Source organism: Chlamydotis macqueenii, chromosome 2 (genome assembly GCF_036417535.1).
Source record: "Chlamydotis macqueenii isolate bChlMac1 chromosome 2, bChlMac1.mat, whole genome shotgun sequence".
Classification (NCBI taxonomy): Eukaryota; Metazoa; Chordata; class Aves; order Otidiformes; family Otididae; genus Chlamydotis; species Chlamydotis macqueenii.
This window is the reverse complement of record NC_141557.1, coordinates 130,115,998-130,173,859: the sequence shown is the minus strand read 5'-3', so window position 1 is coordinate 130,173,859 and position 57,862 is coordinate 130,115,998. Positions and strand designations below refer to the sequence as shown.

The window sequence follows — 57,862 nt, the reverse complement described above, 5'->3', positions numbered from 1 at the left end:
GGAGGAGTTGGTTAAAATTGGTAACTCTGGGTTAATTAAACCATTGCGTTCTGTACTTCTGGAACAGTGTCATTAACTGTATTTAACATTGCAATTTTACTGTATTCAGTACATGTTCCTCAGAATACCTCTGAAAGTATCATGATTTAAGATAATGGTGCTTAATTACTTACCCATCTTTAGCTGCAAAGTACTTTTATCTTGTATTACCACCCCGCCTTCAAAAAAATTGTAAAATGCCTTCCATTTTAATTATGACAGTTCTAGATTTTGTTTAGGCCACTGATGAGAAAGCCATGGAAGGATGGGATCGGCTACCATGGAAACAGTGAAGGCAGAAGAGCACCAGCAGCATTTCACAGGGACTAGGACTAAAAAGGACATTCTGCAAAGAGAAGGTAATTGAAAGGCATTTACATCACAGCCGATGGCTTCCATGCATTCCTGCCATACCAAGGCAACACATTCCTGGCATAGATTGCTACAAGCCTCCACATGCGCCCATGATACACAGCAGAACAGGCATTGTCAGAAGGATTGAGAACAAATATTTAGGAACAAGGAGATGCAGACATGTTGAAATCAGAAACGAGAGTAGAAAGTATGGGGAAAGGGAAGAAAGTGAGGAGAAAGGAGAAGCCATGAGGGAACTAAATATGTTAAAGAGAGGGAAAATAACTGTTTACAGAGAGAAGAGAATATGAAGAAAATTGGACAATAGCGGACACAGAAGAAACTGAACTTTGTTGGATAGGGATATGAAGAAGGTAGAAGCCTGAGAAGTAACCATCCTCAGTAGACAAACAGCTGCTCTAGAAAGCTGCTTTCTGTGCCCACAGGGATTAAGACAAAACCGGATGGACTTAAATTGCATGAAAATTGAGATTCAAGTTAGGCATAAAGAAAAATTCTCTGATTGTAAGAATGTCTTTGAATTAGATTACTATGGAAACAGTAGGATTTCGTATTTTTACCCTGGACAACATTACAGGTTTAAAGATTGTGGAGTGCCCCTTACGGCCTGTTTTCTGTGATTCTGTGCTAATTATGGATCCTGGGCATTAGGCAGAGGTGTGAGGGGAAGGAGCTGGGGGCCTGGGCAATGAGCCCCTCTTTACAGGAACACATAAATTACACAGAGGGGAAAGAAACATAAAGGAGGGTGTACTGCAAAAAATCAGGTAGGAGGATGTTAGGACAAGGCAGATGGTAGGATGAAGAAAACGTGAACAGCAGAGAGTCAAGAATGTGAGGGTTTTAACTGAAGGAACACATGAGCGGAGGGGATAATTGGCCAAAACCCACAAATTAGTGCTAAACTGAAGAGGGTGTTCAGTGCAGGAAGGAGTGTGTACAAGCAGGAGGGGGGCTGGGAAGCTTCAGGCAGTCCTGCAAGAACACCACACTGAAGCATAGCAAAGATGGCTTGGGAGCCCAAAGAAGACCCAAGAAGCAACACCAAGGAAGCATCAGGTCTTCAGCGACAGCAGGGGTGTCCATCTTGTCATTTTCTCAGCTGAAGATACTCTGTTGACATTGTGGGAATAGTTGAAGTTATCAGGAGGCCTCCTTTTATTAAGTGTTCAGGAAAACACATGTCCAAAACCTTCAGAAAACAACAGCTTGCTGTTACAGCAGGCTGGCTTGAGTTCCACTGAAAGAAGTCAATAACGCAAACGTGGTAGCAGTACATTTTATTGACTCTTTGTGTAAAACTACTCTAAGAAAAATACTTTATACAATGGGATTTTCCTGCTATTAATAAAGATGTGATAAAGCAAGAAAAAAAAACCAAAACCACCATATAACCATAAAAGCTCCCATTTGAAAGCCTGTTAGTATAAATTTGCAGGTTTGCTTCTCTGTGAGCATCTCCTAAGACTACAGAAATGTTGTTGGTGTTTACACTGATTCGCTGCTCTACCAAATGTTGCCTATGCTCTATAGACTGTGGTGGTGTGAGTCACGCAAAAAATTATGTAACGTTTGGAGACACGTTCAGTCATCTGCTTGGAACAGAAATATTGCTAACAGATTCTTCACTCTCTTTTATCTCTACAGTCGTTATCGCCCTTGTTAAGTGTTATTTTCATGCAACTTCCTCAGAGGGACATAACTCAGCCAGAGAGTCTATAGCACTCCATTGGCACCAACGGCCATACGTGTCGGTAATCGGGTGCTGCTGTCCCCTCATCCTTGACAAATCTATCTATTGCACGGGGGTTTAACTGCATCCAGAGTACTACTTCACACTACATACTAGTGCGAATGTTAACATGAACAGAGTAAACGACTCCAAAACATGACCAGTAAAAGGCATGATCATCAATACAGCCCTCCTTCCAAACAAAAGTCAGTTCTCCAGAGCATCAGCATTCCTTCTCTGACTATGCACCTTTCAGCCTGTCTCCTGCCTGACCGTGCTGAGAGGAGAAATGAGCTTTTCCCTACAGGAAATGCAGGATCAAGGACTCCCTCCAGTAAACCAGACTTTGCTCCACCTCCTCTGATTTACCTGAGTGTTAATCAGTTTATGCCAGGTCCCCAAAAGGCTGTGTGGACACCTGCGCACCTTTGAGGATTTAGGGCTTCATCCAAGACCCACTTCTTCATGGAAGCGTGTCAGAGTAGGAGGGTTACACACACACGCACACACACACATACACTGTGTCCAGTGTCCTTTCTTCTCAGACAGAGAGTAACAGCAGTTTTACTATTTCCTGCCAGGAACTGTGGCCGTTTCTCTCAGTCGAGCAGCCTGAAGGCAGCAAAGACGTTTCAGATCCTCAGCATTGACGTGCTTCATCCTTTACCCAGGAGACTGAGAAGTTCTGTAGTCTGTTGCTGCCAGATGGGTAAAAACACTGGATGGATACAGCATATAGCCAGCTCTAAAGTTTGTCATTAATTCTTCTGGCCACTTTTACAAGCATTATTTTTTATTTTAAGCATCAGAGTGTTTTTAATAGTTTAAATCTCAAGCCTGTAGTGATTGACACAAAAAATAAAGGATGGCTTCAGCTGCCAGAGATATGGACTGCTAAGTGTTCAGATGTGTGAGGTGCCAACTTATGAAGAAAAACAATGAAGGAAAAACATTTTCAGTTCACCTTATGACTGCTAGTTAATTGTCTGACATTTCAAAACCCTGTGTTCACCCATCTCACATTCTCACACTCTAAATGAGAGACGTTGAAAACACTGAAGAAAATTATTTGAATTTTTTTTTAATGGAAATGACAAGAGCTTTTAGGTTACATTTATGAGTCAGAGAACCTCAAAGATCATTTGTACACAGTCGTATTGCGTCCACTGAAGCCAAGCCTGCATCTCAAAGGCTGGCTAGACAGGCTGTACACAAATACTGTCCTGAGGACCCCCTCTGTGTGGCGACAAGGCTTCCTTCAGTTCATTATTGGGCCAACATCGCAGCTGCCAGCCTGCTGTAGGTACAAGCTTTAGGGTAGAGGACTTGTGATGCAACCTACAGCTGGAAAGCAGGAGGTGGTGGAGCAGCAGCCCGGGCTCAGCCGCTGGTGGGCAGAGACCTCCCGACACCTACGCTCGCCACACCGACGCTGGGTCTGGAGTGCTGCATCCTGGAGAGGGCAGTGATGAATAATGGCACATAAAGCAGATCCGCGCTCGTGCCCAGCTCTCGCAGCTGCGCCAGCCCCCCGAAAGCTAGGTGCTTACAGCATGCCATGAATATTTTGCATATTACAGCAGAAACCAGCTGTTGCGTCTAGGCACCTATGGAGCATTTTCAGTATTCCAAATATGCATCTGTCAAAGCCCTGTTGAAATACTGTGAAATACTGATGGTGGAGTAAAGTAAACAGGAAGGATAATAGAAAAATTTGCCTCTCGCAAGACAAAAACAGAAACAAGAGGCGCTTCCGTCCTTACAGTTTGTGCACGTGGCTTGGGAACAAGGCTGGCGGCCAAAAGCTGCCCAATTTCGCCTATCGAGTGTCCCTGTGTTGGGAGGGAATGTCCTGAGGAGCTGGCTGGCCACTGACATTTGGAAAATGAATGAATTGTGCTTGCCAGGTGCTTGAGAACAACATTTGGCACAAAATAGCTGGCATGACACGAGCTTGCGGGCTGTATTATTATTTCCTGTTCTTCTAGACCTTCTCATTGTGTCAGGGGACTAAACACAAGCCTGTTTCAGAGCACATCAAATATTCCAAGGGGGATAGTTACAGATGTATTTACAGTATATTAATTCTATTAACGTATCTAACTAGAGTAGAATTACTTATGAAGTATTATCCCAAATTATAACAGCAGTGGAGACCTGAAATGCATCTGGAGTACGCGATGTGGAGACGCTGGGAAAAGCTCAGGTAAGAAAACGTGAGAAGTGGCGTTCTGTTGTCCGTAGTGGGATTGCATCCTCCCCCATTTCTCTTGCTGCCCACAGCCTAAAAAAATAAAATGCATTAGTCACTTCTGATAACAGGAATCGTTGAACCTGTTTGAGTTAACTCTGTTATTTCCAGAATTTATGAAACAGATGAATGAGTTTTGCAGACCTGGACTGCCATTGCTGTTGAGAGACCTCCTTTAACTAGGAATGGGATAAATCCCTCTCTCCTTCCCCACCTTTAACAGTTCCCTCTTGTTTTTTAAACACCACTCCAATATTTCTAACCTTAATATTCACCACGGCAGAGGTCAGTGAAATCAAGCATAAGACCTGATCTAATACAGCAGTCTGGCGTGCATTGCTCCAGAATGACCTTTAAATCCTTAGCAATCCCCGTCTTTTATAAAGAAGACACTGGATCTTTCCTGAAGAAGAGGCTTTGTTCCTGGAAGCTGCAAGTGCTGCTCACGGCACACCGGCATCAGAGAGCCTGTTCTTACCTACTTCTGTTGCATGACTCAAGTCACATACGGTAGAAAGTTAATTTTGTAATTCAGTGGCAATTATGATTTACCAATACTTTTTATAAACTGTAGAAAATGCAGTTGCAGTCAAACAGAATTACTCTACAGCTGGATAGGAGCTCTTGCAAGCTAATTTGCTTTCTACAAGGAAAAATTACTTGATTTTGAAGAGTGTTGACTAGTGACTGGATGAACGGCACAAGTAGAAAAGCCACACCGGAAACAAGAGCTACCTATTTCCTCCTGACATGTTAAGGTCTGCCTGTCTCACCTGAGTTTCCTGAATTTTTCCATATTCTTCAGAGATTCACACAATTTGGCCTTTTGATCTTTAAAATAAAGGTGAATCAGTAATGCAAAATGTAACATTTTATTAATGAATATGCAGGAGGTTCCACTCTTCACTGGTTTTCCTTGTAACTGCTGAGGGACAAACTTCACTTGTGACATGGGTGTAAAATGTGCTGCACTGGCAAAGCTCCAAAGAGAAGCAACTGAAGGGGTCGGTAGTAAACATTCACATCATTCAGCCTGGGAGACTTCAAAGGGCTAAATTTTCATCCTGCTCATAACAGATTTGAAAGTTACAAATGGTAGTCTTAACCTTAGCCTTTCCTTCATCTCCCTCCGGCTCACCAATAAATCTCTGGTATTTACTGAAATGTACAGCTTGTTTAAGGACACCGAGATGCTAGACGTTGTTTCTCCTTGACTTCACAGAGACTATTCTTGTCAGGATCATATGACTTCAAAATGAATACCCATCCACTCAAAAAGTTCACCTAGGCCAAAACATTAGGGGACTTACCTTCTCCCACAGACAAATTCACAGGTTTCACCGGAAGGAGTAGGAAATTTAAGCTTTTATACAAGGTAAACAAAATCAGAGTATGATGGGGGGGTAAATAATTACTTGGAATCTAATAAAAACATAGATGATCATTTATTGCATTAATTCACTTGCATTAATGATGTAATTAACATCTGCTTAATCATAGTGTTACCGCAACGAATGAACAAAAAAAAACATTCATCCAAGTGCAGGAACATTCTCTTTTGGGGAGAAAGGGACATAGGCAGGACATTTTCAGCTTGTTTGCTGATTAGATCTCAGTCAAGATTACACAATGAAATTAAATGAAAATGCTCAAATTTTGATATTTCACTACCTTTGGAAAATAAATCCTTAATAAATCTGCTCCATTCTGCAGAATTCAAGTAGGGCTTTGCAGAATCCATGACTCTGGGTAGACACTATGGTAAACATTGGGATGCTCATCCTTGAGGTAGAAGCTCTTAGCCTTTCAGCTAACAAATTTGGGATAGAATTTACAAAGGAACCTATGTTTCATTGAAAGGAGAGGGATGTGAGCTTTTATGTGTTTGTGTAGTTTAAGAATATGTGATATTAATGAGATTTCAATTCCTGAGTATGCACTTTTGCAGATTTTACACCTTTTCAGGATCTGTGCCAATGTCAGTGTAGTCAAACATGAAACTTCAAAGCAGTATCCTGATTTTCTAACACTATGCCGGCTGCTGCTTCTGCCTGGGGTCCTTCATCATTCTGCATTTTAACAAAGTACCTATGGAAACGGTTCTACCCAGCGAGTCTCGTACCACTTCCATTCAAAGCTCAGCCCCTTGCAACACACTATTTAAAGAAAGAGTAACACAACAGAATGGGCATATTCACAGTTTAAATCTTAAATGAAATAGCTACAAAGGCAAGCAGGAAATGTTATGGTGGGGACCTGTACCAGAGATACCAAACAAAACCCTGAAGCAAGAAAATAAAAATTTCTTCCAAATTCTTGTAATCGATTATGTATGTTCAATGGCAGGAGAGTGCTCATCTTTCTTTTCTGCTGAGTAACCCTCTGAATATTCTTTTAATCAGAGTCTTGCTGTAGTAGGAGTTTGGGTGACCCCAAGTCCCATATGCCTCCCACCCACCTTTCCTACAGGCTAATGCTGTCAGCGAGAGCCAGTCCTCTTTCCCCGCAGTCCGTGATGTGGTGAGCACTCCAGGCCGTCCAGACCTAACCACTGGCCTCTCACACCTACCCAAAGGAGTGGAGCTGCCTAACATCTCAGATAATTTATTTTTTGTGGCAGAGATTTCCCTGATTCGTGAGCAGAACATAAAGTCGATAGATCTCAGTCCTCAAATCACTGTCTTGCAACGGGCGCATCCCCTTCACCTGCACAACCACTACCAGCGGGCAAAAATGCTCAAGAGTAGCGACTAATCAAATAGACTATGATAACAAACCCACGTCTCAAAGCAGAATATACCTGCAGGTATGTGTATCAGGCTTAAATTCATTAGAGGATCTGGGTCTAATTTATAAGCTATTGTAGAAATTCAGATGCTCTCTAACTGCTTGTTTTGTTCAAAACTGTCAGTATCTTGGACATGGGAAGTGCCTACTTCCTCTTGTATTAAGTGAAAGGGTGAATTAGTGGAATAAATCACTCTCTTTAGTCTTTTGAATAGCTGTGCTACGTTTCTGTCTTACCCTTTAGCCTGTTATGCCGAATTGCCCTATTTCTTACAGTTTGATATTCATATGGTCTTCCACGCTTCCAAGCCTTTTCACCCATCTTCAGCTCTCTTGCTCCTACATTGTCCTTTTTTACTCAGTACTATCGCTGCTGACCAGGTTGCATTAAACACCAGTTCGTTCAAGACCATTCTCTATCCCTTTCCTGTTGTGATACAGCATTGTGCTTTGCGACCTGCGTTACACCTCCCAGGGATCTGACTTTTTCTAATGTTACCCTCCACGCTAGCTTTCATTTCTCAGCAGAAACATGCATGCTGCTCACTACACAGCCTGCTCAGCTCCCTGTGCCCCTGAAGCCTCCTCTGGTTGCATCAGGCTGAGTAAACTGCATCCTCTGACTCCTGACTTTCCCCGTTTTAGCTGTGAATTGGCAGCATTCTGGGTCAATTAAACCATTCTGGGTCAATTAAACCATTCTGAACCGCAGGGTTCCACCTTCAAACCTTTGTGGGACCAGAATCCAGCTACATGTCCTGGTGTTGGTCTTTGGCTCGTCTTGTAAGAATAGGAATCACAGGGAATGTTCATCAAAAGTCTGTGGAAAAAAAAAAAAAAAAAAACAAGTAAAATAATGCTCTATCTCACTTATCTTTAAATCTATATATATGCAGCACTAATATATATGAATAATTACCAGCCATAAGAAAATAACATGTAATGTAGCTTACAAATTGCCTGGGTTTTTTTGTGAGGGAAAGGATGACATTGAGACCTAGCCAGGGTGGATCTCCTATTGCAAACCTTTGACCAGGTCCATGTGCTGCTCAGGAACTGATTTATTCAAGTCAAGCCTTGGGTATGCCTGGTCCCCATCTTCTGTCAGAAACAAAAATAGGTTTATGGTGGCAGCTGGAGAGCGAGGCAGCACGTAGTGTCACTACGCATTAGGATGAGGTGAAAGAGCAACCAGGGGGGTTTCTTGTGAGACGCAGGAAAGGCTGCTCGTCCTCAGGGCTCCAGAAAGCTGGGGCTGGCATGCCTGTGTTTTGGAAGCGTGAGCCGCACGAGTCAGGAGGCACATGGGTCATGCCTATGCGGGGCCTGCAGTAATTCACGGCAGAGGCACAGTACTGCTACAACACCCTAAAGCACTGAAGTGTGCATCCTCCCACAGTCAGGAGCCCTCTCTGCTTGCAGCTTTGATACTTTCCACTTAAAAATCACTTTGTGAGTCCTGCTGCCTCCCCTGCAGCTGAGCCAAGAGGCTGCTGCTTCCAGCAGCTCATGGGCTGCCTTTCCTGCCCTGGGACCATGCTCTTTCCTGGCTGCCCAGAAAGCTGCAGGGAGTATCGCCCTCACCCACCGCTGCTGAAATGATCTCTGCTAACTTATGCCAGAGGCCTAGTAATATATGCGCATATATATATATATAATGTATGGATTGTGCATATGTGTATATATATTGCATCTACAAAGATGTGTTAACGTGGACATGTTAAAGGATGGAGTTGGCAGCCAGAGCACACTAACAGACCAAGCCCATCTCTGCAGTGAAACCAGTCAAAGGGGTTCATAACCTCTGCTGGGGAAAGGGAGGCATGGTGGGCAGCTTTGGCTGGTAAGCTCAGAGGTCAGTGAAGATCAGCAGGTGTGAGAGCAACCAAAATTGTACTACACTCCTGCCTAGAAGGTCCCACACTACCCCACCTACTCATCTCTGTCTCCATCCTACAGGTCATCCATACCATCCATGGCAGTGCAGGGAAGACTCCATCCCACACACCGTGCTTCAGCCTTTAAATGCTGAAAATCCCTCCAGCTGAGACAAGCTAAAGCTGTTAAAGACAAACTTCAGACACCTCACTTTAGTCAGACATAGGATATACTGACCAATGCCACCCACCAGCGTGGCAGGAGGGTGCTGGGCAGGTGGTTACTTTCAGAGATAGCCGCGGTCTTCGCATGCTCATGTTTCTGAGACCTGCAAATTTATTTAACGTAGCCAGCACTCATCTATTTTCCATAGTATTTTGAAAGTGCCTGGCATCAAAATTCTTACTATTTATAGTTCTACATGCAACTTAATATTTATTTCAACCACCAATAGGGATGCTTATTGTAAATGTCAGTGGATTATTTACTATGGCAAATTAATTAGTTACGTAATGATTCTCTTTTTAGGGAGGAGAGACTGTTAATACCTGTTGGATTACTTGAGCATTATGATGCTTTGAAGTTCTTCAACATTTTTGGATATTTAGTTCAGGACCATGCAACTTTAAAGCAACTGGTGCAAATAATATCCCAGCGCTCAGGCGTAAAGAGAATTATTTTGTTTAACTAAGGTATTAACAGTACTTTGGCTCAAATGAACATGTCAGTTGTCCTAAATTACAATGAAATTCCAGTTAAAGCATATAGGATGGGAACACTTCATGAATTTATTTTGATGAATGTTATTATGGTGATTATCTGCTGTATTAATAATGATAGGACAACTAAAATAAAGTATCACCAGCTGTGACTAACCAGCTAAATAACAGTAAATTTTTCCCCTTGTGCCCTAAAATAAATTTTAAAAAGAAAAAGATGAATACTGAAAGACAGAAATTCACATTGTTGTGTACTTTAACTCCCTTTGATGTTTTTGGAGTGTTGTCACTTACATTTTATTTGCACAAGATGAATGCATACGCAAACAAATGCTTGCATAGGAAATGCGTAACTTGATATAAAAGGGTGCAGTTCCCCATAAAATATGACAAGCTACATGCTCACAGCTAGCACCACAATTTAAAAAAAAAAATTAAAACCAGAAACAACACCCAGCTACTTACTAGGCTGGCAAAGTGCACACACACAAGCTGGGTTTTTCAGCTGCAGAGTGCTAGAGGTTTTGTATATGACACTAGGGAGACCATGCTGACAAATTTATTATTACTGGAGGCCCTGCGAAGCAGCCAGAGACACAGAGCAGTAGCAGATGCAAGTTCTCCAGCACGGGACTGGATGGGACTGAGTTAACACTTTTATTTTGTACAGCTTATACTTAACTTGTAGAGCTTAGTAGGTAGACTTAGAGCTCAAGTAGGTAACATTCACTTCTTTGTTACCATCATTTAGACTCTATTTGAAGATGCAACTTTTTTTTTTCCGATGTAATTTTATTTTATTCCTTTCCAATTGAGAAATAAAGGATTCATTATTTTGTTAGCAAACACCATCAGTCCACCCTACTTTTAGAAACTCCTCAAGGTCAAGAAGGATGGGAAGCTGTCAGGAAACGGCTCCAAAACCTGCACTACTGCAAAGCAGAGAGAAAACACATCTGAAGGAGCTCTCATGGTGGTGGTGGTTGGGGCAGGTCTAATGATCGGCCCAGAAGAGCACACAAGCAGGAAATTGGGGAAACAGATGGAGCTGTGAGACAGGGAGAGGGGAGGGTGTAAAGCTGGTGAGCTAAGCAAATGGGCACCATTGTTACCAAACCCAAGAAGCTCTTCTACCGGAAAGATTACAGATTGCAATTAGCATCTGAGCTCTTTGGTGTCCTGAAATCTCTGCACCCAGGGGTCCCACTGAGCGATCTGCAAGCACAGCTTCCCACCTTAGAAATAATGGACTTGGTCAGAGATTTTTGCCATAAGATTTATCTGTCTGAAAAAAATGTACTTAGCATAACCAAAACACCCTGTAGGAGCTCCCACCTGGGAGCAGACACGTTCCCTTGGCAGCTCCCCTGTCCACAGCTTCCTTGCCGCCTCCATGAGGACTCTGGTCCCATTTGAGGAACTGTTTGAATTGAACTCAGTTCTTGAGCAAGTGTGGTGGGAATATGAAAAGTATCTTCCACCAAGGCCCTATGGCATGACAGGGTTATCCATACTGAAGCTGTATGTTCTGAGTGTTGTTTCTCCTTGTTCGGAGTCATCATTGCTTGGAGTCACATTAGCATTCACACAGCTTTAGTAGGAAGGAAAAAAAAAATTGGTGCTGTTAGATTACATTCTGGTTCACATACATTCAGCAAAATAGCTATCTAGTCCTGGGAATAATTAGTGAATTTAAAATGCTATTACAATTATCATTATTTATTTATACAGGCTGTTAACTTCTAGCCATCCTGAGGGTCTAGGCTGGCGTAGCATAATTCAGGAAAACAAACCAACCACGGGCAGCTTTGTTAAGCCCATTTTTCATCTCAAGGCTACTAGGAACTTCAGAGAATTAGCATCCCCATTACTGAAATGAGAAATTGGATCGCCAGTTGATCTGGTTGATGTAACTGGACATGGTCTCTTCTATTCACAGCAAGTCTTTATCTAGCTGTGAAAAGAGAATCCTAAGAGGTCTGAAAAGGCCTACTTGCAAATTAATAATAAAAGCTTTAGAGCCCATAAAGACACTGTAAGTACTTGAACTAAGTTTATCACACAAAAAAGGGCCAAGGTTATCATTCATAGACCAAATTATATATATTCTACATTCTGGATTTTTAAATATACCTGAACAGGTTTGAGAAGTCCTGCCAATGACTACAGAAGTGTTTAAGGTACAGGCTATTTTCTGGTATCTCTGTGTCATATGTTTCCAACATATTAGCATAATTTAAAACGAGATATGTGTAAACCATGTCACATATGTATTCAGCAGGAAAGAAGCACGTAACTCAGCTCACACTCCTAGCAGACAAAAGAGTGGAGATCAACCCGTTTTAAAAACAGTATTGAGCAAGTTAGTCCATGAAAGTAAAAACTGCAAAGAAATATCAAATCTTTCCTTATGATTGACTGTATTGACAGTAATCTGCATCCTAAGACTGGAGGAATGTAAAAAACATAATTTTGACAGTGACCATTTCATTAAACATATATTCACATTTCAGTTAATATCCATTTGATCTCCTCCTAAATGAGAGTCAGCTAATCAATCTGAACATAATTTAGAAGGTTCTTGGGTGTCAGCTCAAAAAATGCAATCTCTCTATAAATTAATTATTTAAGAAGTTGTATGCATGGGCCTGCAGTAAGTAAAAGTAGTGCTATATGACTAAAATAGCAAATTTCACATCTAGCTACAGAAATGACTGGACCCTAGGTAAACTCTTCCTGAAGATATCATTCATCCATGGCAGATGATATGGTCACAAAGGATTATGAGTTTTGTAGTTTGAACTCTCTTGCAAATCAGTTTGGGATGGAACATAATTGGACTTCCAGCCAGCACAGGTGCCTTTACCCTCCGTTCCCACTTACAAACATGGAGATTTCTGCCAGAAACCCAGGACAGGTTCAGCTGAAAGCTACTGTCTCTCAGCTCATCAAAGTGATGCCATCAGGATGCCTCACAGAAAATCAGTTTGTGAAGAATCTCAAGGGGAAGCTCAGGAGGTTCATGTCCCCTTCTCACAGCTACAGCTACATGGCACCAGCAGCGCCCATGCTGCTTCCAGGGCATCTGCTCGGCCTGGTCCCAAACCTCTCCAGGGATGTAAATTCCTCTGCCTCATTAGACAGCCTTCTCAGAAAGTCCTATGCAGAAAACCAGAATGTTTGTAATGTCTAAATGCATGACTGTTCACACATTTAAGATGAGATTACTTTAAATTTACTGGAACGAGCACTCAAGCAGAGAAAGTTTCAGAAAATCCATGAGTACTCCAAGATGATCTGGGGAGGTCCCGGAGGACTGGAGGCTTGCCGATGTGACTCCCATCTACAAGAAGGGCCGTAAGGAGGATCCGGGGAACTACAGGCCTGTCAGCCTGACCTCAGTACCTGGGAAAGTTATGGAGCAAATCATCTTGGGTGAGATCACTCGGCATATGAGTGGCATCCAGGGGATCAGGCCCAGCCAGCACGGGTTCACGAAAGGCAGGTCGTGCTTGACCAACCTCATTTCCTTTTACGACTGGGTGACCAGACTGGTGGATGAAGGAAAGGCTGTTGATGTGGTCTACCTGGACTTCAGCAAGGCCTTTGACACGGTCTCTCACAGTATTCTCCTAGGGAAACTGGCTGCCTGTGGACTGGGTAGGTATACCCTTCTTTGGATAAAGAATTGGCTAGGGGGCCGTGCCCAGCAGCTGGTGGTTAATGGAGTCAAGTCCAGCTGGCAGCCTGTTACAAGTGGTGTCCCCCAGGGGTCGGTACTTGGGCCCATCTTGTTCAATATCTTTATTGATGACCTAGACGAGGGGATTGAGTGTACCCTCAGTAAGTTTGCAGATGACACCAAGTTGGGTGGCAGTGTTGATCTGCCTGAGGGTAGGGAGGCCCTTCAGAGGGATCTGGATAGGCTGGATCGCTGGGCTGAGCTGAATGGCATGAGGTTCAACAAGGCCAAGTGTCGGGTCCTGCACTTTGGCCACAATAACCCCATGCAGCGCTATAGGCTCGGAGCTGAGTGGCTGGAGGACTGTGAAGAGGAAAGGGACCTGGGGGTGTTGGTTGATGCTCAGCTGAACATGAGCCGACAGTGTGCCCAGGTGGCCAAGAGGGCCAACGGCATCCTGGCCTGCATTAGAAATAGTGTGGCCAGCAGGAGCAGGGAGGTAATCATCCCCCTGTAGTCGGCACTGGTGAGGCCGCACCTTGAGTATTGTGTTCAGTTTTGGGCCCCTCACTACAAGAAAGACATTGAAGCCCTGGAACGTGTCCAGAGAAGGGCAACAAAGCTGGTGAGGGGTCTGGAGCACAAGTCTTATGAGGAGCGGCTGAGAGAGTTGGGATTGTTTAGTCTGAAGAAGAGGAGGCTCAGGGGAGACCTCATTGCACTCTATAGCTTCCTGAAGGCAGGTTGTGATGAACAGGGGTTTGGCCTCTTCTTCCAGGCAACAAGCAGGACCCGAGGAAATGGCCACAAGTTGTACCAGAGGAGGTTTAGATTGGACTTGAGGAAAAACTTTTTCTCTCAAAGAGTGGTAAGGCACTGGAACGGCCTGCCCAGGGAGGTGGTGGAGTCTCCGTCCCTGGCAGTGTTCAAGAGGCGGCTTGATGAGAAGCTACAGGATATGGTTTAGTAGCTGTGGCAGCAATGGTAGTGGGAAGACGGTTGGACTAGATGATCTTATAGGTCCCATCCAACCATGTGATTCTATGATTTTATGATTCTATGATTCTATGAAAGATGGTTGAGGTGCATTCTCATAAGCAGGCCTGTGCTAAAGACAGGTAAAAAAAAGACCTGTCTTAGGATGACGCTTTTCCAGCATGTTGCATGGTACAGTGAAAAGGAGGTTCTCATTGAAAGGTCAAATGTAGTGTCTTTTCTTGGCAACATGTTGATCCAGATTTATTGCAGACTTGTGCTTTGAGAAATTTACTTTCCCCTGAGGAGTTCAACTTAACATTTTCTTTCTATATTGCTCGAGTTATTCTAGATAATGCAAAAAGCACGCTACTTAATAAAATATTTCAGGTCTTCATGCCTTATTTTAAATGAAAATACTGAGTAGGAAGAAAGGGGAACAGAGGCCGAAGATACCAAGTCTCAGTCACTCCTAACTGAAGTCTGACTGTTGTCATCAATATAGATCTCATCACGCTGCTCCCAAAATGGAAGGTAAACACGGTAGCCGAAATTTTTCTGTACGTAACATTAGTGATGTTCTTGCAGTGCTTTCGACTTAATATGATATTCATTACTTTCTGACAGAGACTGTTACGTAGGATGCTGCGAGCTTTCAATTTGTCGATGCGTTTCTTTCTAAAAGTAGGTGTATTTAAGTGATAGGTGTAAGGGAGAGACAAATCAAGGCAGAAATCGGAATAAATCCATCTCGTAACTAGGCAGTGCCACATGCCTAGTGTGAAGTCTTTTTGTATGCGAGATCACAGAGACACTTTTCCCATGAAGTGTGGCACGTTGTTACTCACTTTACAACTGACCTCGATGAAAACATGTAGCCCTCATTCGGCAGCGCACCTTAGGGCACGAGCAGTTGATTGCTGAACCAAGAGGAATCAAAATCTCGGTATTGCCAGGCTGTTGCTTTCATGCTTAAAACAGCACCAGAGAAATTAATTCAATGCCAGCGTTGCTAACTGGCATCTGCAAACTAGCCTCTTTGGCAGGCTTGTGTTGAGGATTTATACCAAACCTTTTCTAGGCCTGTCTTTGGTAGTACGATTTTTTTTAGTAAGAGACAGTGCATCCTCAAAATAAAGCAGTTCCTTAAAGCTGTATATTTTTAGTCTCCTTCACAAATGCTATGTTTTAAAATAGAAAATTACGCCTACATCTAGAATAGAAACCTCTATGAAAATCGCATCTACTAGGCAGACATCCTAGAGAAAACGCAGATGCACCCTGGGTGCTTGAGGGCACACACAACCATTAAACAACCCATTTTACCACTGCCCTTTCCGTGGCCACTTTGAAAACTGTGTTGCTGAACCAAGTTAACAATCTGAGAGGGACAGTGTATAAGCACAGTCCCGCTTTATAGCGCTGTGGTCAGACCTACAGGCCGCTTCAATGCTCTGGGTGCGGTCATTCACTCCTATGTGGGGTCTGGCAGCATCATGTAATGGGATTTTTGTAACTGTCTTGAAATAGCCCAAAAATAACACCCATCAAGCAAAAAATAATAGGAAGTGAATATTTTTTGGCAACATAAATCAATGTCAGATTGATTTCTAGGTGCACACTGCCAGTTTTCTACTAAAGTCTTTAGTACTGGCTTTCTGGATACTAATAGGAACAATTCAATAGAAATGGGAGCTTTTTCTCAAGCTAATTCCAAGAGGCAGAATCTCCCGGTGATGGCAGAATGTGTTCATCTTTGAATCCCAAAAGCTAGAGAAGAGCAGGATCAGCTTTAGTTTTGACTCAGGGAAAAGTAGGAGAATTTATGGGGGAAAGCAGTTCCTCCCCTCTCTAGGCGTGGTCAGCTGTCCACGGCACCATAGCCTAAGCAATTGTGGCCATTGAGGTGTCAGTGGTCCTTCCATAGACATGAAGGAGAAGAGAGAGGACTCTCCATCAGTCAAATCATTCTAAGAATTCAAAGCATCTTTCTTAAGATGGGGTGAACCACTCCCTGGATGCGTCTCTCCCATAAGTTTGTTCTTAAATGCTATTAATCTCTCTGGAAGTGTCCATCCACACTGAAATGTAAAGAATACGTTTCTCCTGACCACATAAGTTGAAAAAATAAAAAACATTTAGGATAAAAATCCTCATCCTTGATTACTATTGTAGGTACGGTGTTCTGGAGTTTAGTATGAACCTTTAGGAGAAGCTTATAGGAGAATGGCTGGACTGTGTTTTTGGGAGCTTGGTACCCTGTGTCTTGTCTGGAGATGGCTGGGGAAGTCCAGTCATCAAATCCCACATCAATCTGACAGGCACAGCCTTGAGAGTAAGGCTTTGGACTCCAGTCTTCTTTTTACACTACCTGTATATCAATCATCCAGCTGTCAGCTCTCATGTTCCTATTACAAACCTATATAGGGATAGTTCATATTCACAGCTATTTCATTTGTATCTGCTGGGATTAGACACCAGACAGTGAGACTTCTCCTGAAGCTGCTCAATTGCATTAAAGAAAGGAAAAAGTTTCTTGTCTCTTGTGGTTGCAAAGACAGAAAACATGGCATTTTCAAGCTCAAGAAAATCTAGGAAGCAAAAAAAAACCCCAAGATTTTAGTATATTGTGAAATGTCATGATTTTAATGTTCTGATTCATGCATTTTGAATGTCTAGGGATGGCAATTTTATAATGTAAATACAGACTCTTAGCTGGCAGGCTGCACATCTAAAAGGAAATAAATTTAATCAGCTAAAAAGAACACTTAATATGTTTCTTAAAAAAAAACGTGGAAACAGTGTCTCAGTTCCTATTTTGCTGTCAGACCAGTGCAACTCTGACATAAACAATGAGGATTACATCCTGAACTCAGTTTTCACTTCTTAATGCATTATATTAAAGTCTCATGACTTCCTACCAATAATTAAAATGCCAAATACTGTATTCATTTCTTAATCCCGCTGACTTATTGTTTTCAAGGCTGAAGTAGAACTCCCACAGATGTCCGTAAGACCAGCAAAACACAAAGTGGTTTCACAACTAGGCTCAAGTGTTTAAAAAAACCCTTTTGTTTTCCTTTTTTTATATTTTTTTTTAAAAGAGAACTGCAATCTTTCTTGAGAAAGATTATGATTCATTTCAAATACCAAAAGCCCCTACTTCTTTATTCCAAAAAGGGTTTTTTTTCCTCATATTCCAATTTCCCAATGCATTGAAATAAATTTGTGTTTGATCTGGAGATTTCAGAGTCAATACATTAACAAAATCAGATTTCTAACAACATTTCAAAGGACAGAGACAATAATGCTTTCCTTTGGTCTTCTCACTTCAGAGCTCCTAAACTTCAGAGTACACAAATGTCTTACACTTTATTTGCATCCTCAATGTTACAAAACAGAGTTCTGCAATAAAGAAAATGAGCCTGTCTCTCAATAGTGTTTCCAAGATTCCTGACAATTGGTGCATCCTTTGCATCACCACTGAGTCCTGAGCTGACACTTTGCAAGATCACAACAGCTCCCCAGACATCTCTGTTTCTAGCAGGTTATACAAGTTATCCCATTTCATTTATTTATTTATTTATTTATTTAACCAAATTGGAGATCAGAAATTACTTGCTAGTAAACTGATAAAGATGTGGTGCCATCTTTGGTCTGTCTGTCTATTCCCCAAATCCGTGACAAGCGGTGAGGTTTTGAAACTGAGACGAATGTAAGACCAGGAATCAGATGGGGAGGTTACTGTGATTTTCAAGACTTTTCCTGTTCACAAAAAAAAAAAAAAAAGCTTTTCTGCCCCGTCTCATTTGTGTTCACAAACTTGCAAATGCTCCTGTTTAGATATTATCACCAGAATACAGAGTACACGGAGAGACAAGAGACAGCTTTCCTTGTATTTATGGCAAGATTTAAAGAGAAAAACATTGGAATTTCCTTTACCATGGGGCTCACAGGATTAACAACCCCGAGAGCTCACTGAACACTGCTGTTTTTTTAACTTGTGGTCCACCAACACCTATGAGTTCAAAGGCTGCTTCCAAGGGGTCTGCAAGGTTTATTCTCAGTAGACTGCACTCTATGGAGTCTGACATAACACTGGAAAATTTGAAGGGGATCTAAAAATAAAAAAAATAGATAATAAACGTGCTTGGGAGCCCTCATACAGCATAAATCAGGCGACAAGCAAAATAAAGGAGTAAGATTTCTACTCACCCTTAGAAACAGGTAGTGGCAGGACCCAGTAGATAGAGACTAGACAAGTGCGAGCAGATAAGGAGAAACCTGTGGGTTGGAAGAAAAGTTCTCATTTTGCTTGACTCAACTCTCTTGTGATGCTGCTTGAACTGTCAGAAGAAGCACTAGTGACAAGTAAACAGCCAGAAGGAAGAGCTTTGCAGTGACTTGCAGAAGCTCAGAGGGTCGGTGGCAGAGCTGAGAGCAGAAGTCACACTTCCAGTCTCCCCCTTGGTACCTTCCCAGTCCTTCATTTCCTGGGTTCTTCTGTGAAGTCTGGGAGTCTTGTTTTTCAAGGCAGCACACAGGAGCCCAGGATGCATCACTCATAACACCACCCATCGCTAGGCTTCAGCTGCTGCCTGCCAGCTCTGCTGGGTACTTACCTGTCCTGTTCACCAACAACCTGCCTACCAGCCAGTGAAAAAAAAAAAAAAACAAAAAAAGAAGAAAAATAACTATAAAGAGGAAAGAAGGAATGGAGGAGAGGACAAAGAACACTGGTGAAACACTGGAACGGGTTGCCCAGAGAGGTGGTATATGCCCCATCCCTGGAAACATTCAAGGCCAGGTTGGACGGGGCTCTGAGCAACCTGATCTGGTTGAAGGTGTTCCTGCTCCTTGCAGGGGGGTTGGACTAGATGACCTTTAATGGTCCCTTTCAAATTAAACCATTCTATGATTCTAAGATGTATTTTCTGTCTGATATAAGACAGCTATTATTTTGAAACTGTTCTTTATAACCTACTAAAAGTATAAAGTGACATGTAAGATGCAAATGATTTCTAAAGCTATACTATGAGAAAGTACAATTAATTCATGCTGTGTCAATTGGAATTGGAGTCTAGTCCCTCTCTCAAACTGTGAAAGAAGAAAACCCAACCCGTAATTACTACATTCTGTTTCTACTGCAAGAAATAGCATGTATTTTTTTTAAAATAATTGATAGCTTTGTCATTCATGTAACTTAAGACTTCATCCAGTCGAAGAACCAATTGTTCAATTAAGTTGTCTCTTGACTTCCCAAGCTTGTCAGTTGAGCAAAAGCATGCTTGGCTTCCTCCCCATTCACAATGGGGGCTTACACTTATTTTTGTTTCAGTATTAGTACATTTCCAGTGCCTGGAGATACATGTTGTAGGAAGAAGGCTACGCTTTGCAGTTCACTTACTCCAGTGGAATTTGATTCCATTACATGAATCAGAGACCTGGAAATCATTGATGAACTGAGTGTATTAAATTAGCATTCTAACAATCACATTTCTCTGTGAAAAAATAAGCCAGTGCTCTCTAGTTAGGCTTAAAATATAAGAGAAAATGTCTTCCTAAGAATGTAAGGCTATAAATTCAGGTGAAACAAGCTAGATTTAAGCAAAGAGTTGTTCTGACTGTTTAGAAGAACAGATGAAATGGCCTTTCAGTCATTCCTGAACATTACACTATTTTACAAAATAAACACTGTAATTTGTCTTTTATTAGACAATGTAGCTCATACACCACGGGTCATCACAGTCAAGCCGTAAGCCTGACCCGTGCAAAACACATGACAGTGCACAGTGGGGGAGAAAAGCTGAGATCTGGGAGTGAGGGATCTGATTTTGGACACCGCTAAGTGCATGAGTCCTACCCTGCCCTCTGACCCTGACGGGACAAATGCCCAGCATGTGTCCACCAGGCCGTTGCTTTGATCTCCTTGCAAGATCCAAGCCACCAGTGGGGATCCCCATGACACCAGTCCCCAAAGTTTGATGCCCCTTGTTCACATGGGCTGACACCAGGATGAGTGGGTGCACAGGGAATATCTCGGAGGCCAGGAGCCCTCTCTCCTTCACCTCACACACAACCTCTGCCAATCGTCTCAGAGCAGAGGTGAGAATGAAGTAAGCTTTTATATTTATGGATGGTAGGATATTTCCAGAAGAAGAGCTAACTGCTGAGGACAAGAAGTAAGAGCTCAGCTGATGCATATGTGCTGACTAATACCAGCACAGGATCTGTCTCGAAGCATCTTGTCTAACATTTTCAATCAGTCAGGAAAGAAGGAGCTTTTTGTACCTATCACTTCACAGTACCAGGAGAAGTGACATTATTTAAACCAGTGCTGGTGTTCTGCTAGGCACTGTAGATGCCAATAAGAGGAGGTGAAGAGCACTCCTCAAAGGGTACAGCTCAGAGAAAGTCATGCTCAGGCTACTGCAAGGGTGACAAGAGATTCTTGATCATTTTGTGGAATTTCTTTTCTCTCCTGTGTTGAAGGAGCAGTAGGCAATCCGCAGGAGGAACCATGACCTGGCGCTAAAATAAAATATATCACATCTGAAGGCAACAGTATTAACATTTTGCAAAAAAAAAAAGTGAAATTTGGAGGGAGGAATTAAACAATTTCACAAGGGTGCAAGAGAAGTCAGGGCCTTATGTAGCACAAGCAAAGGCACTGCTCAATTTCTGTCCTCCTTCCCTCCATGTGTGGACCGTGCTCCATGTAAAACAGAAATAAAGGGAGAACAAAGGACTCATTCAAATTCAGGATTTATACATCAAAGTGACTCTATTCTAAGTTTTTCCCAAATATCAAAAGATGCCCATATGGCACAGAAGCAACCTAAAGATGGTACAGAAAAATTAGAATGATATTCACTGCAGTAAAATATTGGTAACTGTTCAGAAACTAACAGATGTCCATGGCTCAGCATTTTAAAATCTGCTATTCTGTCACAGTGACATTTACAGTATGGTAATAATAATTTTATAATTTTATCAGCTCAAATTACTTTAATTTTTAGCATTTGTAACATATAAAATCTTACCAAAACACATTTGATAAATAACTGGTAAGTACTTCTTTACCAAAATATTAAATTATATCTATATTTAAAAAAACAGTATATATGATTCAAAAATAAGTGGCAAAACTTTTTTGAAAGAAAATATAGGAAACCAATGATTCATCACAGAGATGATGAGTCTGCTATGATAGTAGTATCATGGCAGCATTGTCAGATCTTCTTTTTATCTGAAACTCTAAATTTTAGGTTCTCTGTCTTTTTTTTTTTTTTTTGGTGGTTTGGGGTTTTTATTTCTGCCAGAGTCTAACTTTTCCACTGACAATTTCAGATATGTTTCTGAAAAGCACTACTTCTCTCTGCAGTCATTTACCAAAGACAGATTTTAAAGAGATTTACATAAAGTAGCTGTTGCTATTCCTGTGTGTTAAACATTGAATTAACCAGTTACACACCTTTCTCTACTGCAAATCTTTTAAATTGCAATGCTTTTTCCAGCCAATTATAAAGTCCTGTTTTCAAGCAATGTGATTTCTAATTTAATAAATTAATTTAAAACGAAGCCAAAGATTAGCTAACGCTGCCCAGTAATTGTAACTGATGAATTCTTTTTCTAAGATCTCTAAATAAGTCCATTTTTACATACACAAATCATTCTAACTTAGATTGTTCTATCTATACATTTATCTTCTAGATTATTTAGTTAACATCTAACTGCATATTATAATTCAATTTTTATATGATTTCAGGCTTTCCAAACCATTGACTCAAGTTCTCTTGCAGAGATGAAGGCCCATGGGACTTAGGGTTGCTCTCTTTAAGAGAAACAATGAATACTTCTGAGCAGCAAAAGTAGTCAGGAAGACAATAAAGGACGTAAACAGTCAATAGTCACACAACTTATTTTGTCTTATATCTGTACAGATCTGTTTCCAAAAGCACTGCGTACCTCTCTCTTCCACTGATTTTACCTCATGAGAAGTCTTTGTGGAAAACTAGACTATATTTTGAAGGAATTGAGGATATGAATGAATGCTTGTTTGATTTATTAGAGAGTTAGTTAATTTATTGGTTTTACATTGCATTTTCCAAACATACACTGTTTTTTTTTTCCTGCAGATTTAAGTTGTATTTTCTTCTTATTTACAATTAAATAAAAGCATTTGGACAACTGATTTCCAAAGCCTCCATTTAAGAGCCCTTTCACCCATTTCATCACGGCCTGAACCCCCAGACCACTTTGTTCACAGGTGCTTGCAGAACGGTGGTGGGAGGACATAGGGTCCCATCTCTCCAGCTTCTCCGATGCCCGTTTTCATAGGCTGCTCCCAATTGTCATCGAACCATGGGCAGTGCCAGCTACCTCAAGACACCGCATAGTCCGTTGAGCCACAGGGTCTAACCTGGCAATATCCTGACAGACCCACTTACATTTCCTTGTCCAGCTGCTTTGCTGCACAATAGGAAAAGCATTTCAACTACTTGAATCCCCTTTTTGCACAAGGACTAGCTGTCCATCACGCTGAGGTTTTAATTGGAGGTGGGTTTCCTATTATGGCTCCATAAAGGTTTTCTCTCAGTAACTGCATGTTTATCTATAGAAACACAACAGAAATATTCCAGTACCCTATAGTATCCCCACTCTGCTGAAAACCCATGCTGTGTACCATGTTTTTATTAATCAACCATTCTTATTAATAATTATTCCTGCAAAGCCTCATGAAAAGAAGCCTATAATGTTCTCAGTAGCTTCCTCCCTTCCCTCCTGAAACTCACACATCCGCCTTTTTTCTAAATTGTGCTAGCTGGCTAGTGAAGAGTCAGCTTTGCGTTGCCATCAAAGCATCTAGCTGCAGAAGGGCACCTGAGGTCACCCCGGCCAGTCCTCAAGGAGTGCTGCCGACTTCCTGGCTGCCCGCAACAGGAACGGCATCACCCACAGTGACATCTTATTATTATCATCTTCCTCTTATCATCATCACTGTGAGCCTGGCCAGGGCTCTGGGCGTGTAAAACCAGGCTAGATTATCACTCGTGCCCAAGCCCAGACGATCCCACTTCCCACCACCCCCACATAACTGCCAATTACACGGTTTCTCACAGTGCCAGAGCAAGGAGCTCTCTCCTTAGGACAGCGTAATCACATCTGACATTTGACAACTGGAGAAGGAGGAGTGGGCTGGGGAGAAAGCAAAGGAAAAGCTCCATCTCCTCTTCTCAGCTGGGAATCTCAGGACTGCATTCAAAGCAAAGCAGGACGAAGGGCCTGAAAACTGTGGGCAGCATCCGATGAAGAGGCTGTTAATTCAGAAGAAGGTAATACATTTGACAGTGGTTTATTTGTTGCATTGTAAGTTCTTTTTGAGAAACAATATGAAGAGAGAAAAAAATACATTAGAAGGGATGTGAAGGGCCAGTCACAGGAAAAGCTGGGGAAATGAGGGAGGTACTGATAAATAAATAGCTGTTCTTAAAAATATGACACACGCACCAAAAGGGACATTTCCCTTATTTTAGGCCCTCCTAGCAAGCAGTGTCATCAAAAGCCCCCTGTCCATCCCAATACAGCTCTTAGGTCTGTGTTTTTGTTTATTATGTAGTGGCCTTAAATTCAAAAACAAAAGAGAGAAAAAACAAAGATTACTTTCAGCCCTGATCTACACCTTTGAAACACACAGGGATGCTATCACAGCATTCTCATTTCTCCACGCTCATTAGCGCCAGTGCACATTTGCTCTTCCAGAGAGGGAATAGGAACGGCTCCTCCTGACCCAGGCTGCTTTCCACAGGCTCCCTCCAAACAAGAGGAGGCAAACGGTCCCCCAGGCCCTGCCATCCCCTTGCAAGGACTATCAGTTCACATTAGTCACAACAAACCTCCTCCCATCACGCCGCTTCTGCAGGCTCCTTTGCTTGGGAACAGTTGCTGGGCTGAGGCTGCTCAGCTCTTATCTCCTTGGGTTGCCAACAAAAGAAATTTGAGGTGACTGACAGGCAGGGCCACACTCGATAGGTTTGGGTTGTTTTTCTTTTTGTAAAAGAGATTTTGTTTGTCCTCTGGAACTGCAGCCATCAAGCTTTAGACTGCAAATCCCAGACACATGGAAGGCCAGTTTCTAAATCTGAGAGGCAGGCATAAAAGCTTGATTATGAGAAGTGGAGGGTTTTTTTATTCATTTCATTATTTTCAAAGCTATTTCTCAGGAGACTATAGGCAGTGCACCTTAAAACTTTGTCCCTGATACTTTAAAATTTACTTTTAAAAAAAAAAAAAAGTGTTTTTCTTCCTTTTATTGGCTAAAAAGAGAAAGGGAGAGAGCAGTAAGGACAAGATCCATGCATATTTTCTAAGAAGTGCCTTCTCCAAAAGTAAATATTGCAGCTTTTATCTTTAAAAGTGTGCAGCTGGACCATTTTGAGAGCTTCCCAGAGCACGGAACTTCTGAAGGCAGTTCCCGAGGTCGTTGCTTTTCCCCACCTTGCTCAGGCCCATGCTTCTTATTTAGTTTTCATTTCAAAGCCTGCTATTTCCAAGAGCACAGCCTTTTCAGCAGGGCGGATGTGGCCACACTGAGAAGGCTGGTCATGCTTTAGCAGATGTTATTTAACATCTGTTACTGTGACCTCTAACTTAGACAAAGCACTAACATTTGTTCTTAATAGTAGTTAAAGTTAGGATAAGGAAAATTTTGCTATATTATAAATCAGGATTTGTTATAGCACTAACCCTAAACACTAAAATTAAAACCTATTACTAACAGTGGTTTCAGAATAAGTACAGTGATAACAAAGACAAAACGTAAAGTTTGTTTCTGGTGGGAGTTTTTTGGGTTTCAGGCAACTAACAAGATTGAGGAAGATGATGTCTCCTCTTCCTATCCAGCACTGTTATAGTCTATTCTGTGAGAGGATCAGCTTATCAAAACCAAAGTGTGTGTATTTGGGTATAGGTGTCAAAGTAAATAATTTAAAATCTGTATATAGAGTATTCTGAGATTAATTCGATGCACTTAAGTTTTGACAGGTTTACAACCTACCATGGATTTGGAGGAAGCGTGCGGAAGTAAGTTAACGACAGCCAGAAAAAAAACACAGGCAACAGCAGCAGAGCCCACAAAGAGCACTGGGCAGGAAGAAGGGGAAAAGAAGGGCCAAAACTCCAGAATTTTATAGTAACTTCTGTTGTATAGAATCATAGAACCACAGACTGGTTTGGGTTGGAAAGGACTTCAAAGATCATCCTGTTCCAACCCCCCTGCCATGGGCAGGGACACCTTCCACTAGATCAGGTTGCTCAAAGCCCCATCCAGCTTAGCCTTGAACACTTCCAGGGATGGGGCATCCACAACTTCTCTGGGCAACCTGTTCCAGTGCCTCACCACCCTCACAGTAAAGAATTTCTTCTTTATGTCTAATCTAATCTACTCTCTTTCAGTTTAAAACCATTAGCCCTCGTCCTATCACTGTACTCCCTAATAAAGAGTCACTTCCCATCTTTCCTGTAGACTCCTTTTAGGTACTGGAAGGCTGCTATAAGGTGTCTCCGGAATATATATTTACAAAGTATATATTCTTATATATACATATATATATAAAAGTATATGGTTTTACATATGTATACTTTATAGAGCATTTATTTAAAAAGTAATTACCTTCTCATAGCTAGTCAAGTCAGGAAAAGGCGCTGAGCAAATCGCAGAGAAAAGGGAGGAGGAAGCACATTAAAATGTCTGCAGGTATAGGCTCCACTTGAAGACATTTGCAGCTTCAAGCAAGTGAGGCCAATGTACAGATAGTGCAGGAGGGCAACATCTGAGAAGCAGACCCTTGGCTGCATCAAACCACAGCTGGCATCTGTGCTCAAGGCTTGTTCTTGTACCTACCTGAGTGGTGGTTATTCAGACTCGCAGCAGCAATGCTCAAGCTGCTTTGATTTGTGAGATGCTAATACGTGGTTTGGTTATGGTTTCCAGTCTCACAAATTTAAACCTACCCACAATAGCCTCGCTTCTGACAATTGCCTTTGGCTGACCTCTTGGAGGAAGACCAGCCACAGACCACAGGCTAAGGCTGCCTGACGTAGAGTAGGTTTCCAGACACAGAGAAGAGTAGGACGGGCAGCTGAGACATCCATTAAGTAGTAGCAAACCCACATTAATTCACACAGAATAATACTAAATCACTCATCACTACCTTGCAAATTCTGAGGCATATCTCCTGCATTGATTTTAGTGGGAGAAGGTAGCAATTCCTATAGCACGAACATTTCTAGAAAACTGTGATTTTACTCAGTAATCATACATATTCCCAAAATGCCTTGTCCAAACAGAGGGACTGATAGGACAAGAACGTGCCTGTTGGTCATCTCTCTCTGGGCCACAGCCCCTCGCACAATGAATGAACCATTACTGGCCATCTGATGCATGGCACAGAAGGATCACATGGGCTGAGATTAATGTGATCTATATTGCCCTATTTCCTGCTTCTGTCATTTTACATTATGCTTGCTGTACTATCTTTATTTACACTTTAATGTTAATAAATTAAATTTATCAGGGCTACCACACTGACACCTCCCATGGAAATACAGGATGTTTTTATTCAAGTGGATGGTTAAGCTGCTGCCTTAAATGTCATCCAAACCCTCCATTGTTCATTCAGTGGATATGGCGAGTAAGAACACAAAGCAGGGAAAATCACCAATGCACTCAGAGCATGGCGTGTGAAGCTGTCCACCACTGACTCCAAGCTTCCTCATCCTCCTCCACCTGGCTGAAGCTGCTCTCCCATCAGTGTACAGCTCCTACCTAGCACAGCCCAGTTCTGCTCTGGAGCTACAGCTCCTGGTTGACAACATAAACAATACAATTGCCCTCAGCAAGTCAAGAAATATGGTCTTACTTTGTATAAAAATTATTTATTTTCAATATCTTTAAGCAAATAAAGCAAATTACAGCAGCGAGAGAGCCAGAAAGCCATGACACACTCATCCAGCACCCCTCTGTTGTGCGCAGGAGCCCTGGCACTCTCAGGACACTCAGCGACACCCAGCCTAGCTTTTGAAACTCCTCACCCAAACATCCACATGCTTTGGGGAGTTGGAGTATCATAGCGCTGACAGGGTGAAAAACTGTGAGCTTGCAATTTGAAAGCTCATCTTACCGATACTTTATCTCCTCTGTAAAGCTAAGCGGAGTGAATTTGCAGCACTCCTCAAGAATGCTGTCTTCCACCATCTCCTTCAGCTGCAGAGTCATGACCATCAGCTCTGTTCTAAAAAAGCTGTACAAATAATCAAAAGTGCGCTTTCTTTCCATGACTGGCTCAAGTCTTTGAGTGTGGAAGTTTAAGACCTCACTAAATGAAGACAGGCTGAGAGAGTTGGGGCTGTTCAGCCTGGATAAGAGAAGGCTCCAGAGAGAATTTATAGCAGCCTTCCAGTACCTAAAGGGGGCTTATAGGAAAGACAGGGAGAAACTCTTTAGCAGGGCCCGTTGTGATAGGACAAGGGGTAATGGTTTTAAAATAGAGGGATGTAGACTCAGAGTTGATATAAGGAAAAGATTTTTTACAATCAGGGTCGTGAAACACTAGAACAGGTTTCCCAGAGAGGTGGTTGATGCTCCATCCCTGGAAACATTCAAGGCCAGGTTGGATGGGGCTCTGAGCAACCTGATCTTGTTGGAAATGTCCCTGCTTCTTGCAGGAAGGTTGGACTAGATGACCTTTAAAGGTCCCTTCCAACCTTAACTATTCTATTATTCTAAATCACACTGCTCAGATTTTCTGCACGAAACTTTCTCTACCTGTAGCTCAGTAGCAATCCTGCAAGTGATCTGCTGCTGGTCTTACAAGCATAAAAAAAAATCACCTGCCTTCCCTTGTGAAGCCGTGTCTTTAAGGTCCGGGTCTTTCAGGTGGTTACCATTAACTCCCAAAAAAGGACACATTAAGATGACACATACCTAAACAACTTCTTTGCCAAGAGTGGCAAATTTTCACTCAGCTGAGAGGAACGAAATGGCAGGACCAACTGCAACAAAGAGGAACTTTGAGGAGAGTCTGCTAAGCACTTTTATCCACATTCCCTTCAGTGGGGGTGCCTGATTCCAAGACCCCCCTGCAACACGGCCCGCGCACCAGGCACTCGCCTCCCCACAGTGAAGCCAGCATGCAGGTCACCACGGAGCCCAGGGAGCTGCCGGAGTATAGGGGATCCTTTATTTTGACTCCTCTGCATATCCTCAGAAAGGGGCTCTGGCAATTGCTAGCAACCACTCCTGCACTGGGCTTGTGTTTCATTCAGAAAGCACCCTGCATTAGAGTTTGGCTTGTCCTAGCTGGGTGGGCATAGTCATGATAACAACTGAATTTCAAAAAAATGTGCATGCAAAATAATGAAAGATCGTGAAGGCTATTTTCCACTGATTCTGCCTTCAACTGGCCAAATTAGATTTACCTTAAGGAGAAGGAGACCCAAGTAATCCAGGTCTCCTATGCAAGGACCACTTCTGTGTTGCTTCTCACATAAATCTTGTGTGACTTCCTGAAAGCCAAGTGAGTCTGTGGATGGACGTGTTCACGTAGAAGGTGTGCACAGGTAGAGGGGTCAGTGCTGGGGTAACAGATGGCATACTCAGCTGGAGAGGGCATCTCAGCAAGACTATCGTTTATTTTAGAAAGGAAAATGCGCATTACACATAGTTGAAGGGCTACAGGGGATAGCACCACAAAGAGTAATATTAAGGAGTAAAAAACCTGTTTAAGCATGCTGGCCTCTCTAGCTAAGTCCATTATTTCAGGGCAGGACAGTGCATTTTGCTATCCCATTGCCTTTCACACACGACAAGCCCTGTCCTTGAGATATCCTATCCCTGAATCAATAACCACTGGCACTGGCTCGCTCTGGCTTCTTCAAAGCTGCTTTGCAGGAATCCATGCCTGATGCAGTAGCACATATTGCTGCCTTCATTACTTTCTCCCCCCACATAAATCTGTATTGCTTTAATTACCTTAATTTGTGACCTGACATTGAGGGATGGACAGGAGGCCACCAAATTCCCTGAGTTCAGCAGCACCAGAGGGAGCGGGACTTTCAGCCTCTCAAGGTACCAAGCCTTCCGCATGTCTGACAAAGTTACACAGAAAATGAAAGAGTGCGTTTGCTTTCCAGGTAGGCTTTTAAAAGCTCTCCTTTCTCTGTTATGTGTCAAAATCTCTTTTTTCTTTTTCTTCTCCCATTAAAGACAAACATCTCATCTCCCTTGAGTCACTTTTTGTTATTGCACTGTTTGCCCACTTCTAGCTTACACTATCGATATTCCTCAAACAAACAGCGTGCCAAGGCTTTCCTAATTCACTTGTCACTGAATTTAAGCCTTTGCTCTTCTATACACTTTGGATATGTTTTTCAAGCAGAAAGCTAGCAGTAAGTACTTTAATTCTATGGTGCAACAGTTCAATAAATACAATTTAAAAACATATTTATTTTTCCACAGGATCATAACAATAATTTATAAGGTTATTTTTAGCCTTTGTTAAGCTAAATCTTTATTTCTTTGGATGTTTCCCTGCATGTTCAGGTTCCTATAGCTTTTATCTTTATGGAAATAACTTTTTCATTTTCAGATGTTTTCCAGTGCATGAGGTCTATATTCGTATATTTACAATTTTGTATTTATACAAATATATTTCTGTTCATATTAATGTGTTCATCTTATACTTGTTTTTCCTTTTTCTGTTCACTAAGACTAGAAGGGATGTCTTCAGTCCCAGGATATCACAAGAAGCTACATCACATAATGCCTTTCATCAGCTGAGGAAACTCCATGCTAAGGTATTTCTGTCCCCAAATTCTGATTGGAAAACTGTTCCAGAACCCCACTTCTCCTACATATAAGAGTCGTCTAGTTTCAAGCCTGCAGTTTTGGGCACTGATTTTTTTTTTTTGTTATTATTTAGAAAAAATTAAGGAAGCTCTCTTTAAATATTTGAGTAATTCTGAAACAGCCAAAGACAGAATAAGAGCATAACCTTATACCAGTAGCTGATGTGAAGGCATCTGCTAGATCCAGGCCTTGAATTAATAAACAGGCCTGAATATTTAAGTCTGGTATTATGGGAACTGTTTTTAGGTAGGAAGACAGACCTGTCATTAAGGAACTTTACTGAACTGTGTCACTTTGTAACTAAGATGTTTGTCATTGTCATTCATGAGTTAAGGATGACAAAAGAATGCTGAAAAATTTGGCTCTATATAAAGCTGTATTATTGGCAGGTAGGGAAGTTCAGTCACTTACATGACAAATTTTCATGGCTGTGAAATTTACCAGTTAGTTACTTTATAACAACAAATGTGGAGATACCAAAGGACTGAAAAAGTCCTATAAACATCAAATGTTTCATACATGAGTTACTGGAAGTTCATAATGCTTCAGTACTAAGCACTGTTTGCTGTGGAGGGCAATGACACAGAGAAACATCGGTCAGGCTGATGCCAATGCAAAGTTTTTCCTTCGGTACTCAGCGTAAGTGAGGTGAATGTCATTGCCTCCTGTGTACCAGAGGAGAAGAAAATCCGGGTAACCTGGGAACTGAGGAAGTCCTGATGTTCCTGCTCCCTCAGATGCCTTGGAGGCATGGGGCAAGACAGCATCTGGTCTGGGTGCCTGGGAGAGGCTGACTCAAAGTATGTGTCTGACTGCCCAACCGCCTGAATATGAGAGACATGGAGATACTGAAAGCATACACATAAATATCTGCATTTTGTTTTGACACCAAGCTTGAACAACGCAAAATCAACAGTCTGAGAAAGAGAGAGCAAGGGGATAGGAAAAGATAAAATACACTCCCTACCTCATAAGCATTACTGTATTTCATGAATTACTGCAAAAGTTTTGAAAAAGCATGCGAGTGACCAAGGTAGGTGAAATGTGGCCAGGCTGGGAGTAAATACAGCAGCAATCAGTGGTCCCTCAGGAGGAGAAATGGGAAGAAAGGGACGCGGCAGAGCAAAGTGCTGCTCCTGGCTCAGAGGAGAAGTAATGGGGCTGGCTTTCAGAATAAAGACTGTATGGAAAGATGTAGGTTTAAATGAGAGGAAATGTAATTATCAGCTTCCTCTTGACTGTGATTCAGGGGGATTTGAGCCACTCCCAGCATCTTCAAAAATACCCAGGGAAAGAAGATTTTCAGGTGCAAAGCTGCCCTGTGCCTGGTATGATACCATGGATAAAAAATCATGATGAGGCAATCAATGAGTTGTTCTTACTGGAGGGATGATGAATTTCCACCAGAGACGTGGAACCAGGGAGCGGAGATGTCACCTGAGAGATGCACTCAGAGACAACCAAAAGATTTATCAAATGTCGTTCTCCCTGCAACAGTAAGAGTCTCTCTTACTGCCAATGACGTCAATCAGTGTGTGTAGTCCAGATGGTGCAATGTGGAGAGCTGCAGTGCCTGAGAACAAACGGGAACGGGAAAGAGATATTTATCAGAAAGGAGGAAACCGCAGCCTAGCAGATCAGAGGCTTGTTCTCAGTAAAAGAGCCATCCAACGCAGTGGCTAATGAGAACAGTGTTCCCCACATCCTGCGAAGGTGCCATTATTTTTGATTCTTGACAGAACAAAATAAAACCACCCAGCCACAAAATATTGCGAACAAAAATGTCTTTTCTGCATCAGGGCTTATTGGTTTTTTTATATTCTTATTAGCTTAATAATTTATCAGCCCAAAAAAAACAGACGGAGTCAAAGAAAGGAAAACGCTTCCTTCCTTCCCCAATATAGGATTATTGGCTGGTGATGTAATAGCTCATCTGCATGTGTTATTACTGCTAACAGCTAAATAGGTGAGCAGATATGATGTACAAGAGACAAGCTGCAACAATAGGATTCTTACAAGGAGCAAGAATGTTCATTCTTCTTTACTCTGGTACTGAGAAACACAGATGATCTCTGTCAGAAAAAAAAAATTAAATGTCAGAAAAAGAATGGGGAAAAAAAGTGTTATTAAAGACTTTTTTCAGTCCTGCCCATTTTTTCAAGCTTGCCTGCAGTGAAACACATTTTTCTCAAAGCTTCATGATGCAAAATACTGTGCCTGCTTTGCACTCTGTCTGCATGGCACCATCCTGGCCTCTAACAGACATACTCTCACACCATGCTATGGTGAACTAGAGCCTCAGCCGCTCACTATTTAATGAATCGGCGTTTGAAAGGCACATTATACTCAGGTTATCACAGAGCACAATTTACTGCATAGCTTTACAATCAGCTGAAGGTCTTAGAAAACAGTAAAATAATAACATAAACCAGCTGGCCTATTTCCAGGTCAGCACATTCCTTGCTCCACCTTTCACCTGAACATCCTGTGCCCCATGCTAGAAGTTCCTTAATTAACCCTTACTTTATCTTACAACTATCAAATGTAAATTAATAGTCATGTAGGGTCATCTTTCCAAGGTTATGCTGCATGGCATCCACCTGCTCCTGCCTGTCAGAATTAAATCTGGAGAGTGCTGAGTTGCTCCATAATCTACGTCATTTCAAGATACAGCTTTTCACCTATATAGCAAAGTGCAAGGTGGAAAAAAGCAATGGATATCCATTTTAAGATGTCATAGCCTTACTTAACTCTCTCTCTTTTTTTTTTTTATTTACACACAGTGGATTTATTTTAAAACAGCTTTCATTAATAAGGAACAGAATTCCCTTAACTGACCTTAGGCATATGCAGCCTCCCAGATGGGAAGGAAGGGTTCTTCAGGCTAAACGAGTGAGTGATGTATAGTGTATGAAACGAGGAGAATTCTCCTGTTCTCAGACAGCACAACTGTGAGTGGTTGCATACAGCGAGTGACCAGCACGCAGCATCGCAGCCCTGTGAAATAAGTTTTATCCCCCCTGAGTCACAGCAAAAGCCAAGCACAGCTGCATTTTCAAATACGTTAGTATTGGGCTGTTGATTCCCTGAGAATAGATACGCCTTCTGTTTGCTTGGAAAAACTCTGAGGGCTAAATTTGCTATTAGAAAGTAGTAACATTTGAGGCAGCTGCATATTTTTATTAGTGACTTCTTAGCTAGGAACTGTGAAACAGATTGAATGCTATGACACGGTGGTAGCTGGGAGTAACCTGTATTTGCACAGTCACCCCTTCCAGTAATCATGAATTAACAACTGAGGCAAATAAGTACTTTAGATATAATAATTTTAGTAAGTATGACATTTCCCAGTACAAATTTTTTTACCCTTTGGTCCTGGAAAAAAAAGTGTAATATTTGAAATGAAATTGCTATGTATCTCCTCTTTCACTCTGTTCAAGTTTTTAAACTTTTTTTTTTTTACTATAAAATATAAAAGAAGAGACAAGGAAAAGAAAAGAAAACAAAAAGCAGTGAACAAGCCTTAAAAGAAATTCTATAATTTTAAAGATCTTATGATTTGATGTATTATCTTGCTTTTTACTTCCAGATCAACTTCTCTGTAAAAAAAAACAAAACCCACACAATACCCTGTAAACACTGACTTGTATTATTTCCATAAGATAAGATCTGTAAATATAACAGCTTTATAAGTTGAAACACTAACACAGAGTGCTTAAAAGACTTCAAAAGTCATCCAGTAAATCTGTGCCAATGGACTATAAATTAATTTCCTCAAAGCCTTTGATCTAGTAATTAATAATACCATCTATCTTTTACAAGTTCATTTTGATATCTAAATTAATGAGAATAATTATTCATCCTAAGTTATTAAGTTATCTATGTATCTTTAAGTTCGTGTAAGTTCATAATAATATCCAAAACTAAAAGTATTTCGATTACTTCTCCCAGGTGACATTCTTCATGAAGATAAAGTTGCTTAAACTTTTTCTATGAAAATAAAAATGAAAGAAAAATACATTGAGGACACTACTTGTAACAAGTACCTCAATTCATAACTCATGCCAACCAAACCTCAAAATGCTCCAAAACAGAGTCATTTGTGCACCACAGTAATTTCCTTTTTCCTTCCAACATGCAACCACATAGCGCGCATGTACTCCTTCAGAGCCACGAAGATAACCCTACGTCTGACCCCAGGAAAACTGATTGATATTGAAATAGGCATTTGTTTCTGCTATTCCCTAATAGCTCCTGGTTGGAAGCGAAGGCTATATCCATCAGTAGTAGCTAGACTGTTGGTCAAAAATGGGGAATTAAGCAAACCCATTGAGCCAAAAGGTATCTGAGTGTATGGCCTTTCTACCTTTCCATTGTTTTCTCAAACCTGTTTATTTGGCTGATTTCAGCTACTGTTATATCATTTGTATAATTAATTACTAGTAAATACTTCATAAATTAAACAAAATTATTTAAAAGGCTAGTATGCATGCAGATGCACACACACTCCCACTCAGGTACACGCACAAAAATAAAGGATAATACATGTTTGTGCTTTGGGTTACAACAGCACCATGTGTAACAGGATCTGGAGAAGATAAACTTCCTTAATCAGGGTATAACAAGAGTTATTTTAGAAAGGCAGGATGTCTGGAGGAGTCTGGCCTTGGACACGATGAAGAGATCTTTTCTGATTTTCTTAGTGAAAAGGAGACAAATTGGCTAGATCAAAAAACTGTATCCTGTTGAAACCTTGAAGGTTGTTAATAATTCATGCCTCAGTTCCAATGAGATGCTACTGATAACACTTCCGTGAGGTCAGGTATGCTGTGTATCTCATCTGCACCATTGCCTTTTACTGGGCAGAATCACACCCAGTATGCTCTGTGTGCTGAGCCTTACACTACTAACAGCTAACAGACTTTCCCAGCCAGTTTAAGCAGGTCTGGCTCCATCAACTCAGTGCAAATGTGTCCAGATATATCACTGGGGCACTGCATTTGAGTTTTTGGCACATGAACCTCACTCCTGTCCCCATTCTTGCTGAGAAATTCTGATGGATTGCAGTTTTGGGAACAGCACCCTTCTTAGGCCTCCCTGAGACACGCCATCCTGGTGGTACTTCAGTGGCAAAACCATCCAGGAGCTGGCAGGACAGCTATTGCAATAGATCTGCAATGAAATCCCATTTGATATTTCATGACTACGTATTTATTCTGTGCAGCTTAGTCAGCCTTTTAATCATTGCAGCTCTTTGCCTATCTCTGTTAGACATTGATACTGAGGAGGAAGAGGTAGGATTTTTGGCCCTACTACTCTGAGTAGAAGATCTGAATCCTCATTTCTGTGTTGCAAACTTCTTTCTGCTCTATATAAGCATTTATTGTAATGCCAGCATTGCTCTTTAGCATAAGTAGTTCCTTCCCTCCCTGGCCTTTGTACCTTTGAGGTATTCCTGGAAATAAATTCATTTTGCTGGGCAAAGTAACATGGTTTTAGTATGTTCTTAAACATCATTGATTTCATGGTGATACTGTTTTCTGCAAGTATTATAACGTGACTTCATAGTTCTTGGTTATGTGTAACCAGGACAACACTGAGTCTGCAGGAGAGGTCTAACCTTAGATGAGTGGAATTTATCCTTATGGATATAGTAGATATAGTGGAATTTATCCTTGTGGAGCTAATTCCTATGGAAATCTCTTCTGGAAGTGAAACATTTGATGTATTTCAGTATCCTAAGTAATTTTTTCTCCTCAACAGATGAGCTCCTGCCATGTTGCAAGAAACTGCTGTTATTCTTCCTTGAACAAACCAGCTTGCACTTTGTAATGTTAAATCTACTCCTATTTCTTTTACCCCATTATTTCTCACAGTCATCCTCTTTTTACTTGTAGGAATCCTATCTGTTGTTAAATCGTGTTGTCAGTAAATTGCATTAGCAAACAAGTACTCTCTGTGACAAGGTCATTAACGAACACATGAAACAGGCCTACAATCAGGACCTCTTCTCGGTCTGACAGGGACCCTTCCAACCCAATCCATGGTTGTCTCCCTGTAGGTGATCCTTCAGCCCTTTTCTCCAGCTAAAATGACTTCTCCTGTGGTCCTGTACCAAAGGCACCAGTGCAGTCAGTAGGGGCTAGGTACTGCCCAACCTAGCAAATGTTATCAAAGGCAGATATATCACTAAGTTTGTCCACGTCTCTCACACCAAATTTCATCTCTATAGAATTTGCTTTCATCCCTTTATTTGAATTATTTCTTCAAAATGTCTTTTAGATCCTTGCATACCCTGAAATCAGAGTAGCATACTCACAGGTTTAGGAAAGAAAAAGAGTAGAGCTCCAGCTGCAGTGGGGCTGCAGCCCCTTTGCAGCCCCGCTTCAAGCAGACCTCCAGCCCCTCCTAAGAGTAAGGGCTTCAGCTGTTTTCCAGTGACTTGGTAGAAAAACTGCCTTGACAGATCCATCAAACCAGCCTCATGGCTGCAAACTACCATTTGTGCCACACTGCGACTGGAAAAGTCACGTCTGCCTGCACTGAGGGCAGGGAGCTCATCAGGACTCCTTGTGCCTTTTTTCCCTTCCCTTCAGAAGGGCTAGCGTGACACGGGTCCTCTCAAAAATTTTCTCAAGACAGTTTGTTGATGTAATGAAGTTCCAAGTCTCCTCCATGCTGAAGGCTTTGGGTTCCTTTGCCCAGTTGATATCAAGGCTTGTTGGTTCAGCAAAAAGATCTTCTCTGTTCTGTCCTTGCTGCTCACCAAAAGCAAACACAGAAATTGCATTCCCTTTTGTCAATGATCAAAGATCAAAGTTGTATTGGTCAATAACTCTGCTGTTCAGTAATAACTAAGCTGTATTATTGCTAGTAACATGCTCTCTGGTTCATAGCTCAAAAGCTGAAGCTTTTAATCATAATTCCCGGAAAACTGTATCTGCTATTATACTACATAACTCCTTGAACGTACTCTAAGGTCAGAGTAGCAGCTCTGTAGTTGCCTGTATCGCTTTTTCTATGTGCCTCAACTGCTCTCAGGACTATAACAACTATAACTATAGGACTATAACTTCTCGTTTCCATTCTCTAGTCCTTCATCTTCCCTTACATACAATATGTTATTCTCAAAATTAAATTACCAAGCTTTACCAAATTGTGATTCATGTACATGTAATGGTTGCCAGAGTCCATCAAGCTAAAAGCACTGCCTGAAGAGCAGATTGCCTCCTCTGATATAACATAAAGTAAAACTCCGGAGCTGCTGCTGTTTTCACCATTGCTACTTCCAACAACAGTATTTAACCAAAGTAAGTTTAAGAGCAGAGGATCTACACAGTGTTGCTCCCGCTTGCCTGCCTGCCCAGTTTTCATCTTGCAACTCCTGTCACAAAGACTGCATTCTTCAAAGCTCCTGTGGTTGCTAGTTAGCAATGGCTTTGTCCTTTCTCATTCTGGTTTTATATCCCTTTTTTATGAGTTTGTATGTGCCATATTTTTATTTTTATTTCCTACCTTAAAACCCACTTGTCTTTGAAGGGATTAATCAATGAAATTACCTCATTACTATCCTCTCTGTGAATGACTTTCACAAGTAATAAACTGATTGAGGATAAAAGGTTGGATTTTTTTTTTTTAAAAAGGCACATGAGAACACATTTCCCACCACGTCTTGCATGAGTAATTATTATTGTTAGACACATTTTGCAATAGCATCAGACCTGGACCAGGACCCAACTGCGCAGGGTGCTATATAAATGCAAAAAGATGATCCTTGAAACAAGGATTTTAAAGATAAGAAACATCAAATATGTACAGAAAGACAGAGAGTGCAAGGTGCTGTAAACTGCCAGCATCTTAGATTAAGGATAATGGAACCTCTTTAAAAGCTAGGCTAGTTTTAATCGTTTGTGTCATTTGCTTCCTTTTTATGTTTCACTCAACTTGGATGGTGACAGTTTCATTTATACTTCAGTCAGTTCTGTTGTCAGGCAGCAAACTTACATTGCACTTCTTGTTCTGTAAATACGTAGAGAGAACATTTTGAAATAAAGTGTCTAATCAGAATTTGAAAGAAAATCTTGAAAACCCCTTATCCTGAGGATTTTACAGGCTAAATATCTAAACTTTGGCTCAAAATTGACATGATGAAACTGCCCTTGGGTATTTAACAGATCTATAATGCATGGACACTATTCTGCCTTTGCACAAAATACAAACATGCTGCTAAATTAATTATTATTTTTTTATTCATATGCCACCCTGCAAACAACTGAAGATTATAAAAGTAAAAACTGTAAAGGTTATTTGTCTGGAGAGCAGCTAGATTTTATTTTCTTCTCAAACCTGGAAGACTGAATGTGCAGAGAGTAGCACAAGTTGTTAACCCCGCACTTTTGCTGTGCTGCTGCTCCACGTTAAATACAGCAGCTAGAAAATAAGCCCTGTTGTTTTCCAAAGTTCAGTATAATCACAAGGTGACTTCAGTGATAAATTTTATTTTTCTGCCTCTCCAAGCATTAAGATTCCAAAACCCATGTTTGAAGAGAGCAAGCATTCCCATCAAATTGCCTGTCCTGGACACTGAAACAAACATGCAAACAGAAGTTTAAACTTGTCACTGCAAGTCTTCTTATTCATGGTACAAAACATAACATGGAGATGAACTTCATGTTCTCTGGACTCTTGAACTAGTGACTTCTTGAAACATCTCAAGATTCAGAACTTTAGCTATAATAATCCATAATTTCTGGTCTTAAAAAGGAAAAAAAAAAGAACTAGATATAATTTAACTCTGACAGAGTAGCTCAGAAAAGACGTAAGAAGCCTTACTGTCTTTGCAACAGCATTAGTGTCTGCCGTGGAACATTGTTGTGTTCTTCTGCACCAATTTTTAGTTACCAGGAAAACCCTTGTTTCCTCAGGCCCCTTCCTTCACCAAGCTCACACAAGTGGGAAGCTAGTTAGTAAGGAAAAATAACTATGAAGCTAGGAAATACGTTATGTAAAAGGAAAAATAGCTGAACAGCAGCTAAACTCCAACTATAGCATGTCTATATTCCTTGTCTTGCCTTCCTTCCAAACACCTTTGGAAACGTGCCTGCCTCATGCAAGCTGGATTTGTGTTTCAGGGAATGCGTGTGCACTACTACTATGCTATAAATAAACGTCTGCTGCCTAAGTTCCTCCAGCTTCTGTGAACCCTCCTACCTCTGCTTTTTGCCTTTGGATTTGCACTGCCCAGAGCTAAGCTTACCTGCCCCGTGTCTCACAGATAGCAAGACTGAGGTCTTGCAATATTTTCCTTGTTTAAATAATGCTGTAATCTGGTGCAAATTCAAATGGGAAGAGCTTTTTGTGGGTTTTAAGACTGTTTTATATCACTTCAGGTTGTGTCAGTAATTAATTTGAAACATACTTGCACACATGCAAATTGTTGGCTTAAGTATATAAGTTTCAGTAAAGCTGATGTGACTTCTGCATGTAGATATGGCCTAAAGCTCTGAGGGAACATCAGAGAGAAGAGATTGCAGAGATGAGAGCTGACAATACTGTGTCACAGCTCCTCTCTCTTCCTCCTCCTCTTTCTCATTTCACACTGCAGATTAACAGATTGGTGAAAATCATTGTATGATGTGAACTGGCATGGAGATACTAGTGTGGAAGCTGCTTTTCTTAATTAAGCATGCAGGAAGGTAGATAAAATTTACCTTGACTTGGGGTGCCTTCAGACAGGTCGGCTCTGGGGGTACCAGTGGCAGCTGCCGTCCCTGCGCGGGGAGCAGGAGGCTGCAGCCCCTGCTGCTCCCCTAGCTCTGCTTTGCTGTTTATCCTTTTTCTTTGCAGGCCCTTTGTCTATGCGTTTAGATGTTTCTGTACTTAATGGCACTGACTCTGTTAGCGATCAGACCGTGAGAAATGGTGTAAAGGGCTTGCAAAACTATGGACAAGAGTGTGGGTGGGTGCCAGCCAAAGACTGAGGATGGGGAGGGGACAAATTCCCGATGATGAGCTGTGTCACTTGGCCACATAGGGAACTGGCTGCTGGTTCCACAGACAAAAGTTCATACCCTAATTTGCCACCTGCCTTTTGTCCTTCATCTGGACTATTTATGCACTCAGGGTGGCAGACGCTGTTACCCTGCACCCCCAGCTCTCCCACACCATCCCACAAACAAAGGTCCCAGAAAGACACACGTGATCTTGCCAAAAGCCTTTAAGTAGAGATTGGTGTAGGTCAACTCAGGAGATTTATACAGATGAGCGGGTGCCTACAGAGAGCACAGCGCTGGCTGCAATCAATAGTGACAAGGGTAGCACGCGTTTCCCTTCTGCTGGGTCCTGCCAAACACAGACTAGCAGGTGACAACTCGCCTAAAATCTGTGCAGCATCTCCTTCCCTCACCTTTTAGGAAGCAGACAGTGGTCTCACAGGACACTGTCTAATTAAATAATTTGCCAGTTAATTCTTAGGCACCCTTCAGATGTGAAATAATAAATAAAAAAAAATCAATGGGTGAATTATTGATCCTGTCAAAACTCTTTATAGCTAATTATAGCACTGAATGCTAACTGAAGTGGCAATTGGCTACCTACCATTCATAATAAGGTCACTAGCATGTTTACAAAAAACCTCAACTCTAAATCTTGCACTGTGACAGTATTTCACCTCATCTGTTGCAAATACAACAATGCACAGCACTTGGATTTTTTGAGGCAAGGCAATGTTTTAAATACAAACTCGGTTGTCCCTGTCCTCTAAAGCTGGGCCCATTTCAAACAACAGGAAGCATCACTAGAATTTGTGTGCACCTCCAGCTAAGCAGGAGCTCCCTGCAAGGCTTAGTGTGCGTTAGACACAGTACGCATCCCCACTTTGGAAAATAAAAAAGCTTTGAAATTATTTCAGAGTATTTCCTTTACTTTTAAAGTGTCATTTCTGTCGAATTGATGAAAGATTTCAGAGAAGTAACTGAGCAACCTGGATTTGCTGCAGCAAGGAAAGTAACAGTACAAACTATATTTCACCTAGAACTGAATGTGTCTGGACCCCATTATAATTTTTTATTAAAACAACTGGACTTTTTAAAGGTGATTGGTTCATATAAGTCAAAGTTAAAACTCCACTGCTTACCTCTCATTTTAACAAGCGTGAGGTGCCTTTAAATTTGTTAGTCTCTTTCCTGAGGTCTCCCAGGCAGGAACAGTTTTCTTTTTCACATTTTTAGAGGAAATATTTGTTCTAATTTCAGATCCAAAGGATGCTGACACCTCCCGAATTTTTCCGCAAAAGCAAGACATTTCCCTTTTCCACACTCATTAGAGTAGCTGATTGTGGATACTTTATGTGTGAGAGAGAGAAATCCGACCTCCAAATCTAGCTGGAGTACTCTCAGGACATGAACCAACATTAGTTCTAGTAGCCATTCAAGCCTGCTCTATCTCTCGGACTATCGCAAACCAAAAAGCTCCACTGGACAAATTTGTTTGGAAACAGTATGCTCCTACCAATCCTTTTTGCTTCTGTGAACTGTCATTTTCTAACAACAAATATTCATCCAAAAATTCCAACCAGCTGCACTGTCATCCCAATTTATCAATGCCCAGCACGCTGAGACTTCACAGCAGAGCTCGCCTGGTGGTACGCAGGACACCTCTAGTTTGGGACGCTGCTGTACTATCAAAGGGTATTGTGCTGTCTGCTGTCTGCAGGTGGTATGAGAGGAAAGTCTGAGAAAGGAAGATGGTGCTTTGATGGAAAGGAGGGATTTGAGTTTAAAACTGAGAATCTGTCATAAGCAACATAAAGAGAAAACCTGAGAAAGCAAGATTTGGATGCTTTGTGCCCATCCAGACAATCTGAGACAACTCTTTTAAAGCGATGCATACTTTCATGCAGGGATTAATTTCCCCTAACTTTACAGTGAACATCTAAAGATATCTCTACTGCCAGGGGAAAGAAGTAGGCACTCCTCAGGCACAAATCACCTTATATTACTTTGGCATCCAAAACAATTTAGAAGTCCCACATAGCTACTTATTTTTCTGCGTTGATAAGGTGGGCTGACAGGTCACTCAGACGGAGACATTGCAGATGTCTGGAGTTTGACAAGAGGAATTTCGTTCTACTTGTGGCTGAATCACACACCATGTACCCATGAATGAGTCTTTGAAATACAGGACAGTCCAGAAAGCTCTATTTCAGAGATACTTCATGGACGAGTATGACTTCTGCTTCCTACATTATCTCTCTGCTGAATCGGTCAGCAGTCTGAAACAGGACAAAAAAAAAGTACTTCTTCTGAAGAATCAGATCCCTGATATGAAAAGAGAACATTCTGGCAGGACACAGAGTGCCTAATATTCATGAACCACTTTTTTTTTTCCTGTTTTATTTAAATAGAGATTTCCTTGTAACTTGCTCAGATGGCATACTCAGTGCCTCAGGCAAGCCTATGCAGCTGGCTGTACAGCTTGCAAAGGACTTGGCTGCATTACAAGTGTCATATTTTCTCACAGATAAATTGTTCTTGAATAACATTGCCTAAGTAATAGGGTTTCCATCAGTATCAGCTCTGCATACCTCCTTCCCCTTTTTCACCCCTCTTTTATCAGGCAGACACATTAACTGTGACCACTGCAAAGAAGCTCTATTTGCGCTTCAGCTCCCCTGCGTCCCTCTTGCCATCTCCAAGGGAATGGATGGCATACGGGATCATGTTCCATATTCCACCCTCGTGTCTTTTTTTAGCACTTGCTTTAAAAAAATCCAGGGCCATGGTGCGATGGACAGGGTTTAGTGAGTGTCCACAGCAGTTGTTATACAGTAGGCTAGTGACTGAAAAAAGCTGTCCTCACCCAGCATGCCCACTTCCAGGGTCCATTCCTGCAAGACCCAGGACTTCTGAGGACTCTTCAGAGGCAAGGGGGTGGCTTTTGTGCACATATGAGTGAAAGAGGTGTGGGTTTCCAATTCTTGGTAAGGAATTGACTTCAACATACCTACAGAAATATATCTGGTTCTATTTACCTAAATGATCTCTCTTACTTCACATTAAATATTTAATCCACATCTTCTCCTTTGCGGTGCTGTGAAAGGACAGCATGACGGTAATGTATAGCCATTTTTATCCTGAAGGAATTCTATCCTCCTAATTAAAATCTCTTCCTCTGTCCAAACGATTCCCCTGATGACACAAATTACACATGGCATGAATGGCAGGACATCAGACTGTATAATCTCCTGAAGACCACGGGAACAGCACAGAGTGGACATGCGAGGTTATTATTACACTTACGGACAGTGCACCCCATTCCTTGTCCCTAAACCTGGCTAAACAAAATATTTCAAACTTGCATTAGAGAAACAAGACTTAAAATCCACCACATGTTTCTTTGCAGGCAGGCAGCCGCTCTCTGTTCTCTGTAGCTGTTTCCCACTCCACATGCCCCTCAGTTTGAGCTACCCTGCTCAAAGTTGCACCAGCAAAAGTGGCAGCTACTATTAAAATGGTAATATGGTCGTCTTCCTCATCAGCTCCTGAAGCCCAACAATCTACACATTGTGTTTGATTTCTTTTTTTAAGATAAAGAGATCAGCTCTGGAGCCCCCAACATAAGGACATGGACCAGTTGGAGAGAGTCCAGAAGAGGGCCACAAAGATGATCAGAGGGCTGGAGCACCTCATCTACAAGGACAGGCTGAGAGAGTTGGGGCTGTTCAGCCTGGAGAAGAGAAAGCTCTGGGGAGACTTTATAGCAGCCTTCCAGTACCTAAAGGGGGCTTATAGGAACGATGGGGAGAAATTCTTCAGTAGGGCCTGTTGTGATAGGACAAAGGGTAATGGTTTTAAAATAGAGGGAGGTAGAAGCTGACTGGACATAAGGAAAAGATTTTTTACAATGAGGGTGATGGAACACTGGAACAGTTTGCCTAGAGAGGTGGTAGATGCCCCACCCCTAGAAACATTCAAGGCCAGGTTGGATGGGGCTCTCAGCAACATGATCTAGTCAAAGATGTCCCTGCTCCTTGCAGGGGGGTTGGACTAGATGATCTTTAAAGGTCCCTTCCAACTCTAACTATTCTATGATTCTGTGATAAATTTTGAATAAATGGCAGTTGTCTGCTGCTGGACGGGAGTAGAAGGATTTGTTCTCCTACCTACACTTTCAGTACAAACGAACCCAAGCTTTATCAGAAGAACTAACAGGGAGAGCAATACGAGTACATCCTAATATCTACAGTATCTGCAGCACCGTGTCACCCACCTGAAGACAGCAAGATGACACACTGGATAAAATGCCAACAGCTTGCACAGGTTTTTCTCTTACTGCTACCAACATTGTTATCACTGATGGGGGCCAAAGTGAGGGCAATATTGGGGGAAAATTTTAGCCAATGTTCAGTAATGTGGGTACGGCCCAAGTCACCATCCAGAATGTAATTCCACTCCTCTGAAGACTCAGCAGGGTTTGTTGCAGCAGATAAACAAGTCGCTCTGTTACGCTAAAGCGTGACAAATACCACTGTAAAGCTGTCTGGAGAAGAAGGGATTGAGTACAAGATCCAAGCCCACATTCCTACCTGGAAAGGCTTAAGGAAGAAAAAACAAAACCTCAGCTTTTTACTAGGTGGTGTCTTTTCACAAGCAGAGCACGTATCCTGGGGGCACCAAAGCAGGACTTGAAACTGGATGCACTGTTCCCACTGTTGGCTTTCTCTCTTCTTTCCTCGGTAGAAAATGCTGAGAGTGCTAGCAGAACTGCACTGCAGTGCAGTGCACTGTCCACTGCACTGTCCACTGCAGCGCCACGGACATTAGACGAATCACTTTGGGTATGTCTGTATAAAGAGGGTAAAGGCACGCAAACCCTCTCCACTTTCTCTAAGGCCTCTCTAGGCCTGGAAGGAGAAGCAATGGAGAAGCAAAGCAAATACCAGGTGCCCCGTGAGAGCCCAGAAGCAGATCTCCTTTTGACATAATAGCTCTGCACAGTTCTGCATCAGCACTTTTGTATTTTTTCAGCCCCAGCCTGTCATATCCCTGCAGCACCATTGAAATTTGCCTGTTGAAAAAAAAGAAAACACCAAACCCAAAACCCAGACCAAAACAAACGAACCAACCCTCTGAGCTGCTTAGATAAGAAGTTATATAAAAGCTCCACAGAAATATCTTGTACAGTGTGACAACCAGTGAACTCTGCCTAAGACTCTAACCCACATCTTCCATTAATGTTATTGGAAAATCAATGAAACTTGTGCTCCTAAGCAACTTAAGTATTTTTTTACACAAAGTGGAAAGATAGAACTCCTAAAAAGTATCAACAGCATCCTAGCACAGAATAAATGTAATTTGTCAAACAACGTTGTGAAATATTTCACAGCTGAAACTGTATTGACTTGGCAGAAACTGAAGCCAGTTAACACCTCTTATTAGAATTTTACCATGAATATGCTCAGGCAAGGTGTCCTTAGACCAAAAAAAAACCCATGTTTAACATTTCCTGAACCACCATAAATTTTACCATCTGCCTTCTCTCCTTATCATGCTCCTGGCCTGGTGAGAAAATTCAAAACCACGAGTGAATACTTAAGACTCTCTCTGATTATCAGAGTTCAAAGCATCTGTCAGCTACACCATGTACTAAAACACAGTACACATGGACTACTTGCAGTCATACACTCAGTAGTCAATGCTTCTCTTGGATTATTTATAATCCCACCTCTTGGGGAGAGAAAACAACCTAGATATTAATGCAGGGTCAGATTTTGCCACAGAAATTCATCATCATGCCCCTATTTTCCTCCAAAGTTAAGGTCCTATTTGATTTGGACTGAATAACAAATAATGTACAGAAGGTTGCATGGTACCTGTGAAAAGCTCATGAGCTGAAAAAGCAGCTAAATTCACAACAAATTTCTAGTGCTGTGAATTATTCATTCTGCTTAGTTATTCCCTGTGACAGTCATCAGAAGAGTTTTACTGGCAGTTAAATATTCTCCTCAAGCAGTTACTTGCTGAAAAATCAGCACTGTATACTCATTTAAGATGTAGTTGGTACGTGCTTGGGGACTCCTATCCAACTCAATCCTATGCAGACTTGGGTCAGATAACTGGCCTCAGTGAGTGCTATTTAGAGGAGTTATTAAGCTCCAGTGTTTATACCATTGCTACCTATACTTGATTAATTCTTGCTTTTTTCCGCCACATTTTTACTTTAATGACCAGCCAAAAAATCAGAATTTTGCAGCTTGTTTTGTTCAGACTGAGGATGGTGTCTGCTGTTTTGTTGGTGCAGTATACTTCTTTGCCAACACACCACAAGATCCCTTGCCTTGAACATAGCAGAAATCAAATGAGAGAGTGTCCAAGGCCACTTCACACTCAATGTCAAATGCTTTCTCTCCATACCGAGACCATTGCATCTATCCAGGTGTCCAGAAGTCTGTTTCTGCCGAGGGTGTGTAACCCCCAGAAGCACCAGATGTACATCCACTATGTAGCATGTGCAGAGCAATTCCATCCCACATGGGATGAATGGGATCCGCTGCCCCAGGACTGCACAGTCAGTCAGACACATCTGTGGTGCTATAGACACGAGCTAAGAAGTAACAGTCAACAACTTTTTAGTTGTTGTAACAGTCAGTTGTTACAATAGTCACGACACCAAGCTGTGTGCTGCTGTCGACATGCTGGAAGGGAGGGATGCCATCCAGAGGGACCTTGACAGGCTGGAGAGGTGGGCCCGAACCAACCTCATGAAGTTCAACCAGGCCAAGTGCAAGGTCCTGCACCTGGGTCATGGCAATCCCAGGCACAAACATAGGCTGGGCGGAGAATGGATCAAGAACAGCCCTGAGGAGAACGACTTGGGAGTGCTGGTGGACGAGAAGCTCAACATCAGCCGGCAATGCACCCTTGCAGCCCAGAAGCCAACCGTATCCTGGGCTGCATCAAGAGGAGCGTGGCCAGCAGGTCGAGGGAGGTGATTCTCCCCCTCTATTCTGCCCTGGTGAGACCCCACCTGGACTATTGTGTCCAGTTCTGGAGCCCCCAACATAAGAAGGACATGGACCAGTTGGAGAGAGTCCAGAGGAGGGCCACGAAGATGATCAGAGGGCTGGAGCACCTCTCCTGTGAGGACAGGCTGAGAGAGTTGGGGCTGTTCAGCCTGGAGAAGAGAAGGCTCTGGGGAGACCTGATAGCGGTTTTCCAGTACCTCAAGGGGGCCTACAAGAAAGATGGGGAGAGACTGTTCAGTAGGGCCTGCTGCAACAGGACTAGGGGTAACAGTTTTAAAAAAGAGAAAAGCAGATTCAGATTAGATATTACGAAAAAAATTTTTACAATGAGGGTGGTGGTACACTGAAACAGGTTGCCCAGAGAGGTGGTGGATGCCCTATCCCTGGAAATGTTCAAGGCCAGGTTGGATGAGGCTCTGAGCAACCTGATCTAGTCAAAGATGTCCCTGCTACTTGCAGGGGGTTTGGACTAGATGACCTTTGAAGGTCCCTTCCAACCCTAACCATTCTATGATTCTGTGATTCTAACTTGTCTAGGATTTCTGTATGTAAAACAGCCCAGGTGAGGAGCTTTGTGCAGAGTAAAAGCATTGTATCTGCTTCTCCTGAGCCCTGGGAAGGTGCCTCACACATTAGCCTGTCTTTCCTGAGGGTAATGAATTGCACTTTTGTGTTTCCCACTTGCTCGCTGATGACCATTATGTAAACTATTTGTGATGTTAGCAACAGGACAAAAATCAAAACCTAAAAGAACTGTCACTTAAAGCTGTGGCAAACTCCAGCCATGGCTCTGAATACCCTCAAGTCACCTCAGCCGTCGGGGAAGGATGCACGGGGATGACTTGCATCAACAGGAACCAGATGTCAGAGCAGATCCTCCCCACACTTTTTATTACTCCTCACTGGGACCATGAAGAGGACTTCCCCATTTCTTTTTTGCAGGCAGCTGAGAACTGTACCAGTGCATCACTTTTCCCTTGCCAGGCTGCTAATTGCAACTTAAAGACCTTCATTAGCCACTACCCAAGTATCCGCATGGTGGATCGCGCAATAGAGAAGCAAAGGCGTTGACAGATGAAACCTGGCAAGTCTCCCTGAGCTGTTCCAGGATTTCTGACCTCAGCGGCTTGCTCTGTCAGAGATAACCATCCCATGGCAGAGTCAGCAAAAGAGACGTGTCCCAGCCTCAGCTTCTGCAGTCGGTGCCAATGCAGCATTGCAGGGTTCAAAGGCCTGTCAGGCCTCTAACGGACAGACCTTAAAAACCTCCCCACAGCAAGTTTTGTTGCTATTCCTTTGCCACCTCCTGCAGAATTGCTTTTGCTTCATTGTCTATTTGTTTGCTATTAAACTTGCTGTTTTCTTACTGGACTACAGATTGCTTCTTCTTATATATGCTGTTTACTCATGCACAAAGAAACAGAATATAGCGACCAGCCTTTCCATATATACTCTCTGTTCTTGCTACCAGGCTCGCTGCCAAATAATTACTGAACTTTTAAAGGAACAGGCAATAAAATGTAAGGGGAAATGCAGGTGAATTCCACATTCACTTACTCTCAAGAGTGATGTTATTATGAACAATATACCAGTGTCAGACATAAAAGAAGTGCTGGGCTCAACATGCCTTTGAAATAAACCTCCAGTCTCGTGTAACAAGGCTACTAATCCCTTTTGCAATTTAAGTTCCCTGAGTCTTCCCCCACACCCACGCTTTAACCCATTGCTGGTGCAGCCCTGATACAAACACAGGAGCGACAGTGGAACATGAATGTCTGTGCCTATCGATATATCAAAGTGAACTGCTCTTAACCTCAGAGAGTGGCAACTGGTCCCACACACAGAAGCCAAGAGGCTCAAACAGAAAGATGTAGTGGTTTGGTAATTGCCGGTTTTCTCAGCCACATCAGGTGAAGGGAAACATTTGTCGCTTGCTTCAAGAAATCCCCAGCAATCAAAGCTGCTGACTGACACTACTTGAGGGGCTGTGGTGGAGTCAGTTCTAGTAAATGACACCTACTAATGAGCAAGCACTTGCTGTTCAAGAGCTGCAAAGCAGCTTTTCCAGAACACTGTGGCCTGTCTGCTTTCTTGCCAAATACCAAAGGATTGTAGAGCTTCTTTTTAGAAGGGGAAGAAAGTTTTCCACTGAAATGTCCTGGGAGTATTTGGAATTAGCTTATTTGAGTCAGTAACTACCTCGTGGCATAGACTTTTCCTTTGAAAACTTTGCCCCTTCCACCTTCCTTTTTGTTCATATAAAGCAAGCACAGTCAGGCGAGGCAGCCGGGACCTGTGTTGTGATTTGTAATTGTAGGACTGAGAATCTATTTTCATTGACTGGACAACAGATAGAAATGGTGACTCTACAGCTGACTCCCAGGACAGTATGTAAGATATGCGTGGCATGCTGTAAGCTTTGTAGTCTCCTTCAGCAGAGGAAAATTCCCTAGATAAGAACAACTGTAGGGAAAGGAAGGAGGAATCGACTGGAAAATTCTACAGCAGCAGAGATCCTCAGGGAAAGCTAAGAGGTTTGGATTAGGATCTTCTTGTTTATGGGTAAGAATAATTCTCTTAAGCTAAAACAAGAGAAAGAGCCAACACTTAAACATCTGAACTTGAATAATTGTGCCTAAAGTAAAACTTCACGAGCACAAATGCAAACAACCTTACTTCACCTCAGTCTTTCTGGATCAAGGCATGTCTGGAGGCAGATCTCCTAACACCTACAGAAATAGTGACAGACAAAGAAAAGGGAGAAACTTTAACCCTTATCTGAAAGGCTTAGATGGCTCGGCAAAGATTTTTCTCATCCTGGAAGGGTAGAACAGAGGTCTCTCTCTCTTTTTACAAAAATAAATAATATAGTTACTTAAGAAATGTTTAAATTCTCAATGATTTACAGGTATCTTTCTTACACTATGCATGGTGCATCCATTTCATGTCTAAACTGAATAAACTTTAGTAATCAGACAGACCCATCAATTGATGGAAGAAATTTGCCAGTTTTCACTTCTCTGTCAGATTTTCACTCCCATTGCATGTCAAAATGTCACTGTCCATTTGGATCTCTAAAATTTACAGGACAACATACTCAGAAAATTAAACTTTATTTCAGGAGTTCATTAAGTTAAAAAAAAATCAAATGTGAGCTCAATGCCCTTTATGCAGACTAGTGTAACACGTGAATTCTCTAATTCAACACTTCATTAATTCACAAGTTCTCCAGCTCACAAACTCTCTAGTCCACACACCTGTCAGCAAAGCAGGTATCGGTGATGATGTGTGTGCTTGTCCTTCCTCCTCACTCACGATGCAAACATCCCTGAGTCACACCAGGGAGTATGGGAGCCTTGGTGGTCCAGCTGCTGATGAAGCTGTCCCAGAAGCTTTTTGGGTAAGCTGGTATATTCCTACCTTCCAGTTTGGGAGGCTGCTCTATATGTTTCTGTAGATTAGTGGATTTTGAAGAAATCAATAGGCAGTTCCTCTGCAGGAGATGGGAGCTGCAGGGACAGCAGGCTGCAGATGACAATGGCTACAGAGTGGTCCTTATCTCTTCTTCTCATTATGTTCTGCCTGATGGCTGCTACCAACACACATCAGGCTGTGGCATGAGCTGTGTGTTGGGCCAAAACTGGAGCTGAGTGGGCAGTCACACTCGCCCTTTGGCATAGACCAAACACCCATCAAACCCATGGCCACAGTGAGTGGAGGTACTGTTACTCCTCTTGCCTTGCTGGGGGTGAAGGCAGGGGGAAGATTTAGGCACTCACTTAAGCCTGAATCAGGTAGCAACTGGTGATGTATGCCTTCAAGACAGTGAGATATGTGATACGTGTGGATATAAAAACATATAAATAGTAAAACTAATAAAATACAGCACAATAATACAATGATCATAGGATGTAACATAAGATGTGATATGCCATTTGCAGATGGTGCGTATCTCATAAAACCACCATACCAGTGATGTGCAGCAGTTTGTTCTATTTCTGTCGCAATTCTGACAATCCAGCCAGTATCATGTTTGATAGCAATGGTCACCTGTTTTTGACAAATAATAGCCTTTTCCTATTTGGTGATTAAGGTTTGCAGTTCCTCAATTTGAGAACACACTGTGTCGCTTATCGGTCCTAAGGGACCAACTAGGTCCAAGTTCTAGGCCAATATTTAACCAGTATTTATATGAGGTTAGCTTTATGGTCTCTGTAGAGTTGTCCACAGGTCTCTAGTGACATTACACTGCAGCAGCATTCTTGTTAAGCAACAGTTTTATTCCAGTCATTCCATGAAAAAGTTCAGGGAAGACTTCATGTACTCTCTAGATGAACACCTTCTGTAGTGTGCAGGTTGAATGGTGGGTTTTGCTTATTCATCCAGGAGGTCAGCAGTTCTAGGGAAGGAGAAAGAAGACTTAGGTCTTGGATTATATCCAAGCTTCAGCAATGGTTCATTTAACTCCCACAGTATCTACAGTTTCCCATATTCCTTTCCCTCAGAAGTACTGCAAAGTAACCCAGTGTTTTCCAAGTGATGAGTGTTGAATTCTCACCCAGTCTCCTGGATATGCCATTGAGGTGTTCAAAGCATCCTGCTGGTGTAAGTTCAGTACAGGGAGTTCTTCAAAATCTCCATATAGTGGACTACCAGTAGAAGCCTGCTAGGAGTTCAGCACTTGCACGTCCTCCCACAAGTTTCTTCCTTGGTCAGCATCACCATTTCACCATTTGAGTTGCTATTTAAGCAACTCATTCCATCTTTCTATTATACCATTACTCTGGGGTTGATAGAGCAAGTGGAAAGTCCACTTAACTCCATACTTGAGATACCATTCCTTACTATTTTATCTTTAAAATGTCACTCATTATCTAACTGTATCTCTTGTGGCATTGGCTGCATAGCAAATCATTTGTTTAATCCTACCACAGGATTAAATCCAGTCTGAATGTGGTGCGTGCTGCTCACTATTTCAGCCCTAATCATGATGAATTTCCACCCTTCAGAGGTATGTGCCGTGGGTCAGATACAGTCTACTTGCCAAGTACCCTAAAGGACTTTTCCTTCCCTAAGGTTTGCTTGCTACTGACTTTGGACAATATAATCCTTTATTCCATTACAAAATCCACAGGTGAGCAATAACTGAACTGCTTCATGGCAAGTCCTTAGGAGTACCAATGACCCTTTCTACAGAAGTAGCTTAGTGTCTCCTGAGTGAACTGCAATGCTACTCTAGCAGGTAATGATTGGGGAGGGAAATCCAGACTTGAGTCCACCCTAAGGCTGTAGATTTCACTACATTCTCCTTTTTTTTCCTTAAGCTTTCATCAGCCATCAAATATTCCATTCAAGTCAAAACACTTCCCTTCTCTCATGTGTGTATAAACCTAAGTGAATCTTTTTGTCCATAAATGATGGCAGAATATTATTGTGTAGAAGGCCTTTCTTCAGGTTACACTTAAATTCACATTTCATGGAGAAGCCAGGAAAAGGCAAAACACTTTAGTAAGACATGAAATCAAGAGTCCCATCACTGATGGCTATTAAATAGATAGGACACTGTTCTGTAAATGAAGTGCTGACCTAGTAAGTCTAATAAACCATCTTCTCTCTGTTATATTTTGCTAGCATCAACACCTTCATCATAAAACACTTAACCTTTTGTCACTAACACTACTGTACAGTATTTTCTGACACCAGTGAAAAGACTGCTTTACATTTTGTAGAGTAAGGATTTCCTATCTGCTGAACAGTTTCCAAATTTGAAGCCACATGCAATACACAAGCCTGTAATTCTTCATTTCTTGGCACACAAGTCAGAATAAATACTGCATTTCATTTTAACACTGACCTGTGGAGATGTCAAAACTCAGTTATAAGCAAGCTGTTTGGTAATTCCTTCAGAGAAGGTATACATACAGAAGTCCAGAAGGACGACAAGGCACCAAAGTCTCTACTTTTAAATAAATATCCAGTCCTGTCAGGTTACCTGTTAGTCTGTTGTTATGAGGAGACTAGACCACATCTGCTTTTGTCCTGCTAGTTAGAAGCAGAATTTAGTTTCTGTGCCCGATCTGGTGTGGTCAAAGTGCTCTCCCAGGCTCTGCTTTCTGGTCTGCCAAACGTGCTTGAGATCAGTGACTCCCTAGGCAGCCACCTGGGAAATGAAATCAGGATGTCCATGCTCCACAGCTCTCTTTGCAGGGCCAGGAAAAGGCAAAACACTTTAGTAAGACATGAAATCAAGAGTCTCATCACTGCTGCTATTAAATGGATAGGGCACTGTATGTATCATATGTAGTTAGATTTCTGGTGAAACCCCTTTCAGGATAACATCACTGGAGACCTGTCAGAAGGATTTCTCATTTGTGGAGACTTCACCTCCAGCAGGAACGTCACCCATCTGTTCTCCCACCAGGTCCAAAGGCAGACTTACTCTTGGCAGCCAAATTCCCGCAGAAGCACAGGGTGCCTTGTCAGCAAATCTGAAGGACCGCTGTCAGCCACAACTGACAGCAGTGGCAGCAGAAAGCTGTCATCCCAAGACTAAAGACATGACCTTTGGGAAGTCACTATTTGAGTTTTACAGATCTTTTTCTGGATTCTTTGAATACACAACTAGCTATTCTGGGCACTTCAGCGAAAAATATGGGGATGTTTCCTTCTCATTGCATGGGACATACAGACACTCTACAGCTCTCGTAGGAATACCTTTGAGGTCCCACACCTGCTCATTAGCAATTACACAGCCTACTAGCAAGCAGGTGAGTGCCATATTTCAAAGCTAGGAAATGAAAAGTCTTATTGCTGTAGGACTGCTATTGGAATACTTTCTGCAGAAGCATAAGTTTAGATTAATTTTTAATACTTAAAAGAACCTTTCCAGACTCCATTGTGTCAAATGGCCTTGCCAGAACTGTTGCAAAGACTTTCTGGCTCTAAATAAATTGAATGGGTTTGTATCAACTTTCACCATGTGAAGTTTGTCCAATAGTTGTAAAACAATAGAAAAAGGTGTGCTTTCTTGAGTTTTGAACAGACCAATGAAACCAGACACAGGAGCCAATTCTGAGAAGCTCTAATGCACGTGTTCAAATGGACTGGCTTCATATTATCATCAGATTTTTCAGCACTCTGAATGGTGTAATAGTCTAAGCTGCAGCTGCTTAACACCTCTTAGCACAAGGTACAGCTTGCAAGGAGAAATAGCTTGTGCCAATTTTCCCCAGGTCAGAGGTGTTTGGGATTTCTTCTTATGTCTGCTTTTTATGAAATTCAGAAAAGATTCAGGTGACCTTTTATCTTTGTGGATGAGATCCGCAAGCATACAGAAGGGAAACGGAAAGATCTAATGAGGGTCTTTAGCACAAAAATGCATTCCACCCTAATAAACTCAACGTAACCATGCAGTAAGGGTAGTTGCAGCTCTGACCCAAATGGAGAGAATGAAGGGAACACGTGCAGCAAGGTGACTACATCAGTCTGTGTAGGAGCTCAAACTGCATCAGCTAGTGCTAAACAGAAGCTCCAGTCCCTTTGCTATGTCTGCTGCCAAAGCTTTTCTATATACATATATATACTCACACACACACGTTATTTCTTTAATCAGCTATTATCTTTATTTCTGTTTTTCATTCTGAATAAACATTTCTAGTGTCTGCTTTTGAAAAGAACTATCATTTTTGGCCATATGTATCATATGCAAAAGCTGTATGCAGAATAAATTTGGTTTAGGAGTTTTAAATAAAATGTAAAGAAGACATTTAAAGAGAATAGCTGGAGCTTGTCTTGAAAAGAAAAATTGACAGAATGCATAAGGGCAAGTGGCTGGTACGGGGGTGGTAACTGAAGATAGCAGCAGAAGCAAGAGAAAATGTTTAAAATTAATACTAGGCCCGTATAAAAGAATAGCAAAGCTGCATATAAAAATAATATTCATAGACATGCCATTGCAGGGTATATTCACAGCAGCGTTCCAGGCAACAACCACAACAGCAACAACAAAAAACCACAACACAAAGATTAAAGAAAATGTGCTTCCTGTTAAATTAAATGATTAATTAAAAATAAAAGAATACATGTTTTCTGCTTTCACCAGAAAAGCAGCTTTATGCCAAATGCCAACAGAGGAGTCACTTTGCACCATAAAATACCTTTATTGCAGCAGCCACTGCACAACTTAATGAACTTGTTCATTTTTGCAAGACAGGTGTTGGATCGTTTTCTATTATCTCTTGCTTTCTCACAGCATAAGCACACTAGGCTAGTACAAAATGTTAATCACAGCTTTTAATTTGAATCGTTGTTAGTTTCTTTAATATTCAAAGCAGCCCTGCTAGAAAGAGAAACAATAGCTCCAAGGCAACAGAAGCTGTTCACTTCCCTTCCACGGAATAATAATATCTCCCAGCCTTACTTTCACGCTGGTGCTGAATTACGGGCAGAGGTTCTCACAGCTTGTCTCACAGCTCTCTGTTGCTAGAGCCAGATGACTCTCCATTTTCCATACTGCATTGGGCTTGCACAGCAAGGTTTTGGTGGCAGGGGGCTACAGGGGTAGCTTCTGTGAGAAGCTGCAAGAAGCTTCCCCCATGTCCAACAAAGCCAACTCCAGCTAGCTCCAAGAGGAACCCGCCACTGGCCAAGGCCAAGCTCATCAGTGACAGTGGTAGCACCTCTGAGACGATATATTTAAGGGGAAAAAAAAAATTCTGTGCAAGTGCAGCTGAAGAGAGGACTGAGTATGTGTGAGAAGAACAGCTCTGCAAACACCAAGGTCAGTGAGGAAGGAGGGGGAGGAGGTGCTCCAGATGCTGGAGCAGAGATTCCCCTGCAGCCCATGGTGAAGCAGGCTGTAGCCCATGGAGACCCACAGAAGAGCAGAGATCCACCTGCAGCCCACGGAGGACCCCACATCAGGGCAGGCAAATGCCTGAAGGAGGCTGTGGCCCATGGAAGGCCTGCACTGGGGCAGGTGTTTCCTGAGGGACTGCACCCCATGGAAAAGGACCCCATGCCAGAGCAGTTCACGAAGGACTGTAGCCTGTGGGAGGGACCCCACGCTGGAGCAGGGGGGGAATGTGAGGAGTTCTTCCCCCGAGGAGGAAGGAGTGGCAGAAACTGACATGCGATGAACTGACCAAAACCCCCATTCCCTATCCTTGCTGTGCCACTCTCAAGGGGAGGAGGTTGGAGATAGGGGTGAAGTTGAGCCCTGGAAGAAGGGGGGGCGGGGGGGGGGGAAGATGTTCTTAAGACCTGATTTTCTCTCTCATTATCCTACTTTGATTTTATTGTTAATAAATTGAATTAATTTCTCCAAGTCGAGTCTGTTTTACCTGTGACGGTAGTTGGTGAATGATCTCTCCCTGTCCTTATCTTGACTCACGAGCCTTTAATTGTATTTTTCTCCCTGTGTCCGGCTGAGGAGGGGATAGAGCAGCTTGGTGGGCACCTGGCAGCCAGCCAGGATCAACTCATCACACATACTGAGGGATGAGACAGCTTTCTCTTTCTCCTTCAGTGTGGACAGGGAGCAGGGGAAAAGCAGAGTATTAATGAGCCCAGACCCCAGCTGGTGGCTGCAGAAGTAGCTCAGGTGCACCCACCACACGTCAATGGGGTGTGCAGCAAAGGAGCTCTCTGACCTTGGTGGCAGGACACTCACCATTGCAGCCCGGTTAGTCAGCTCTCCAGAGAGCTCAGCATGGAGCTACAGAGGGGCTTGAGCAATCACGGACGGTTTTTGCTATAATTAGCGTACAAAAAAAGTACCCATCTGCAAACAAGAGATCCTTGAGCACGCTTTGCTGCATGGCTCCTCTGTGCCTCAGCATCACTTCTACTGCTTTATCTTACAACTCTGCTTGTGTGATGTCAATCACTCTCCAAGTTAATTAGTCTGGTTTCAATTAGCAGGATAATTAACACCTCATTTTAAGCAAGAAAATAGTTCTCTTCATTTCAGTACTGTGTGCCTAAATCTGAACTTTGCCTCCAGCCCAAGAGCAACTTCTGAAAAACTTGACCTGATAGTGAATCTGTTCTAAGTGCTGACCGGGAATAGGAATCCCAACAAATTATAGAATCATAGAAGAGGTCCAGGGGAGGGTCACAAAAATGATGATCAGAGGGCTGGAGCACCTCTCCTATGAGGACAGGCTGAGAGAGCTGGGGCTGTTCAGCCTGGAGAACAGAAGGCTCCGGGGAGACCTTACAGCGGCCTTCCAGTACCTAAAGGTGGCTATAGGAAAGATGGGGAGAAACTCTTTAGCAGGGCCTGTTGTGACAGGACAAGGGGTAATGGTTTTAAAATAGAGGGAGGCAGATTCTGACTGGACATAACTTTTTACAATGAGGGTGGTGAAACACTGGAACAGGTTGCCCAGAAAGATAGTGGACGGCCCATCCCTGGAAACATTCAAGGCCAGGTTGGATGGGGCTCTGAGCTGCCTCATTTGGTTGGAGATGTTCCTGCTCCTTGCAGGGGGG

At 42.2% G+C, this 57,862-nt stretch overlaps 1 long non-coding RNA gene across 2 annotated transcripts; it reads right to left on the bottom strand.

Annotated features, from left to right (window-relative positions):
* Positions 1–3,227: 3,227 nt before the first annotated feature.
* LOC147601823 (uncharacterized) lies at positions 3,228–40,213 on the bottom strand. 2 transcript variants are annotated; one of them, XR_015257864.1, is made up of 4 exons: positions 40,056–40,213; positions 18,654–18,722; positions 7,905–8,004; positions 3,228–4,430 (listed from the first exon to the last, which is right to left on the bottom strand). It is a non-coding gene; the product is annotated as an uncharacterized LOC147601823 (long non-coding RNA). The 2 variants fall into 2 exon arrangements; XR_015257865.1 differs by having other exon boundaries at positions 7,913–8,004.
* Between the last annotated feature and the right edge of the window lie 17,649 nt (positions 40,214–57,862).